The 70,547-nt window shown below is 38.1% G+C and overlaps 5 protein-coding genes across 5 annotated transcripts; all 5 read right to left on the bottom strand.

Moving 5' to 3' along the window:
• Positions 1 to 19,487: 19,487 nt before the first annotated feature.
• LOC103510393 (putative nuclease HARBI1) lies at positions 19,488 to 21,664 on the bottom strand. The gene is made up of 3 exons (XM_008475046.3): positions 21,215 to 21,664; positions 20,845 to 20,986; positions 19,488 to 20,330 (listed from the first exon to the last, which is right to left on the bottom strand). The coding sequence occupies exons 2-3, from the start codon at positions 20,917 to 20,919 to the stop codon at positions 19,560 to 19,562; spliced, it is 846 nt and encodes a 281-aa protein (XP_008473268.2). The 5' UTR covers positions 20,920 to 20,986; positions 21,215 to 21,664; the 3' UTR covers positions 19,488 to 19,559.
• A 14,217-nt stretch (positions 21,665 to 35,881) lies between these two features.
• On the bottom strand, positions 35,882 to 46,997 carry LOC103510392. Its single transcript, XM_026824445.1, has 5 exons — positions 46,820 to 46,997; positions 46,444 to 46,646; positions 40,986 to 41,280; positions 36,952 to 37,118; positions 35,882 to 36,028 (listed from the first exon to the last, which is right to left on the bottom strand). Exons 1-5 carry the CDS (start codon positions 46,995 to 46,997, stop codon positions 35,882 to 35,884), a joined length of 990 nt encoding a protein of 329 aa, XP_026680246.1.
• Positions 46,998 to 53,579: 6,582 nt separating this feature from the next.
• Positions 53,580 to 54,629, bottom strand: LOC113467931. Its single transcript, XM_026824442.1, has 2 exons — positions 54,541 to 54,629; positions 53,580 to 53,922 (listed from the first exon to the last, which is right to left on the bottom strand). The coding sequence occupies exons 1-2, from the start codon at positions 54,601 to 54,603 to the stop codon at positions 53,629 to 53,631; spliced, it is 357 nt and encodes a 118-aa protein (XP_026680243.1). The 5' UTR covers positions 54,604 to 54,629; the 3' UTR covers positions 53,580 to 53,628.
• Positions 54,630 to 58,638: 4,009 nt separating this feature from the next.
• On the bottom strand, positions 58,639 to 59,681 carry LOC113467930. Its single transcript, XM_026824440.1, has 2 exons — positions 59,593 to 59,681; positions 58,639 to 58,981 (listed from the first exon to the last, which is right to left on the bottom strand). Exons 1-2 carry the CDS (start codon positions 59,653 to 59,655, stop codon positions 58,688 to 58,690), a joined length of 357 nt encoding a protein of 118 aa, XP_026680241.1. The 5' UTR covers positions 59,656 to 59,681; the 3' UTR covers positions 58,639 to 58,687.
• A 5,727-nt stretch (positions 59,682 to 65,408) lies between these two features.
• On the bottom strand, positions 65,409 to 70,300 carry LOC113467932. Its single transcript, XM_026824444.1, has 3 exons — positions 69,924 to 70,300; positions 68,899 to 69,111; positions 65,409 to 65,561 (listed from the first exon to the last, which is right to left on the bottom strand). The coding sequence occupies exons 1-3, from the start codon at positions 70,197 to 70,199 to the stop codon at positions 65,409 to 65,411; spliced, it is 642 nt and encodes a 213-aa protein (XP_026680245.1). The 5' UTR covers positions 70,200 to 70,300.
• Between the last annotated feature and the right edge of the window lie 247 nt (positions 70,301 to 70,547).

Here is a 70,547-nt window from a genome sequence, read left to right as displayed (position 1 = left end):
AACTTCAAACACGACGTCATCGAGTAGTCTTTGCTGGCACAGTCGTCGTACAGGTTGGTGACGGCTTTGAATCCGTTCAGGGTCTCCTCAGGGAGCTGCGCTGGGGATGCAAACACATTGGCAAACAGCACCACGAACACCGCACAACTACACCTTGTTAACACCATTGTGAAAAAAAAAAAATAACAAACGCCTAAAAAACACGGAGTTAAAGTTAAGAACTTTGGCGAAGTTAGCAGGGACTGTGTCAGTAATGTCAGAATACAAGAATGTAGATGTAAGAATAGGAATGTTTGAATACTTTATCAGAAGAGTATGTAAACATTTGATATTGACATAGAAATCTCCCGCTTTTGTGGGTCAAGTACAATTAAAAAATCCACTCGAGACTGGAGACTTGGAGAGTCATTAGCTAGAAAAACTGGAATTGGAGATTTCATGTCCAGTTGTCCAGCGTTGCAGCGCCAGAAAACTGGAATCCGAGATTCGAGATTTAATTTCCAGCATTTCAGCGTCCAACTTGCCCCAAACTAAATACGCCTGCAACTCTTGCAAGTGTTTGAATTATGCCATTAGAAAGAAAGTTGTTTCTAAATATAAATAAAATACGCTGTCCGGAGTGTCCGGTTCCAAATGGGACACTCATATTATATGCCAATGCTGGCAAAACATTAGTCAGGTGTAGCCAACTTTACGGACATTCCTGGTGGTATGTAAATCCAATTGGACAGTTTTCTAACCGCACAAGTACTCGAAGTTTCAAATCCGAATCTGGTTCAAAGAACTTGCTTCTAGTGCAAATCTAGTAAATTATCTGGGATCTAGAAGAAAAAATTCTAACCAAGTAGGGTACAAGATTACCTACCTATCAGTTAGGCCCTGCACTGCGCTACCAGTTACTGGATATCAACGAAAAGATTCCTAACTACTACCTACTAGTACCTACTAATCATACTGTTATTGCAAAATGGGACATCTTGTTCCAAGATGACAGTCTAAATAAAACCAAACTTATATCTACTGGAATCTTGATAAGGTTTGGCCGGTTCTGGAAACAAGGTTTCTCAAATGCAAATCTAGTAAATTATCTGGGATCTAGAAGAAAAAATTCTAACCAAGTAGGGTACAAGATTACCTACCTATCAGTTAGGCCCTGCGCTGCGCTACCAGTTACTGGATATCAACAAAAAGATTCCTAACTACTACCTACTAATCATACTGTTATTGCAAAATGGGACATCTTGTTCCAAGATGACAGTCTAAATAAAACCAAACTTATACTGGAATCTTGGTAAGGTTTGGCCGGTTATGGAAACAAGGTTTCTCGAGATCCTGTCAAAAAGGTTTTGATTAATGTTCTTGGAATTGGAACCCAATGGAAATAATTCATCCAGTTTTATCCAGCCATGGAGAGATTGTGAAAGCTACAGTCGTCAGTCAAGACAGAGGATCTTCTCAAGCTACTTTTGAAACTCGCAGAAATAAACAATGATATCGAGAAAACCAGACAAGACAAGTAGGTACTGTGTTGTGGAGAACCTGAACCTCTTTCTTCGTTTGGGACTTCCTTCCTTGTTTGGTTTTTATGATCGTCATTTGTATGATCACTTGTTCCGTTTATTATCTGGTTTTATTATCAACTTGCACAACCATAAAGAAAGAATAGGAGTTGAGGCATATACACCAAACAAGAGAGAAAGAGAGAGAGAGAGTCGTCAGTCAAGACAGAGGATCTTCTCGAGCTACTTTTGAAACTCGCAGAAATAAACAATGATATCGAGAAAACTAGACAAGACAAGGTACCGTGTTGCTCTCGTGCTTAGGAATTACCATGTTGGTGTTATTGATTTTGGATGGTTTATCATTGTTTTGTATGGAAGTTTATCGGTTATTGTGGTTTTGATTTCCTGTGTGTAAACTTTTACTTTTAAAATAATGGAAGTAATACACTTAAGTATTGGCTCTGTTGAACAAATTATATTGAGCGTTCACTTTGGAGTAAGTCGTAAAATGTATTGTTTTACTTGCTACAATTACTGCTTTTGGTACTTATTACATAAGAGCTGACTTTCCAGTTATGGTCAAGACAAGACCATGGTCCATACCCTTTGATAACGAATATAACGATACGATAAATACTCACATTACTAACACAACCACAAACCAAACATCCTTTAAAACTTTCTATCGAGCAAACAACTTACGAGGGAACCTCTATATGGAAACCAGACCGCGTCAACCACTTGACAAGATAAGACCTTTCCAAGTGTTGAAGACAGACTGAGATTGAATGACGACAAAAAAAAAAATCCAATTGTCCAACGTGTCTAGGACACTTTGAAAATAAATGAAGAAAAGTAAAAGACCATCCGGTGGAACAATGGAATAAATTATCAACTTGCACAACCATAAAGAAAGAATAGGAGTTGAGGCATATACACCAAACAAGAGAGAAAGAGAGAGAGAGAGAGGACAAAGATTAACAACGAGAAAAGGTTAACAACGTGGTATTCCTAGTTCTTCAGGAGTTCCTTTTGGTACCATCTGAAATTCTAGTAGAAAGCTTTCTAGAGAACCATCAATCATGTTATTGAGTTTTGTGAATTTGGTGATTGAAGCATCGGTGATTCTGACGTTATTGGCTGTCATGGGTTAATCACTTCACTGGATGTTTGGGCATCAATTTTGTGACGTTCCTTTCAGAGAGCTCCAACTTCATTTTGGAAGTCGTCTGAGATTGATTTGTGATTTCCAGGTATGTTTTTTACTTATGACAATGTCTCGGTTGTTTCTCAGCTCTTTTTGTTGCTTCTGTTTCTAAAGTTTCTAGTATGTAGGGTAAGTGTACCATTTATTCGCCCACCTAAAAAATGTACCATTTATTGGCCCACCTGCCCACATTTATTTTTCTAATTTTTGTTTTTATGACTACAATTTTTGAATAGCACTGGTTTGATAATTTCCAGGTATGTTTTTTACTTATGACAATGTCTCGGTTGTTTCTCAGCTCTTTTTGTTGCTTCTGTTTCTAAAGTTTCTAGTATGTAATGTAGGTAGTGGCGTATGGTACAGGTGGGCCAATAAATGGTACGTTTTTTAGGTGGGCGAATAAATGGTACACTTACCCTATGTAGGAAGGTTCCATTTCCTCATATTGTCTTTAGATCTCTTTTGATTTTCCTTCTAACTTTTTTCAAAGTGTTTAGCTTCATGTATTGCAATGTCCGCATGCATAGAAAAGGCTTGAGTAGGTTTGGCTATGTAATATTCATTTCTTTTCTCTCTAACGTTCCATACAGTCAAAAGCAACCTAGGAACTATGTACAAGAATCTGTAAGATGTTGATAACGATATTTTTTTCAAGCATAAAATTTGTATCTTATAATAAAAATTGTACAAGGTTCCGTCAACTAAATTCTAGAAATTATTCAGCACCCAATTTGATAGTTTCCCTTTCAGTAAACTTTCTAGTTCAGATTCCTACACAATGCAGAATTTTGGTCTGTTTCGATGGAGCCCTAAAAGAAACATCGTTTCCTAAAGACGTGATGTGAAATTTCGTACCATCCAAGATGAAAACGAAAAGACAAACAAGAATGTTACTAGAAATGTAGAAATGATGACCCTGTCAGTCCTCGTGGTCTAAAGATGATCAGGGAGTAGACCAGAGAACCCCTACCAAGCCTGGCTACCTGGCAGATAAAAGAGAGGGTTCTGATGACTTTAAAATTTTAAATGAACGATCCTCCCTCCCCTTAAGTATTGGCTCTGTTGTACAAATTATATTGAGCGTTCACTTTGGAGTAAGTCGTAAAATGTATTGTTTTACTTGCTACAATTACCTACTGCTTTCGGTACTTATTACATAAGAGCGTATACTTATTGTATTGTAAATCAATATTATAAAACTACTGATTTTAACCAGTTTTTTCCTTGATCTCAATCATATTATAAAGCAAAACACCACAATCTGACCCCTAAGAGTGACTATTAGTCTCGGCAATGGCCAAATGTAATACAGGGATTCACCCATGAAAACCTTCTACCTCAAAGGGTCTTGTTTAGATGTACAATAAATAAAGTAATACCTAATTACAGCCTAACTCCATACACAAAAAGCCCACCTCACACTTAGGTGTAGGGGCAAACAGCCCTAAAGGATTTAGGTTCTAAGAATCTAACAATCTGACCCCTAAGAGTGACTATTAGTCTCGGCAATGGCCAAATGTAATACAGGGATTCACCCATGAAAACCTTCTACCTCAAAGAGTCTTGTTTAGATGTACAATAAATAAAGTAATACCTAATTACAGCCTAACTCCATACACAAAAAAACCCATCTGAGACTTAGGTGTAGGGGCAAACAGTCCTAAAATATAGGTTAAGCTTTTACGAATTTACAAATACCTAATTGAAATTTTGAAAACAAATAGGTACCTAAAGTAAATTAAGTACATACTTCAAAGTTTTGATTGAAATATCAAGGCAGAATTCCAAAGACACTTTCAAAACCATCAGTGATCTCACCTTAACTTTCAATAATTTCACTTCAAAACCATAGGAAGATGCAATATGCTAATAAATGAACGAAGAAGAAATCTGCGCGAGAAAAGGTTAACAACGTGGTATTCCTAGTTCTTCAGGAGTTCCTTTTGGTACCATCTGAAATTCTACTAGAAAGCTTTCTAGAGAACCATCAATCATGTTATTGAGTTTTGTGAATTTGGTGATTGAAGCATCGGTGATTCCGACGTTATTAGCTGTCATGGGTTAATCACTTCACTGAATGTTTGGGCATCAATTTTGTTATGTTCCTTTCAGAGAGCTCCAACTTCATTTTGGAAGTCGTCTGAGATTGATTTGTGATTTACAGGTATGTTTTTTACTTATGGCAATGTCTCGGTTGTTTCTCAGCTCTTTTTGTTGCTTCTGTTTCTAAAGTTTCTAGTATGTTATGTAGGTAGTTATGTTGCATTTCTTTATGTTGCTCATATTGTCTTTAAATCTCTTTTGGTTTTCCTTCTAACTTTTTTCAAAGTGTTTAGCTTCATTTATTGCAATGTCCGCATGCATAGAAAAGGCTTGAGTAGGTTTGGCTATGTAATATTCATTTCTTTTCTCTGTAAAGTTCCATACAGTCAAAAGCAACTGTCCGCATGCATAGAAAAGGCTTGAGTAGGTTTGGCTATGTAATATTCATTTCTTTTCTCTGTAAAGTTCCATACAGTCAAAAGCAACCTAGGAACTATGTACAAGAATCTGTGAGATGTTGATAACGATATTTTTTTCAAGCATAAAATTTGTATCTTATAATAAAAATTGTACAAGGTTCCGTCAACTAAATTCTAGAAATTATCCAGCACCCAATTTGATAGTTTCCCTTTCAGTAAACTTTCTAGTTCAGGTTCTATTGTTTCCTACACAATTCAATTTGATAGTTTCCCTTTCAGTAAACTTTCTAGTTCAGGTTCTATTGTTTCCTACACAATTCAGAATTTTGGTCTGTTTCGATGGAGTCCTAAAAGAAACATCGTTTCCTAAAGACGTGATGTGAAATTTCGTACCATCCTAGATGAAAACGAAAAGACAAACAAGAATAAATTTTGGTCTGTTTCGATGGAGCCCTAAAAGAAACATCGTTTCCTAAAGACGTGATGTGAAATTTCGTACCATCCAAGATGAAAACGGAAAGACAAACAAGAATGTTACTAGAAATGTAGAAATGATGACCCTGTCAGTCCTCGTGGTCCAAAGATGATCAGGGAGTAGACCAGAGAACCCCTAACCAGCCTGGCTACCTGGCAGATAAAAAAGAGGGTTCTGATGACTTTAAAATTTTAAATGAACGATCCTCCCTCCTTAATCCGAGTTAGTAAAACTCTTTCAGCAAGCCGTCATTCAGCAAGGTTTCAAGAGGCAAAAAAGGTTATTGTACATACCCATCTAACTACCAACCTATCGTAATATCTTAAGCCATGAAACAAAAACAAACCTAGTTATACTCAAACCATAAAAAAACTATCAAAAGTAGCGAAAAGGATCACCTGTTAGAATACACGATGGAGGGAACTTTCCATTTTGTTCGAAGGACTTTTTGAAGAATTCACAAGTGGAAGAGATCCATCCAGATAGCGATAACAACAACAACAACAACAACAACAACATTAATAATGATAGCAATGATATCACAAGTGAAAGAGAAACTGATGAAGATCGAACAGATATAGAAGAACTCTGAGAGTTCACCAAGCAATTAGGAAAAGCAGCAAAGTGTAAAAAAGTTTTGTGAGCTTGAAAGAGTAAAATAAAAGAATAAAGATTGAAAGTGAGAGAATTAAATGAAGATCACTCTGCGGAATTAATAGACAGAGCACCCAACTGTGACCACACCATAAAAAAACTATCAAAAGTAGCGAAAAGGATCACCTGTTAGAATACACGATGGAGGGAACTTTCCATTTTGTTCGAAGGACTTTTTGAAGAATTCACAAGTGGAAGAGATCCATCCAGATAGCGATACCATAAAAAAACTATCAAAAGTAGCGAAAAGGATCACCTGTTAGAATACACGATGGAGGGAACTTTCCATTTTGTTCGAAGGACTTTGGAAAGAATTCACAAGTGGAAAAGATCCATCCAGATAGCGATAACAACAACAACAACAACAACAACAACAACAACAACAACAACAACAACAACAACAACAACATTAATAATGATAGCAATGATATCACAAGTGAAAGAGAAACTGATGAAGATCGAACAGATAATTATAGAAGAGCTCTGAGAGTTCACCAAGCAATTAGGAAAAGCAGCAAAGTGTAAAAAAGTTTTGTGAGCTTGAAAGAATAAAATAAAAGAATAAAGATTGAAAGTGAGAGAATTAAATGAAGATCACTCTACGGAATTAATAGACAGAGCACCCAACTGTGACCACAAACTAATTAAAAGTAGCTTGGACATTAATTTAGGATACCTACACCTTGTTAATTGGGCACCTATTTGAAAAATCTACCAAAAACCATACCAATTTTTCAGTGATGTTAAATCTCTAAAAAAACAAGATGTATAATATGTATTAACATAGAAATGGCTTCTGGTACAATTTAAAATCAAGTTCAGATGATATGTGGTTATTATAGCTAACTTTGTGAGTTCTTTCTCCAATTATGATCAGGTTTCGTTGAAAGTGTGGGCGTACCTTCTTCATTAGTAGGATCAAATGAGTGTGACAGCCACAAACTAATTAAAAGTAGCTTGGACATTAATTTAGGATACACCTTGTTAATTGGGCACCTATTTGAAGAATCTACTAAAAACCATGGCAATTATACAGTGATGTTAAATTTCTATTAAAAAGATGTATAATATTAGCATAGAGATAGCTTCTGGTACAATTTAAAATCAAGTTCAGATGACTTGTGCTTATTAAACATATTATTTGTAACTTCTTATGATCCGGTTTAATTGAAAGTGTAGGCGTACCTTCTTCATTAGTAGGATCAAATGAGTGTGACAGTAGGCAACTTTACTGACATTGATACTAATAAAGATACAAATGATGAGAGAAAAGACTTTCTAGTATCAACTGTAAAGTAGATATTTACAAGATCGATAAAAGATCGATGCCAAAGAAAGGCGAGAGATCGCTTGCCAAGGACTCGGAACGGCTGGCTTTCTCCTATCCTGTCTTCCTTCTCTCTTCGATTTTGGGACGATAAGACCATAGCAGTTACAGTTCCCTCTGTGAAACCTCTTGAAAAAAAAGGAATCCCTGAGATTCCTTACCTATCTTTCTTAACTAATATGTTTCTTAGAACGATATCTACATATAGTTAGCTTAGGAAGCATCCTCCTGTAGTTATTTTTACTACTTGTTATTATAAAATAAAGAAAATAAAACATTAAACAAATGCTCGGAGACTGTTTGGGAGTAACTAGCGAGCAGTCTGATAATACCAAACATCAATAAACGCTCAGGTACTGGTACTGAGACTGTAAATGTAAAGTTGCTAATTTGTAAATCAACCACAACTAATTAAAAGTAGCTTGGACATTAATTTAGGATACACCTTGTTAATTGGGCACCTATTTGAAGAATCTACTAAAAACCATACCAATTTTTCAGTGATGTTAAATCTCTAATAAACTCTAATAAACAAGATGTATAATATGTATTACCATAGGAATGGCTTCTGGTACAATTTAAAATCAAGTTCAGATGATATGTGGTTATTATAGATAACTTTGTGAGTTCTTTCTCCAATTATGATCAGGTTTCATTGAAAGTGTGGGCGTACCTTCTTCATTAGTAGGATCAAATGAGTGTGACAGTAGGATAGGCAACTTTACTGACATTGATACTAATAAAGAAACAAATGATGAGAGAAAAGACTTTCTGGTATCAACTGTAAAGTAGATACTTACAAGATCGATAAAAGATCGATTCGAAAGAAAGGCGAGAGATCGCTTGCTAAGGAATAATTTAAAAGAATCATATCTTTGAAAAAATCTGGGACTGTTAGGACTGCTTGAGTCACTTCATTGACTTAAATGATTATTTAATTAAGGAGCACGGTAGCGCTCCGCCCCGCCAAGTCAAGAAAGTTTGACCGCGCTTAAATTTACAACCTTCAAGAAGATCCTAAAAGAGGAGGTGGCAGCGGTATGGAACTTCAAAGAGTTAGCAGGAGTAGCAGAGGTGCACAGCTCACAGCAAATGACAGACACCAACCAATGAAGAGAATAATCTGCACAAGTGTTCTCGCAATTTTGGTTTGGAAACCGCAAAATAGTCCTCAACGAGGTCTAGCCCAAAATAGAAGAAATTGCCTGAAAAAAAAGTATTTCTGAAACTTCCCAATTCTCAGACACATTAACCACAAAACAAAACTCAGTATAGACATACTAAAAAAAGTAAATTGTATGGTCCGCTGGAGATCCTTAATAAGCCAACCATTAAAAGAATCATATCTTTGAAAAAATCTGGGACTGTTAGGACTGCTTGAGTCACTTCATTGACTTAAATGATTATTTAATTAAATTTACAACCTTCAAGAAGATCCTAAAAGAGGAGATGGCAGCGGTATGCAACTTCAAAGAGTTAGCAGGAGTAGCAGAGGTACACAGCTCACAGCAAATGACAGACACCACGCAATGAAGAGACTAATCTGCACACGTCCCTGAATAGAAAAAGGAAACTAATTCAATTCCAGTCTTTGAAATTCTAAGAGAAGTCTAAAATTTGACATATTATTTTGCTTTTACCACTTCGGATCGTAAACCGCATAATCCATGCAAATTTCAGTTACATAATCCGCACTCAAAACTAGACCTGAAATTTCCAAACGTACGCTTCAACCGCTGAAGTCTTGTAGGAAACCGATTTACAGGAGAAAGTAAGTGTGGTAAGTAATACAGAATGGTAATTCCTATAGGTAAGTAGTGTATTCATATTAGGCACTACTTCTTGTAGCATGTAGGATGTAGGAATCATAACACATAACCAAGTACCTACATACGCTCATATACCTAGTAACCTACAATGTCTACCTGTATGAAGTTGGTACAATAGCAATTGGTATTAGATGTTTGCCAAGAAACTCCTATGGGTACCTATTCACAGTATTTTATAATTGAAAAATTCAATTACAGTCATTTAAATTCGCTGTATCGTTTTCTACTGCCATCATTATTTGGCTATCTATAATGCTTCCATTCAAATGGTTGGATCTCGCTGGATATGTTTTATAATGTATTTTTGAATGTCTAATATGCTATTAGCTAGGTTTTTTTATGGTTTGTTCAGGATTTAGCTCTCATTATTTGGAGAATACTAGATCCAGTACATGTGTGAATATTTGTACTGAATAGACTATCCATGGGTACATTACACAGTGTATTAGTGGTTTCAATGAGGAGTTCCCAAGTGGATCCCATGAATAATTACAGGTTACCCTCGCTGACCTAGAGAGTTAACCCAGAACCGAAAAAGTATCTTGGAAGCACGAGTTTGAGAACATGGAAGAAATTAGTAGAGTAATAGGAAGAACGGAAATTACGGAACAAATAATACTAGTAGGTAGAATAGAATATGGAATTATGGAACAAATGAGCTGCCATGGCAAAAAAATTCCCACCTGATTTTCACCTGGTAAACTAGATGAGACTTTCAACAAGTATGATCAAAACCTGTGGGACCTATATTGTAATTTAGTAACATGTAGACTAGGTAGTCTGGCATACACTTTTCTCTAAAGGCGCCATATTATAGCATCGATTCCACGAATCTTGGAGCATTAGATAACAAAAATTGTTCTTCCAATCGGATTTGGCTATCAGTAAGATCGCTATCAAAACAATTTACAGCACATTCTTTTAACGAAACCATAATAATTATCATTATCACTCTGAATCCTTCAGCGTCTAAAGAATCATCCAAGAACAAACTTCTGAACTGGCTCCTAAATACATTGAAGCTTCTGAAAATATTGATAACTGTCTAGGTAGTCTAGAGCAATTAAAACAAATTGGAGCAAGGTTAATTCTAAGTATGTGAGCCATGGGTATGTCTAATATTCCCAAACGCATACATGGCTTTAACATGGATCTTTGAAAAACTTTGCATCGAAAGCCAATAATGCACCTTAAGTTTGAATTTCACTACAAATAAAGAAAAACATAACGAACATCTCGAAAAGAACAGTAAATAGAAATTCATATATAAGTACTTAAAATGATGGAGTACGATAGGGAGGTAGATGAAGTTGAGGTAGGAGGTAGGTAGAATAGAACATAATCCCAGAACAACTGAAAGAAAGCTAAAGGACGTAGAAAGTCAAGAGATCCAAAGACTCATAAGTGAAATGGCAACATTCATTAGCCTTTATTTCACACATTGTCCCAACCTCACGTCCCAAAGTCACCCAAGTCAAGGTCATAGGTCACCAAATTGTCACACGTATGCTACAACTCCCCAGAATGAAAGAATGAAACCAAGACACATACGAAGTACCACACATACTACAAATACAATGAAACAACCAACAACAGTAGGTACTACACATGTGTACATTGTACAATTAAATAGTCAAAAGTTTGAATTTCACTACAAATAAAGAAAAACATAACGAACATCTCGAAAAGAACAGTAAATAGAAATTCATATATAAGTACTTAAAAATAATGATGGAGTACGACAGAGAGGTAGATGAAGTTGAGGTAGGAGGTAGGTAGAATAGAACATAATCCCAGAACAACTCAAAGAAAGCTAAAGGACGTAGAAAGTCAAGAGATCCAAAGACTCATAAGTGAAATGGCAACATTCATTAGCCTTTGTTTCACACATTGTCCCAACCTCACGTCCCAAAGTCACCCAAGTCAAGGTCATAGGTCACCAAATTGTCACACGTATACTACAACTCCCCAGAATGAAAGAATGAAACCAACACACATACTACAAATACAATGAAACAACCAACAAGAGTAGGTACTACACATATGTACATTGTACAATTAAATAGCCAAGAACACGGCTATGCATTGAAACAATCAGCAGCAAGAGCATCAGGAGAAACAACAACAACAACAACAACAACAACAACAACAACAACAACAACAACAACAAAAGAAACAACATTGAAGAATACTGCTCCGTACGACTCCAAAGAAGACACAGAAGAAAAAGAAGAAAAAAAAGAGGATGACGATGAAAAAGAAGAAAAATATGAAGAACAAGAAGACGAATAAGAAGACGAGGAAGAAAAAGAAGACGATGATGAAGAAGTAAAAGAAGAAGCAGAAAAAGAAGACGAAGAAGGTGAAAAGGAGGAGCAGTAGAAGAAGAAGTAAAAGCAGAAGTAGAAGAAAAAGAAGAAGTAGAAAAAGAAAACACAAAATAAGAAGACGTAGAAGAAGAAGAACCACAACAACAACAACAACAACAACAACAACAACAACAACAACAACAACAACAAAAAGAATAAAAAAGAAACAGTTAAAGAAAAGATTCGAATGGAAACTATAATAAGATACCCCAAGCAGATATAATTACAGTCGTATATTGGTTACACAATCAGTGAATTGCTCGACTATGTCAAAATTGTGTCCAGTGAATACATCAGTCACATCAGGCTGGAGGCGAAAGTGAAATCAGAGAGGGAAATTGGTCTCTTTTGTTGTCACTGTGTCAAAGATGATGGTTCTAGGATTTTGGTTTTCAATAATAAGAGGCCAAAGGCATTTTTACCTTCCAATATGGGCCGGATAATGTCATTCATAAGCATAACTCCAAATGAAATGTGTATTCATAGCTTCAATCAAAATAGGTACATTGAGCCCAAAAAGAGCCCAACAATTTTACCTAGCTGAAGTTTTAATATGCCCAACAAATTTAATATACCTAGCTTGAGAATATTTTACAGCAATTTCATTATTGTCATTGGTATATTAGTAATGTCAGTTTTCCATCATTCCTGGATAAAGGTGATACCCCACCATCAATGTTGTTAGGGTATTTGTCTAATTGTTGTGTTTTTTCCTCGTTCCTCAATGGTTAGCTTTATAATTCATCTGACACTCGCGCCTATCTCCGTGACGTCATCTTGAAAGTTATATTCTTCCTGAGTATCTACATTAATTTGTAAAATTAGACACGCATTATTTATGACTATCTATTTGAATTTCTTGCTTAGACGCCACAGAGATTTTTTTTTAAGTTAGAAATTCACCAAAAAATAGGACCAAGCAATAATGACTCAATCCCATGCGAAGATCCATCTTACATATCTCCTAAGATTTTATCTCTCTTGAAATTTGATTCTGACCAACACACGCAACCTTCTGACCCCGAGGAAGAAAGTTAAGAAATGAATGGTTAAGAATGGTTTAACTCGGAATACATAGGCACTATGAATGGATTAACTTGGAAGACAATATGTAGGAGCTATGAAGCCTGTTGCTCGTTACGCGGAAATTCTAGAATTGTCCTTCCTGGGACTCCATTTTGACGAAATTTTGAAGACATGATGATTCTACACTATGGATAATAACCACTTGTAAAGAAAGCAACAGGATGGAATCTTCTTCAAAGATCTAAATGAGCCAGCTTGGAGAGCAGCGCGTCTGCCTTGTAAGCGCTAGGTCGCGGGTTAGATTCCAGCCTGGGGCGGATTTTATGCTGAACGGATAAGGTTCGTTCTCGGAACGACTGGCTTTCACCTACCCTGTCTTCATTCTCACTTCGATTTCGGAACAATAAGACCTTTACAGTTCCCTCTACCAAACCTCCTAAAAAAGATCTAAATGAATGTGCCGTCAAATCTCTCGGCAACCATGGGGAATATCAAGGGATATACTCATAGTGATATGATTCAAAGTGTTACCTGGTAGTCACTAGGCTACCGGAATTTTACTTTCTTTCAACAAAGGACTTACAACCATAGCTAGATACATTGCATCAAGCTCGGTATACCAAATTGACATTAAATTTGCTTGCTACGCGTAAGGATGACTAAGTGACTTTCAAAATTTACTAGAGGCTTTACTTCCTTTAGTTACTTGCTCAGTGACTTTCAACATTTCTTCGCCACTCACTCCATAAATCATCTGTAGTCTCACTTTTGCTATCGTTTCTATGCTGATAATATCATCTTTTTTTATCTTTTGGATGGTCTTTGTTTCTACAATAATCTTGGGCGGCTGAGCAGCTGGCGGTGTGAATTAAACATACCAAAACCTACAATAACAACAGGCGTGCATAGGGATCGAACAGAATAGAATAGCATATGCGAGTACCTTGTTTATACTGCCCCTTTACTCTCGCAGTCTAAACTACAGGTTTCAAGAGTCCTTTCACCAGCTTTAACCCAGCAGTTGGCTTCTACTATTGTGGTCAAATTTTCCAGCAATGTTGAAGATGAAATTCTTCAGCCCACGATTGAACCAACTCTCTCTTGATTACCAAACACTTGACCAGTACTCCACCGAGCCAGGCAGGTTTCACAGTCACATTTCTCACCAGCCGCTTTTCATGTGCTTGCTCAGTGACTTTCAACATTTCTTCGCCACTCACTCCATAAATCATCTGTAGTCTCACTTTTGCTATCGTTTCTATGCTGATAATATCATCTTTTTTTATCTTTTGGATGGTCTTTGTTTCTACAATAATCTTGGGCGGCTGAGCAGCTGGCGGTGTGAATTAAACATACCAAAACCTACAATAACAACAGGCGTGCATAGGGATCGAACAGAATAGAATAGCATATGCGAGTACCTTGTTTATACTGCCCCTTTACTCTCGCAGTCTAAACTACAGGTTTCAAGAGTCCTTTCACCAGCTTTAACCCAGCAGTTGGCTTCTACTATTGTGGTCAAATTTTCCAGCAATGTTGAAGATGAAATTCTTCAGCCCACGATTGAACCACTTGCTCAGTGACTTTCAACATTTCTTCGCCACTCACTCCATAAATCATCTGTAGTCTCACTTTTGCTATCGTTTCTATGCTGATAATCTCATCTTTTTTTTTTATATACAATATCTTTTGGATGGTCTTTGTTTCTACAATATTCTTGGGCGGCTGAGCAGCTGGTGGTGTGAATTAAAAATACCAAAACCTACAATAACAACAGTCGTGCATATTTAAAGGGATCGAACAGAATAGAAAAGCATATACGAGTACCTTGTTTATACTGCCCCTTTACTCTCGCAGTCTAAACAAGGACTCAGTCTAAACTACAGGATTCAAGAGTCCTTTTACCAGCTTTAACCCAGCAGTTGGCTACTACTATTGTGGTCAAATTTTCCAGCAATGTTGAAGATAAAATTCTTCAGCCCACGACTGAACCCACTCTCTCCTGATTACCAAACACTTGACCAGTACTCCACCGAGCCAGGCAGGTTTCACAGTGACATTTCTCACCAGCCGCTTTTCATGTATCATCCATTTTGACAAGTCGGCTAATTACCACGATCTTAGGATCGCTCTCTAAGATAGCTTCTTTCTAAGACAGAATAGTCCCACGTCATATACACACACCTGGGCCAACCTGTTCTTTACAAGTTTATAGCTTTATGGCCTGCGAAAAAGTGATGCTCCTGCTTCTGTTCTACGTTGGAGGATCTTCCAGAAACTTTGAACGAAAGTTGACCTCTCCGAGCATTGTGTTTAAGGAATCAGCTTCTTTCTAAGACAGAATAGTCCCACGTCATATACACACACCTGGGCCAACCTGTTCTTTACAAGTTTATAGCTTTATGGCCTGCAAAAAAGTGATGCTCCTGCTTCTATCCTACGTTGGAGGATCTTCCAGAAACTTTGAACGAAAGTTGACCTCTCCGAGAATTGTGTTTAAGGAATCTCTGAGCCAGCCTAGTTAGCTTAGTTGGTAGTGCGTCTGCCTTGTAAGCGCTAGGCCGCGGGTTCGATTCCCGCCCGGGGCGGATTTTATCCTGGTGGGATAATGTTCGTTCTCGGAACGGCTGGCTTTCTCGGCGGATTTTATCCTGATGGGATAATGTTCGTTCTCGGAACGGCTGGCTTTCTCCTATCCTGTCTTCCTTCTCTCATCTCTCTTCGATTTCGGGACGATAAGACCATAGCAGTTACAGTTCCCTCTGTCAAACCTCTTGAAAAAAAAGGGGGGGGAATCCCTGAGATTCCTTACCTATCTTTCTCAACTAAATATGTTTCTTAGAACGATATCTATAGTTAGCTTGGGAAGGATCCTCCTGTAGTTATTTTTACTACTTGTTATTATAAAATAAAGAAAATAAAACATTATACAAATGCTCGGAGACTGTTTGGGAGTAACTACCGAGCAGTCTGATATTACCAAACACCAATAAACGCTCAGGTACTGGTTCTGAGACTGTAAAGTTGCTAATTTGTAAATCGGCCAAAAAATTCAAGTTCTCGCAATTTTGGTTTGGAAACCGCAAAATAGTCCTCAACGAGGTCTAGCCCAAAATAGAAGAAATTGCCTGAAAAAAAAGTATTGCTGAAACTTCCCAATTCTCAGACACATTAACCACAAAACAAAACTCAGTATAGACATACTAAAAAGAAGTAAATTGTATAGGCGCTGGTCCGCTGGAGATCCTTAATAAGCCAATGATGGCAGGACCATCAAATTTGGCAAATGAGCAAGGTAAAAACAAATCTCACAAACTTAAGCTCATGATAACTGCCATAACTGGTACCAAGGAAGAGGTATAACAATATTCAACAAAATATGTAGATACTTAGATAGGTACTCTACTATTTTATCAAATGAAAACCATTCGAAACCAAAAACAAGATACGGGTATCATGGTCAAGATGGATTTGTATTTGTACTTTGTAGCCATCGCGGGAGAAAGTTGGCTATTTTGTGGTCCAGGTCCAGGAGATGATGAATATGAGATTTGTTTGGAGTAGTAGAGAGGTAATTGCTTAAAAAGAACCCCAATATGCATGCTTTAATGAAATTTAAGTAGATAGTCTGAGTATGGATCTTGGTGGTATGGGTCTATTGACTCTATTGGGTACTGGACGCTATAACTGTTTGAATGGGCGATCTACCGGATGGTTGGGAAGACATGGAGTTTTGAACTTGAGACTTGGGTGTACCAAATAAATTTTCTTATAGCTCTGACGAACAAATAAGTAATAAGTTGGCGAACTTTGTCATGTAGGTACCTTACGTAAAGGGACTCCTATTTGGCAGTATATAAATAAGCACTGTAGATTCGTAGAAGCTTAACCCATCCTTTAGGGCTGTTTGCCCCTACACCTAAGCCTCGGAGTGGGCTTTTTGTTCTTGTAAATAAGCACTAATGTTGGTTATTATTGTTCTATCTCTCATGTTGATATTATTGATCTAATCAGTGCTCCGGTGACATAGGTCTCAAATAGTCGATGGCTCTACTTAACCCCTTACCAACGGTACTCCATGAAAGAGAATACGTGGGTTATTCAATAATGCCAAATCCACCTGCAGTACAGCTATTTGTGTCAGATATCTCTATGAACTTCAATCGCCAATTCGAATTTCCATAACCAGAACTCTGAGTCATTAGGTTCCTACTCATACTCTGTTGGTGACTTGAAATTCCTCTGGTGCATTTTGATGTGGCATAGATGTTGACTATGTGACAATGTGACATAAATGTTGACTATGTGTGTTTATAATGTTGAAGTTACGTACATATCAACATTTATACTGATACTGTGTCAAAGTATGCACTTTTTACTTGTGGTTTTTGGGAACCCGGGGGTTCGCCCTTGATTTGGCAACAAGATACCCGCCTCGTCAATTCCTGAGTGAGGCCGGGAAAAGTCAGAAGCACGCCTTACTTGCACAGATGGTTCCTCATCCGGATAGCAACCACGGAACATTTCCCTCAACCAAAAGAATGTATGAGACGAAGATATTGATGAAGTTTTTAATCAAGTTGTTCAAGTCTACGAAACTTTCGTAAAATCCTGTATATGACCATCATACATTATCATATATCTCGGAGCAGGTTGCCAGGTCAAGCATCCGCAATCTTCCACATAACATCTCTCCCGATGTCCCACAAACTTCTGGCAGTTTACCACTTCAATTTCTAAAATTACCTTCGTCTTCAGAAAGATTGTTTTCGAGACTTTCATCGATTTGATTGAATGAATAGTTAGGAAGATACCTCTACATCGAAAAGGAAGATACTGTTAATACCTATGCTTAATGAGCTGACAAAATTGGATACCCATTCCCCAAGTATATTACTCTTTGAGTCTTTCAAAGAATGTGAATAAAATCAGGATGCTATCTTCAACTGGTGCTAGACGAGCCATTAAATCTTGAATAAATTCACGAGGAATCACGAGATTGGAATTGTTTCTTTGATAGTGAGATTGATAATAATGATATGTTATGCTTTGAGTGCTGAGTCTTTCAAAGAATGTGAATGAAATCAGGATGCTATCTTCAACTGGTGCTAGACGAGCCATTAAATCTTGAATAAACTCACGAGGAATCACGAGATTGGAATTGTTTCTTTGATAGTGAGATTGATAATAATGATATGTCAATGCCTTCCTATCTTTCAAAGTTTCTCTCCGATTGGTAACTTTCGTTTCCTATTCCATGTACCTATTTGAGGTTTCCCCAAAGTCTTTCAAAATTAATCAATTAACCCGAAATTGACAATAGACACTCATGGAACACTAGACCCTCATGTTAACAAAACTTATCAATTTGATGAAGAGTTTCTTATGTCCTCATATATGTACCTTCTGGAAATGTTTCTGTTTCAGAATATAGGATTTGAACTCCCATTACCAAATACCAAAAGTTATACTCAAAACACTCGTATAGGATTTGGAGTGCCATTATGAAAAGCTATACCCAATCTTGAGACTCAAGAGTACTTTCTAGTACCTATATCCTACACCTAGGTAAGAAATTCCATGTCAAGAAAGCTAAGATTGTTAGAGAAAACACAGGGATTTGAAAAACGAACAATATTTATTTAATAAATAGAAAATTATATTGTAATTTACAAATAACGTTAAACTTCATTGAAGTATTGTGGTTAAATAAAAATATAACAAGACAATACATGGTATTCAGAGAAGAATAAATAATTATTTTAGAACAATTCATGATGGCAATTTCATGAACGAAGTATGTACCCTACAAGTTATTATTTATGAAATAATGTTACATCAATTGGAAATATTTATAAAATATGAAGAAATCAAGGAACTACATACATATTTACAAATAAATAAAAAATAAGTAGGTAGATGCCATTATGGGACACAAAAAAGTATAAAAACTGATACATGATACAACTTTGAACACTTTTTTTTGTAATAAAAAAAGTGTGTGGTAGTATTAGAACTTCTGAATCGGGTATCGATTTTTTTTTTTTTCAAAATAAATAAAAATGAAAAATAAATAGGTAAATAAAAAAAACAGATAAGATATTCCAAATGAATGAAATGCCTCAATACCTACCTACATCTGTATATAAAAAAGGCAAATTCTCACGGTTTTTTCTTACCTTTTTTTTACCAAAACTTCTTTGAAGTATTTAATTAACATCTTTCCAAACTTTTTTCATGTTTTTTTTTTTAAGTACTTGAATGGAGCAAGTTTTTGTTTTGATAGTACCTATCTAATGAAGTATTTTATATCAATTGATTAGGTACTTAACAGGTGTAGCTAACCTGAACCATTAACATTACCTCCCAACTCACCGAATCTTTCGGTGTCCATATCTTCTAAATCCTTTGAAGTCTTTTTTATAAAGTCTTGACCAAACTGTAGTCTTTTTTTTTTTTCTTCGCCAAATTGGGGATTTAATAATAATGTACGCACGAGCAGAACTTCCGAGTATTTCATAATTTCCAATGATTTCACTGATTTTACTGTTAAATAGATTATTATTCCCAACATCCTCAATTCTTTTTACAATCTCAACCAAGGCAAATTACCTTACAAAGTGCCTTTATCAGTTGTTAATTGTGGTTGGGCACAAAAGAAAGGTCTAAATTGTTTGCACTACAACTATAAAGCCTTCTAAGGACAATTTAAGCAAAGTGCTCATTGATGAAGGCCCTCCTAATCACTGCCCCAGCTCCATTTCTTCCAACTCCATCATTTACTACTACATCTTCTTCCACCTCTTCTTCTACTTCATCCTCTGCAGGTAGTTCCTGCCTGGTCTGCACAGCAATATTGTGCAAAACAGCACAGGCTGTCACAATATGTGTGCATGTAACAGGGCTGTTGGCGAGTTTTCTTCTCAGACAAGCAAATCTTCGCTTCCAAATTCCAAATAACCTTTCTACACTATTTCTTGTTTTTATATGTGCCTTGTTATACCTCTGCTCTTGAGGAGTAGTGGGATTCAGCAAAGGGGTATACAGGAATGTGTTTTGTGCATATCCACTATCACCTAACAGGATGCCCCTCACTTCCCCACGTTCAAATCTGTGACACACTCTAGAGTTGGTAAATATTCTGGAATCATGCACCGACCCTGGCCACCCTGAGACTACATCCCATATTTCCAGGTTGGGGCCACCAATGACTTGAACATTAAGTGAAAACGTTCCTTTCCTATTCCGGAAATTTTCTCCGTTTTCCACTGAAGGTAGTTGGATGGGTACATGTGTACAATCCACACAACCTACAACACCTGGGAAGTTTCCGATACCTTGGAAGGCTACCTTTGTTGGAGCAAGTTGTTCAGGGAATTTCACATAGTTCACATGGGCTTGTGCTAGTGCCTTGCTAACTTCCTTCACCAAACGGCACATTGTTGGCTGAGAGACCCCATGTGAATCTCCTGTAAAAATCTGAAACAGAGATAATTTTATAAAAAAGTTAATAGGGTACCTGGCGGAAATTTCTATGAAAATAAGAATAGTGCTTATTTATACAGCTTGCATAGGATTAAAAAGTCCTTTACTTCGGCAGTAAGCAACTGCTATCATTGAGGTGAAGTCAGATTCTCAAATTATCTTGAGGATAAAATTCCATACCTTGGTTGGGATTGAACCCACACCCTCCTGTTTATCAAGTGAGCATCTTGACCATTACACCACCGAGGCAAGTTCTTGACCACTACACCACCGAGGCAGGTTTATATAAAAAATAATAAACTTTTACTATTTGGCCAAGCCTTTAACAAACAAGAGCTTCTGTTAATACCTATTTCAGAATAAAAATGAACTGACTGTATTACACGGTAAGTTCCTTTAATGCAATGTGTTTATTGAAACTAAAAGAATTTAAACTTCTTTGAAGATCATTTAATTTGCCTAGTTTTACAGATTTTTTCAACCTATTTTATTATTTCTTTACACTTACCTGGAAGTTCCCAGTTGCATAAAACTGAATCACAGCAAGAAGTCTTGTCATTGGTGGCTGTTTAACACCTTGCATGGTGTTGGTTTCCAGAACATTCCTTGCCAAAGGAAAAATTATGTTCAAAACAACATCCTTTGAGAATCTGAAACAAAATTTAAAATTGTATTGATCAATGAAAATTGAAAAAGTGTTGGAGTGTTTTCAGTTTGCTACCCTCGGGGTTTATTACCTCAGAGCTTCTTGTTCTGTCCAGAGTGGCATGTTGTTATATTTATAACTATTTTTCTATATATGGAAACTATACCTAGAAACCTAGATCTATAGTGCCTGATACATAAGTTATATAGTGGCATTTTTTCATTTAACATACCTGTAGCGCCTGAAAAACTGATCATCATCAAATGCTTCCAACAAGTTTCCTGGATCTCGCAAGTATCTCTTGGGAGCTCGTGCCAAGTTGTACTCATTTTCACGATAGTGACCCAAAAATTAATCAAATTCATCCATATTTAAGAAAACCCAAACTTTATAAAGAAATAAAACAAAAACCACCTAGTTAACTCAAAATCAAACATATAATAAATGATCAAAAATTCAAAATTTCAAATGAAAACACTTGTTTTGAAAAATCCCGGGTAAAATTACGGTGTTGCCAACGCGTACCACACGCTTAGCATCACCTTAGGTAAAACCGGTCTTACCCCTTACCGGACTTGTTCATAAATACCATTCTATTTTGAACCGGCTCAGAACGTGATTACCTCTGAGTGCGTTTTTTCTCAAGTAAATTCTCAGAACGATCTGAAGAACTTGTTCATAAATACGGGTGTTAGGCGACAACATTACTTAACATTGTGTAAGAATATCTGTGTTTTCTTTCGGCCTCATGAGGTCACCTTGTTGTAAATCTTTGAGCCGATGTACCTTGAGTCCTTTCAAGCCTTCATGTTCGAATTTTCTTCAGTTTTTATTAACCCTTATGAGTAGACTTACCCTTATAGATTCCTGATGGTATCAGAATTTTCCATTTAATTTGGAAACTCTCATAGAGAGATCTGGATTTTTGAGAACAGAAGTGTAATCGTCAAAGTTGCCTCTTGTGTCTTTCAGGATATTTTGCAACTTGAAATACATCTGAACAAGCAAACTTATGTACGTACTTTGGAATTCTCCCCGAGCTTACGATATGCTTGAACTATTTTCAGGGGTGAATTTTGTGAAATTTGTCAGGGCTGATCTCCCGAACTTTGAAAAAAGAGCCTCTCTCCCTCGTCTCTTTGAGAACAGAAGTGTAATCGTCAAAGTTGCCTCTTGTGTCTTTCAGGATATTTTGCAACTTGAAATACATCTGAACAAGCAAACTTACGTACTTTGGAATTCTCCCCGAGCTTACGATATGCTTGAACTATTTTCAGGGGTGAATCTTGTGAAATTTGTCAGGGCTGATCTCCCGAACTTTGAAAAAAAGAGCTATAACAGCAAACTTACGTACTTTGGAATTCTCCCCGAGCTTACGATATGCTTGAACTATTTTCAGGGGTGAATCTTGTGAAATTTGTCAGGGCCCAGGGCTGATCTCCCGAACTTTGAAAAAAAGAGCTACAACCTCTCTCCCTCGTCCCATTTTCATTCTGCCTCGGATCCCAGTTTTAACTGTGAGCTACAACCTCTCTCCCTCGTCCCATTTTCATTCTGCCTCGGATCCCAGTTTTAACTGCCCCCGAAAAAGACCCTGATTTTAATTCGAAATATGAGAAGTATTTTGTCGAGAGGCTTAGGAAGGAATGGAAAAGAGATAAAACTTCAGGGACGTCTCGGTAGAATGATTTTCCAGCTGGCTTTTGCTATATGCGAGAAAAACTTTGTTATATCCGAAGATTCGAGAGGCTTAGGAAGGAATGGAAAAGAGATAAAACTTCAGGGACGTCTCGGTAGAATGATTTTCCAGCTGGCTTTTGCTATATGCGAGAAAAACTTTGTTATATCCGAAGACGTAAAAGGACTTTTCGGTTTTCCGATGTATGTATCCATTGTATTGAAATAGCAAAGGTTGAGTTCGAAGGTCATCCAATCATAAAAATATGAATGAATGTTCAATCAATCTTCTTTATGTTCATAAATAAATAAAAATGGTTTATGTAAAAATAAATAAATAAAAATATTATAGCCAAAACCATATTTCAGCCCAAAGCAATCACCTAGGGCTGATGGAGAGTCTGACGAAAAACGCGGTAGAATGATTTTCCAGCTGGCTTTTGCTATATGCGAGAAAAACTTTGTTATATCCGAAGACGTAAAAGGACTTTTCGGTTTTCCGTTGTATGTATCCATTGTAGGAAATACCAAAGGTTGAGTTCGAAGGTCATCCAATCATAAAAATATTATAGCCAAAACCATATTTCAGCCCAAAGCAATCACCTAGGGCTGATGGAGAGTCTGACGAAAAACAGGAAAAGGCGAGGAAGAAGATGCTAAACTTGTGTGTGTATCACAGTATTTGATAAAGCACGTACGTGAGGTGATGCTTTATTTCGCCAAACGCCGCGCCGCGTGCGATTTTTTTTTCTACGCTCATAGTCTCATTTTTTGTGTGTGTATCACAGTATTTGATAAAGCACGTACGTGAGGTGATGCTTTATTTCGCCAAACGCCGCGCCGCGTGCGATTTTTTTTTTTTACGCTCATCATAGTCTCCTTTCATCCCTCATGGAAAGCGCATCCCGTGTTCGTGCTTTATCAAACCCAACGATTCCCAGTCGGCTGGGATTTTCTCGGGAAAACGGGATTACGTGCAGCCCTCTCCTTGTTTTCTCCCCCTCCAAGTCAAGTTTGTTTAGTTTTGTCATTAGTTAGTCCTTCAAACCGGAGGGAGGAAGGATAATGTGGGAGGAATGGGTAAGCAGGTGGAATGGATTTCTCTCCCCCGTCTTTTTTTTCCCTAGGAAAATCCATTGCAAGTGTAATACCGTCTTATGGAACGGTAGTTTTTTCTCGGGAAAACGGGATTACGTGCAGCCCTCTCCTTGTTTTCTCCCCCTCCAAGTCAAGTTTGTTTAGTTTTGTCATTAGTTAGTCGTTCAAACCAGGGGGAGGAGGGATAATGTGGGAGAAATGGGTAAGCAGGTGGAATGGATTTCTCTCCCCCGTCTTTTTTTCCCTAGGAAAATCCATTGCAAGTGTAATACCGTCTTATAAAACGGTAGGTTTGGGGAATTCACTGCAAAATGTCTTTCCTATGCTCACGAGGTGATTGTGTTGTGTATTTCTTCCGTAAATATTTCACCACAGTAGTCTCTGACCTTTTTTTAAGAGGTTGTAGGTAAATATGTAGGTATGTATTTGGATTAGAGAAGGGGGAGTCCTGGGAGCTTTGCTCGGAGGAAGCAAGGTGGGCGAAACACAAGAGTAGTAAGGGGACACATATCCTGGGGGGGAATGGAAGAAAAATACTTTAATAATAGAAAGTAAAATATCAAAATGAGTTTTCATAGCGAATAGCTTCCTGATGAAGAGAAGGGGGAGTCCTGGGAGCTTTGCTCGGAGGAAGCAAGGTGGGCGAAACACAAGAGTAGTAAGGGGACACATATCCTGGGGGGGGAATGGAAGAAAAATACTTTAATAATAGAAAGTAAAATATCAAAATGAGTTTTCATAGCGAATAGCTTCCTAATGAAGCAAGGAAAAGAGTTTTGTAAAAATAATTGGAAAAAGATGAATTAAAAATAATAAACCCCACCCGTGCTCAGCCACATTGGGTTTATAATACTTATCTACTCTGTTGAAAAACGAACAAATAGCCAAGGATCTCCTAACTTCCTAAGAAACAAGTTAACTCGATTTTTATGAACCCCCGTTATTCACAGGTGTGTATGCAATGTGCGTAGCACATCAAAAATTCTTTATTGAATTCAGGAGAGTCCACCTACACTGCATGTTTGGTAGTTTTGGCCAGATGATTTGTAACAATAAATGTTCAGTCTGAAATCTTGAAATCCGTGTCTTCCACACTAAACACTGCACAAATTAATTTACTTGTTCTTGTGAGGAACGGTTAGCTCAGTGGTAATGGACTTGCTTGTCATGTAGAAGGTCCCGGGTTCGAATCACAAAGTATACAAAAAATTGTACTTGTATTTCGATTGCGAATATTTCAACGGGTTTTTTGGTGTTATCATGTTGACCTAACACCTAAATGGGAAGCATTGTATCTAGGTTCTATTTGATGAGGGACACACTAAGGGATGGGCATGCTACGACACAGACCACACGAGTCTAAAATTTATTGACTCACCATCAGCAACCGTTCCCTCCTCTTCTTCCTCCTCTCCTAGACCAATGAGTTGTTTCGTTTTCTCTAGCATCTTGGGCATGTTCAACTGAATGGATTTCGACTTGACAATGGCCCGTAATCTATGCCAGATCAGCGAATCGATCTCCGTTCCCTCCTCTTCTTCCTCCTCTCCTAGACCAATGAGCTGTTTCGTTTTCTCTAGCATCTTGGGCATGTTCAACTGAATGGATTTCGACTTGATAATGGCCCGTAATCTATGCCAGATCAGGGAATCGATCTCGGACTCTCGTGCATCCTCGTCCAGGCTTGGATCGAACAGGGGCTTCTCTTCTTGGTTGAACGAGAGGGACCTCGCCATGCCTGGTTTAGCTATGAGGTCCACCCCTGAAAAACAATTTCAATATCATTAATTTCGAGTTCGATTCCCCCCGGGGGCGGATTTTAAGAATACAGTACGTTCTCCATGATCATTCAAATGCTCGGAGATGCTCAGAGTTGTCACATAGGCAGTGTCTCCCGTTTTGAATTCGCAAGAGAATTCTTCTCCAATGTTGGGGCCGTTCAAGAACATCCTCGTAGGTAATCTGTCAACAGGTCCAAATTCGTCTCTGAATTTCATGAACTTTTAGGTAGCTTTGGAAAGATGAGCGGCTCAGCCTCCCTGCAGTCACATTCCATCATCAGGTCACATTCAGGCTTTCTATCCAGAGTGTGGTCTTTCAAACTTCCAAGTACTTTTTCCTGTAGCTTTTTGGGAAATCCTTGATACGGTCCCCCTATGGAACCTTAGAAAAATGCCGTAGCAAAAATTCAATTTATTAATCTGTACATTTTATGTTTGTCATTTTGCTTGTTCAATTGTTATTCATCATGTTTTGTAATTATTGTTGAATAAAAGTAATATTACCTATTACCATTTACCATGACCCAAAAAACACAACTCCGACCCAAAGTTGTGACTTTCGTTAGAAATGTACCTATAGCTCACCCCTAAAGGAGATTTAGCTAAAAATCTGGTGTTAGCATTACACATCTTTCCATACCTATTAAATTTTTTACGATACCTATCTCTCAATAATTAAGTCATAAAAAAAAAGATTATTTTGTCCGCATTTTCCATTACATCCCTGTAGAAGAGCTTTTCTTGGGTCATATTTTAGGATGTATTTACTTGTAGTACTAAGATGGAATGACTGACTTTGCCTTGATCATTAGCTGGCTCAAACATTCTTCAATATAACCAATCCAAACTTCCAAACCCATCGTAACACATGCAACATCCCATCCCTTCAATATAAAACGCAATCCTTGTATCTTTGTGGAAGCACACCTCTTGTTGATCTTATTGGTCTCGGTGATCTTGCTGGAACTGCCGATGTATGGGTGTGACTGACTTAGATAGATGCAGGGGCTGGCTCAAACATTCTTCAATATAACCAATCCAAACCCATCGTAACAGTAACACATACAACATCCCCTCCCTTCAATATAAAACGAAATCCTTGTATCTTTGTGAAAGCACACCTCTTGTAGATCTTATTGGTCTCGGGGATCTTACTGGAACTGCCGATGTATGGGGAGGTGATACATTTACAGGTACATCCACTTCATCATTCACATCTGCAGGCACATAAATTTCATTATCACTTACATTCACATCTGCAGGCACATTCAGTTCATTATCACTCACATCTTGCATTTCACACTCCGGATTGGTAATTTAAACAAAATTCTGCACAAGTATGAACCTAGGATGGCGGAAGCACAATCGAGTGGCAGGGTTCCGGAACTTAATAAAGCTGTATTTGTCAGGGTTCTGGAAATAACCCAATAATGAAGTTTTAGTCAAAAAATTGCCCAAATTTCTTAATAAAGCTTAGGTACCATTGTTAAAACTCTTTGTTTTATCATTCTAACAGATCAGTGACGTCAACTTTTTATTAAAATGAATAGAAAGAAGTAAAAGTTGCTTTGGTGCTCACTCACACAGAAAGTGGACAGAAGTTTTCGCTTTAACCAGAACTCTTGCTCATAACACGGACTCGGTTCAATTCTTGGAGGGCCAGTCTCTTTAGTTTGGATGGTATAGCGGACTATAGCGTCTACTTTGTAAGCGCTAGGTCGCGGATTGGATTCCCGTCCGAGGCGGATTTGATCCTAAACCAGATGGTTCGTTTTCGGAAGGCTGGCTTTCTCCTATTCCTTCCTTCGTTTTCGGGACGATGAGACCTCAGCGGTTAGAGTTCCCTCTATCAAACGTCTTAAAAAAATTAGATAATTTTTGGAGGAAACATTGAGGTGTGTCTTCGCCATTTTCTTCGGGTGTTCCCCCGATCAGAACAAACGAGAGTGAAATGAAGAGGACGTGATGCGTGTAGGACAACATTACCCATGTAGCGTGTAATAAGAGGACTGTATCAGAATATGAGAGTATATCTAGCCAATTATATGTATGTCCAGTAGGTATATTGTCTTACCATATGGCAAGATTTCAAAACAGATATTATGGCCTGCGTGTAATAAGAGGACTGTATCAGAATATGAGAGTATATCTAGCCAATTATATGTATGTCCAGTAGGTATATTGTCTTACCATATGGCGAGATTTCAAAACAGATATTATGGCCTGTGAGGTCTTTCTTGATGTACAATTATCGTGTAAGACCTAGTGAGTCTGGATCTGAAGACTTTCGATCCGATTCCTCCAAAAATTCCCCGATTTTCCAAGACGTTTGATAGAGGGGCCTGTAACTGCTGAGGTCTTATCGTCCCGAAATTAAAGAGAGAAGAAAATCTAGAAGATCTCCCCAAGAATATCAAACACAAGAATGTAAAAATAACACTATTGAACACTTTGGCACTTTACTGAACTAAATAAACGAAGGACACTATTAACTAAAGGAGAACACAATCAAAAATAGAAAATAGAACACTTGAGAAATATAAAACTGACAAATCCTCTACCGAAAACTGTGGAAGAAAAAACTCACACAAACTACTAAAAAAGTAAGTAGCAAAAGTAAAACACTACAAGATCTAGAAGATCTCCCCAAGAATATCAAACACAAGAATGTAAAAATAACACTATTGAACACTTTGGCACTTTACTGAACTAAATAAACAAAGAACACTATTAACTAAACGAGAACAAAATCAAAAATAGAAAATAGAACACTTGAGAAAGATAAAACTGACAAATCCTCTACCGAAAAACTGTGGAAGAAAAAACTCGCACAAACTACTAAAAAAGTAAGTAGCAAAACAAAACACTACAAGCTAATGACTTTGCAACGGCAAATGGTAAACTCAAAGTTCCTTTGGTAAAAATTGAAGATGTTGACCATCTTACTGACAGGCACACCTGATCAGGTCCGCCTGTCAGGTCTACCTGATAGTGAGTGACTGGCAAAAGTAATGCCTGAGAAACACACACTAAATAAGAACCTACCTCAACATATTATCCATCTAGAAGATCTCCCCAAGAATATCAAACACAAGAATGTAAAAATAACACTATTGAACACTTTGGCACTTCACTGAACTAAATAAACACTATTAACTAAAGGAGAACACAATCAAAAATAGAACACTTGAGAAAGATAAAACTGACAAATCCTCTACCGAAAAACTGTGGAAGAAAAAACTCACACAAACTACTAAAAAAGCAAGTAGCAAAAGTAAAACACTACAAGCTAATGACTATTGCAACGGCAAATGGTAAACTCAAAATTCCTTTGGTAAAAATTGAAGATGTTGACCATTCCGAGGTGAGCACTCAAATGAACATGGATCTTGCTGACTAGATGAAAAACTAGAAAATGAAATTATTCTAAATTTCTGACTGGTAATGAGCCATATTGCTTGTGCTCATTGATAGTTATAGTAGGTTTCAAGTCTTCTCTAGTGTAAATAGAGAAAAAAGGAGCTTTCTTGTTATGGAACCATGCGTAAGCATTATGAATAATCATAAGAGCTATGCTAGACAAGTCCCATCAGGATAAAATCCGCCCCGGGCGGGAATCGAACCCGCGGCCTAGCGCTTACACCTACTCTGTTTAAATCTTAGGTGTATTACCTACTCTGTTTAAATCTTTAAATCTCAAAACAGATCTACAAATCTAAATTTCTATCTCCAACTTGTTGAAGTTCATGGTGGCTATTAGGTTTGTAAGTTGTTCGCGGCTAGACAAGCTAGACCTCTTTGGTACCCGAACCAAACACAGTCAGACAGATTGCACAAAGTTGATGGATTGAAGTACAGACGAACCTGGATGTAAGAGAAATTTGTCTAGAGGTCTAGATAATTATTTAAAATAAGCCATCACAATAACACTTTGAATGCACCAGTTTTCAATGGATCACTAAAGTTGATCAACGTTGCGCGTGGTCGGAATTCCGTAGAGGTGACCATTTTGGCAATCGCGTGCTGCTAGCTTTTGCCGGTCCTATTCAGGGCGGGTGAGGTTAATATGAGGTGGGTGATTTGTCGCCAAATGGTTGGTAAAACCGCCGTCTCTAACGACCTTGGCAGTTGTATATTGACGTTAAACAACAACAACAACACCACCACCACCACCACCAACAAATGAATTTCTATTACCTATAAAACAATATCATGGACTAATCTAACTTACCAATCACATTGATTGTTAACATTTAAACATACAAGTGACATTATTGGTGATGACATTCCTAGGACATTGATGTCTGAGAAACTATGCCATAGGGAAGTTAAGTCAATAGTTGAAAGGAAATTAGTACCTACCAGGCTGGTACTACCTATAACAGAACCAATAGCTCAGGAACTTTCTTCTGTTGTAGAAAACATAGGTGATGTATTGTTGACAGAGTATGGATCTTATTTTCAAATGAAACAAGCTGGGCCCGTCCCTCCGGGAATTTTTTAGCCCGTAGTTTATTCGATCATGATTAAAGCAAATCAGTACCAGTGTAAAAAGATCATTGAAATATGGAGATTGATTGCAAATTAGGGCCTTGGTAATGCTGTGATATCCACAAGATTTGTGAAAAAGCTTTGCTTTATCACAAAGAATTTGAGAGAAAGAATACTCGTAATAAATACTATTCCTATCTCACGGACACGGAAAGTAAATGGGGAGATTTTGTAATCAAAATTAGCGTCCCCTTAACTGAACTCTTTAACATTATTTGACGAAAATTCCCTTCTGCGCCTGTATATCCACAAGATTTGTGAAAAAGCTCTGCTTTATCACAAAGAATTTGAGAGAAAGAATACTCGTAATAGGTACTATTCCTATCTCACGGATACGGAAAGTAAACAGGGAGATTTTGTAATCAAAATTAGCGTCCCCATAACTGAACTCTTTAACATCTGACGAAAATTCCCTTCTGCGCCTGTGCAGAATCGAGTTTTGGTCAACTTACGTCTTACGTTTCAATTATCGCCACTTAAGTTAGCAGTGCAAAAACTCTCTATCTCTATTCTTCGCCTTCGGGTTAAATAGATATATACCGAAACAATACGGTCAACTTACGTCTTACGTTTCAATTATCGTCACTTAAGTTAGCAGTGCAAAAACTCTCTATCTCTATTCTTCGCCTTCGGGTTAAATAGATATACCTCCCTTATCAGACCCCCAAAAAAAAAAAAAAAAAAAAAAAAAAAAAAACATCAATGATGTTCCCTATGTGTCATAATATTTTCAATGCGAGTATGTCACCAATATGTTATTGATAGGCAGATATTGGTATTGGTATTGAACCAGGACTATACCATACTGTTGTAGGTACCAGAAATATAGGTACATAACTACATCATACTACATACCATGGTACCAATGAGTTTCACTCTATTAGATATTGGCAACAACCTAATTAGAACATTCCACACTTCACCGCCTAATAGCTATGTCTGATGTCTTCTCTAGTTATGCCATGGTCTGTGGTCAATACGGTACCGTGGTCCACAGTCAATTGAGGAGCTGGGTGCAAAAAGAGAAATATGGATTTTTTGCCCTTTTTGGGTAAAACGGTTTTTTTAAGAGAACGTGGTGCGCTCTATCTTCCAGCGTTTGAACTGCAGTGATAATTTTTTTTTTCGATGAGTTACAGCGTTTTTTGTAAACATACTTTTCAAGGATTTTGATGAAAAATTGAAAACTTTAAAGGTAAATATCTCAGTTTGATGATTTTCATATATTGCCCTTTTTGCACCCAGCTCCTCAATTGCCCATATTGTGCGGTAAGGTACAATATCTACTACTGCCCCGGTGGTATAGTGGTCAAGACGCAATCAGGAGGTTCAATCCCAGCTGAGGTATGGAAATTTGTCATTGTTTGAGAATTTGACCGCAATAATAGGAGAAGCACGAGAAGTTCACTGCTGGGATAAACGGACTCTTTTAGCCCTATATGAGTATAAATGAGTTCTATTATTACTATTGTTCCCTGGTCCACAGTCAATTGTCCAGATTGTGCAGTAAGGTGATTAGTAGCTACACTACTATCACGACACGTGAGGGCGGTGTGGCTATTTTTAACGAAATTATCTACAATATTATGGATTATGGGAGAACTTTGAACCACATCTATCTGACCTCTCATGAGCTCACGTGACGTGATAGTGGAGTGTTTCTACCTTTAACCACTACATCACCACCGAGGCAGTTTGACTCGTCGATTCTATATATACTTTACACCGCGCCTGAGACTAGATAACTTAATAGATTGGATAGATAAATACATATGTAATAGATAGATATACCTACATGGTCTAAATTGTAAATATTAGTAATGTTATGGCAAGGTGCAAGCTGTGTACTGTGAAACAGAGGGAAACTCTCCATTATCAATAATTGAGATGGACAAATCGAAACAAGTTAAGCACCATAGTCAGAATTGACCAATCAAATGCCTTGAGACTATGCTTAGCACGAACTTAAGAGCCAGCATTTTGTTCATAAATATGGGTGTTAGTTCCCGACCCCTGCCTTATAGCATACCCCTGGGGAACCTCCTTGAATATTTATTCAACAACAGGTAGGTATCGCACCTGAAAAACCGCTAGAAAATTTTAAGCAATTCAAATTCCAATATATTTGCTACAAAGAACAATATGTATGTTACCAACTACCAACATTGTCCTACTGTTGGTTCGACACCGATCTAACTTACCAATCACATTGATTGTTAACATTTAAACATACAAGTGACATTATTGGTGATGACATTCCTAGGACATTGATGTCTGAAAAACTATGCCATATGGAAGGTAAGTCAATAGAAAGGAAATTAGTACCTACTAGGCTGGTACTACCTATAACAGAACCAATACCACAGGTACTTTCTTCTGTTGTAGAAAACAGAGGTGATATATTGTTGACAGAGTATGGCACACTAGGCAAAAGTGTGAAAGGATAAATTGGACAGCAAATAGATCTGGCTCAGATTCGAAATGAGCACCTCCAGACTGGAAGTCAACTCTCTTGACCACTCGGCCACAAAGACGAGATCAACCTTCGAGTTTGTCATTGTTTGAGAATTTGACCGCAATAATAGGAGAAGCACTAGAAGTCCACTGCTGGGATAAAGGGACTCTTTTAGCCCTATATGAGTATAAATGAGTTCTATTATTACTATTGTTCCCTGGTCCACAGTCAATTGTCCATATTGTGCAGTAAGGTAATTAGTGGCCACACTACTATCACGTCACGTGAGGGCGGTGTGGCTATTTTTAACGAAATTATCTACAATATTATGGGAGAACTTTGAACCACATCTATCTGACCTCTCATGAGCTCACGTGGCGTGATAGTGGAGTGTTTCTACCTTTAACCTCTACACGTACACCACCGAGGCAGTTTGGCAACAAGTCATCTCTGGTGCACAGCAATGTGCACCAGAGATGACTCGTCGATTCTATATATACTTTGCACCGCGCCTGAGACTAGATAACTTAATAGATTGGATAGATAAATATATATGTAGATAGATATACCTACATGGTATAAATTGTAAATATTAATAATGTTATGGCAAGGTGCAAGCTGTGTACTGTGAAACAGAGGGAAACTCTCCATTATCAATAATTGAGACGGACAAATCGGAACAAGTTAAGCACCACAGAGCGTGGAATGTTCCTGGATGGTTGACTGACGGGGCACGCAGCAACGTTACCCGTGGTTGGTATCCGGATGGCTTTTTCCGGTCCCACTCTGGGTGACAGTAATATGAAGAGGCGGGTAGCTTGTCACCGAATGAAGGGAATCCCCCGTCACTAAAATCCTTAGCACTTGTACAGTGAAATAAGGCACGACTCTAAAGAAAGACTAGCCTAGCTGGACCATCAAAATATATCTGAATCCTCAATAACTAATTGAGTGTCCTAGATCAGGAAATAGTCCGGAACTATCTTCTCATTTCGGAAACAATGTACCTTACCGCACAATATGGGCAATTGAGGAGCTGGATGCAAAAAGGGCAATATATGAAAATCATCAAACTGAGATATTTAACTTTAAAGATTTTAATTTTTCATCAAAATCCTTGAAAAGTATGTTTACAAAAAACGCTGTAACTCATCTAAAAAAAAGTTATCACTGCAGTTCAAACGCTGGAAGATAGAGCGCACCACGTTCTCTTCAAAAAACCGTTTTACGCAAAAAGGGCAAAAAATCCATATTTCCCTTTTTGCACCCAGCTCCTCAATTGACTGTGGACCACGGTACCGTATTGACCACAGACCATCGCATAACTAGAGAAGACATCAGACATAGCTATTAGGCGGTGAAGTGTGGAATGTTCTAATTAGGTTGTTGCCAATATCTAATAGAGTGTGCATAGTTCCGATTTTCCCCCTCGTATATATGATTCTTCACACTTTTTCTCTTCTGTCCACCTTGTTTAGCGGTAGACCGGCAAGATGACCAAACGTGGAATATTGTTTCGGTATATCTGTTTAACCCGAAGGCGAAGAATAGAGATAGAGAGTTTTTGCACTGCTAACTTAAGTGACGATAATTGAAACGTAAGACGTAAGTTGACCAAAACTCGATTCTGTACAGGCGCAGAAGGGAATTTTCGTCAAATAATGTTAAAGAGTTCAGTTAAGGGGACGCTAATTTTGATTACAAAATCTCCCTGTTTACTTTCCGTGCTCGTGAGATAGGAATAGTACCTATTACGAGTATTCTTTCTCTCAAATTCTTTGTGATAAAGCAGAGCTTTTTCACAAATCTTGTGGATATCACAGCATTACCAAGGCCCTAATTTGCAATCAAACTCCATATTTCAATGATCTTTTTACACTGGTAACACCGTCACTGGTCGCTACTCGATTAAAGTAGCTACTCAATTGTCCTCAGGAGGCTGAGTGCACCCCTATTCCAAGCACAGAGCCGAAAATTCTAATTTAATTTGGGTTGTTTTGGGCCCCATTAGACCTTCGAGTGCCCTTGTAGGGGTTTTTTACTCAATGAGTTCTACGGCTCGGCTCACTAAACCAAAACTTCTTATTTAATGAATACCTACATTTTACAAATTTGACGAATAAAAAAGTTGTAATTAGAAATTAGAAATTCGAAATAAAATTAAAATTACTAGTAAATGAAGATCAAGATAAATAATCAGTGTTTAATGGTGGTAATTAGTCAGTCCTAATTATTCTACCTACAGGGTGGTACAGATAATTGGTACACGAATAAAAATTCCACATTGCTTACTCTTATATTTCGACTTAAAATTAATGAAGAAAGCTATTGAGAGTAAACGACACATTGTCATCACGCCACGCGAGGTCACTACCTCCCCTCACATGGAAGTGTGTTTATGACGTGAGGGGCGTTAACATTTTTTTAGGTTTACGTTTCCCCTCATGCCATACTAAACCAAGCTCTGGACTTCTGTTTACGATAGAGTCGCCATTTATTTCTCGGTTAATGCGAAGAGCTGTTTTTTTTTTTAATCAGCTGATTATCCCCACTACGAGATTTTTACCCCCACTCTCTAAATTTCGGTTTACGGTTAAGTGTTAAATAAAATGCACCAAATCAGTACTTCCAAGACATCATTGATGAAGTCCTATTTTCGACGACCACCCTTAAAACATACCTAATTTATAAAGTTATACAAAATGAAGAGTAAGAGTTGATAATTAAATAGATAAGATTCTGATGAGATTAAAAAAAAATCTAGTGTTAACATCACCCGACTTTCCTTATCCTATTGGGGTTTGTTCCCATGTTAATAAAAGATATATTTTCATGGCGGTTTTAGCTATGGTTGAGGGGGGGTCTATTCCCAAAACTTTTTCGTATTTCAATATCTTTAACCGTTCAGTCCAAGATCCGAAAGATGCCAAATAGTGGTCAAAATATCGCCAACCCCTGCACCTATCTTAACCAAAAGTTTCGTGTTGCATCCTTGTCACATTTGAGAGCTGCATACCAAATTACCAGTCTCTAGCTCCAGCATACCTGGTCAAAATATCGCCAACCCCTGCACCTATCTTAACCAAAAGTTTCGTGTTGCATCCTTGTCACATTTGAGAGCTGCATACCAAATTTCCAGTCTCTAGCTCCAGCATACCATTTTCAAGATACCTATTTAGTTCACACACAGACCAATCAATGGCTGAAACTTTGTATATTTAGGCTGTATTGACCTCAAAAGATATTTTGGCACTGAAAACTGACCATCGAAAATGTCAGTCGATTAAATTACTTTCCTGATTAGGAATTTAGGATACCAAAAGTACATTACATTGCTCTACTTTTTCGTGGTCAGTGTCGGAGCGAACGCTCTGTAGGCCAAATCAGAGGGGTTTTCCTCTAGATAGATTCTTCGGGAGCTCCAATCAGACGAGGCTGCAGAGGTGCTGTGGGCTGATCCTCCACCACTGTTCTGGGTCAGCTTCTGTGACAGTCAAAATGGGAAAGATTGGTTCAGTTGGTCTCAGGGTACATAATTACTCTAGCCGTGCTATGTTTAGATGAAAGACAAAGACCAAGTTTAAGTAAAAGACTTATCCTGAACGGAGAGGCTGCAGAGGTGCTGTGGGCTGATCCTCCACCACTGTTCTGGGTCAGCTTCTGTGACAGTCAAAATGGGAAAGATTGGTTCAGTTTGTCTCAGAGTACATAATTGTGTTGAATTTATTGGCCAAAATAGAACGTAAAAAAATCTATACAGGTAAGTGAAAAAAAAATCTTTTTTTCTTTTTTAGGAGATTTGATTTAAAGAACTGTAACTGCTAAGGTCTTATTGTCCCAAAAGAAGGAAGACAGGATAGTAGAAAGCTAGCCTTTTCGAGAACGAACCTCACGTGTTAAGGATAAAATCCGCCCCGGGCAGTAATAAACCTAGGTAGCGCTTACAAGGCAGAAGCGCTATCTTTGAAGTTAACTTGGGCTGACTGGAAAAGCTTACTCTAGCCGTGCTAAGTTTAGATGAAAGACAAAGACCAAGTTTAAGTAAAAGATTTATCCTGAACGGATAATGTTCTTTCTCGGAACGGCTGACTTTCTCCTATCCTGTCTTCCTTCTCTCTTCGATTTCGGGACGATGAGACCTTGGACGTTACAGTTCCCTCTATCAAACCTCTTGGGGGAAAGTTAACTTGGGCTGACTGGAAAAGCTTACTCTAGCCGTGCTAAGTTTAGATGAAAGACAAAGACCAAGTTTAAGTAAAAGACTTATCCTGAACGGAAATGTTCTTTCTCGGAACGGCTGACTTTCTCCCATCCTGTCTTCCTTCTCTCTTCGATTTCGGGACGATAAGACCTTAACCGTTACAGTTCCCTCTATCAAACCTCTTGGGGGGGGGGATCTATTTTTACCTTGAGTGCCATAATTCCGGACAGGATCAGCGCGATTTTTCCAATGACGAGGGCTTTCATCGCGATCATGGCCACTTTGCCCATCATCATTTGCATCATCATGCCCCCCATACCCATCGCCATCATTAGCATCATACCGCCCTTATCCTTGTCCTTCTTCTTACGTCCTGGAATCAGAAGATGAAATGGATGAAGATCACATCAAACAAAGAAATAAAAGGAGAAATTAGGTAGCGCACCGCCCCGCCAAGTCAAGAAAGTTTGACCGCGTTACTAGAGATATTATACGCGACAGAGAAAGTGGCCGTTTTCAGGTAGTTGTAGAGGGATATTACATATTCTTCAGAGTTCATTGCAACGTTCAATACATTAATCTGGGCTTTCAATATAGCCATAGCAACGAGTGTCCACACTAAACTTACTCAAACTTCCTACGAAGACTTCATGAACCAACAAACAATACCTACAAATCAAATTAAAAATTCAAGAAACGTTTCCCCAAAAGTAGTCAAATAGTCAAACTTTCTCGCTGAAATTCGGATTTAATCTCACTAGGCGACATTCTAGGAAGCATACATGCAGTGGCTACACAGCTTTCAGATAATTGCCTAGAATACACATTATATCCTTCTGCATAATTAAGCTATTGCTTGTATGCTTGTGACAAACAGTGCTTATCAATTAGACTAGGTTCTTTTACATCTACATTCCCATTAGCATAATCTACATCTCTGCATTCTCCATGCTAGGGGCCCGTGACTTTGATTCTATCTGGCTCTGGCATAGAAAACCATTTCTATCTGGCTTTGACATAGAAAATCATTCTCCTATGATGTCCTAGTCTTGGTAAAATGGCACCTGTGAGTAGTTTTAATGATATGTATAGTTGGAAGAGTGTTCTTGATAGCCCTTATGTGTAATGTGTGTGATTTTGTGAATGTTTGTACACTGTCTATGAGTATGCATGTATGTCTTCGTCCTCTCAATACCTTTCTTCATTAATTTTAAGTCGAAATATAAGAGTAAGCAATGTGGAATTTTTATTCGTGTACCAATTATCTGTACCACCCTGTAGGTAGAATAATTAGGACTGACTAATTACCACCATTAAACACTGATTATTTATCTTGATCTTCATTTACTAGTAATTTTAATTTTATTTCGAATTTCTAATTTCTAATTACAACTTTTTTATTCGTCAAATTTGTAAAATGTAGGTATTCATTAAATAAGAAGTTTTGGTTTAGTGAGCCGAGCCGTAGAACTCATTGAGTAAAAAACCCCTACAAGGGCACTCGAAGGTCTAATGGGGCCCAAAACAACCCAAATTAAATTAGAATTTTCGGCTCTGTGCTTGGAATAGGGGTGCACTCAGCCTCCTGAGGACAATTGAGTAGCTACTTTAATCGAGTAGCGACCAGTGACGGTGTTACCAGTGTAAAAATTGAGTATGTTTTATACAGTAGTTTTCGTATTTGGCTCGTACCTAGTCATTATGTACAACTACAAATTAATTTGATAGTTAGGTGATAGTTCTCCCGGGTGGTTTTGAGTATTCACTTTCGTTTTTGATCCATGACGTGCATCAGTGCGCTTTTGAGTATGTTTTATACAGTAGTTTTCGTATTTGGCTCGTACCTAGTCATTATGTACAACTACAAATTAATTTGATAGTTAGGTGATAATTCTCCTGGGTGATTTTGAGTATTCACTTTCGTTTTTGATCAATGACGTGCATCAGTGCGCTCTTGAGACAACTTTCTTCGTTTTTCAACTGGGTCAGTATGTAAGAGGTACAATTTCTTTTTGGAAAATTCTCTCTCGTTACTCGTTTGTCTCGTTTTTGATCCATGACGTGCATCAGTGCGCTCTTGTGACAACTTTCTTCGTTTTTCAACTGGGTCAGTATGTAAGAGGGACAATTTATTTTTGGAAAATTCTCTCTCGTTACTCGTTTGTCAGGAGGTGAGAGTTTCCAAATGGTAATTTTTGGGTAATATCTAATGGGTGGGAGGAACCTCCTCTTGGGAAGATAACTACCAATAACTTTTAGAAAGATAGCTATGCATTATTTTAGCTGTTCTTAGCCCAAGTCTAGACAATGCCAAAGCCAACGTAACCAAATTTTAAAATCTACTGTCTTCGGTTTGATACTTTAACGTCCGGCCCACAGTCAGTTGTCCATATTGTGCAGTAAGGTAATTAGTAGCTACACTACTATCACGTCACGTGAGGGCGGTGTGGCTATTTTTAACGAAATTATCTACAACATGATGGGACAACTTTGAACCATATCTATCTGACCTCTCATGAGCTCACGTGGCGTGATAGTGGAGTGTTTCTACCTTTAACCACTTGTGACAACTTTCTTCGTTTTTCAACTGGGTCAGTATGTAAGAGGGACAATTTCTTTTTGGAAAATTCTCTCTCGTTACTCGTTTGTCAGGAGGTGAGAGTTTCCAAATGGTAATTTTTTGGTAATATCTAATGGGTGGGAGGAACCTCCTCTTGGGAAGATAACTACCAATAACTTTTAGAAAGATAGCTAGGCATTATTTTAGCTGTTCTTAGCCCAAGTCTAGACAATGCCAAAGCCAACGTAACCAAATTTTAAAATCTTCGATTTGATACTTTAACGTCAGGCGGAAGACTAGAAAATTGTAGGTACCAGAACTATAGGTACATACTACATACCATGGTATTGTACCAATGAGTTGTCCATCAATTGAAGAATTTCAGGTGATATATTATACTGGCCTATAAACAGTGCAGGAGCCATTAGATTCTTTATGCCCGATCTTACCACAGATAGTTTTCAGTTACCAGATTTAAAGAAATACTGGCCTTTGTAAATCAAATGGGTGACACCAAAGAAAACCCTTGACACTGTGGTCAAAATTTTGAACATTTTACGTAGGTACACTGTATTGGAACATGGAACACTTAAAAATGTCCGAAATTATGTACGCGGACTACGCGGGTATTTAAGCTTACAAACCGTTCAGCAGCTTTGGGCTTCTAGGCCTAGAGAATAACTTAACCAAAATTTTGGACATGGGCCTACAAAACCCAAAAAGTACCTACTTGGCCCTTAAAAGGGTAAAAACTAACAACCTAATAACTGATTCAGCACTGATCAAACTTACCAATCACATTGATTGTTAATATTTAAACAAGTGTCATACTGGTGATGACATTCCTAGGACATTGATGTCTAAGAAACTATGCCATAGGGAAGGAAAGTCAATATAGAAAGGAAATTAGTACCTACCAGGCTGGTACTACCTATAACAGAACCAATAGCACAGGTACTTTCTTCTGTTGTAGAAAAAATAGGTGATGTATTGTTGGCTACACCACCGAGGCAGTTTGGCAACAAGTCATCTCTGGTGCACAGCAATGTGCACCAGAGATGACTCGTCGATTCTATATATACTTTACACCGCGCCTGAGACTAGATAACTTAATAGATTGGATAGATAAATGCATATGTAGATAGATATACCTACATGGTATAAATTGTAAATATTAATAATGTTATGGCAAGGTGCGAGCTGTGTACTGTGGAACAGAGGGAAACTCTCCATTATCAATAATTGAGATGTACAAATCGAAACAAGTTAAGAACCAAAGAGCGTGGAATGTTCCTGGATGGTTGACCGACGGGGCACGCAGCAACGTTACGCGTGGTTGGTATCCGGATGGCTTTTTCCGGTCCCACTCTGGGTGACGGTAATGTGAGGAAGCAGGTAGCTTGTCGTTAAATGAAGGGAATCCCCCGTCTTAAAACCCTTAGCACTTGTACAGTGAAATAAGGCACGGCTCTAAAAAAAGACTAGCCTAGCTGGACCATCAAAATATATCTGAATCCTCAATAACTAATCGAGTGTCCTAGATCAGGAAATAGTTCTCATTTCGGAAACAACGTTCCATCTTCTCATTTCCCTATTCTTACAACTACCTATAATGAAGATATTTCCTATCTTCTAAGTCTAATGTCTAGTGAAGCAAGCCACTTATCCACTAGATCTTACCTTCATCATCGACTCCAGCGTTATCATTGTCCAAATTCAGTCTCACACTCCTCGTCTGGAAGAACTGCCACACTTTCTTCCAAATCAACCCGCTGAGCTGCTCACTTTCATCGCCCATACTTCTCTCATCCGGAATCGCGTTGGACGTCTCATCGATGCGGTTGTCAACGTCGCTCACCGGTTTGCTCTTCACCAAGGTGACGTAGCTGTTGAGCTCAATCGTTTTGTTGGATCGGATGAGTTCGTTTAGGTTGAGAAGCAGTTTGGTTTTGAGACAGACGGAGATCTGTTTCAGATTAAGCCACTTGTACATATTGAGGTAGGTTGGTTCTGTTGATATTAAGTAGATGGTCCACAAATTATGAACGCTTGTTTGATTAGACATGGCTCAATCGATTACTTCCCATTCATGGAGGTAATTAAATTCGGATATATTGGATCTCTTTTAATTTGTTCTATGTCTTCTTTTTTTCGAATACATTTGGTTTCATTTCAAATTATATAGATGGTCCTCTTTTAATTGTTCTATTACAGTAGTTTTATTTTGTTTGATAGAGGTTTAACTATTTAAGTCTTATTTTAGTTTTCTAACGTCTTTAGTGACGGGAGTTTTGTACTCCATTATTTGGCGACAAGCTACCCGCCTCCTCACATTAACCTCAACCAGCTTGAGTGGAACCGGGAAAATCAGTAGCACAAAATTACCCAGATGGTCACCCATCCGGGTACCAACCACACTCATAAGAGTATGAAGTATGAACGCACAATCATAATACAATATTCTATTTATCTCCTAACATGCGTATAATCACAGTTTATTAAATATCTACATACATAACAGCATTGCGCAGATAAGGTCCATCTACAAGGGGCCTTACCTTATGGATGGTTCTTTTCTGCTTAATGTTGTCCAATAATATGTATCTAGTCAAATCTAAAATCTAGTCTGATCTATCTGAGGACCTTCACCTCGACACTTCTCGTTATCACTGAATCTTACCTTCATAAAAGAGAAGGAAGACAGGATAGTAGAAAGCTAGCCTTTTCGAGAACGAACCTCACGTGTTAAGGATAAAATCCGCCCCGGGCAGTAATCAAACCTAAGTAGCGCTTACAAGGCAGACGCGCTATCCTTGAAGTTAAATTGGGCTGACTGGAAAAGCTTACTCTAGCCGTGCTAAGTTTAGATGAAAGACAAAGACCAAGTTTAAGTAAAAGACTTATTCTGAACGGAAATGTTCTTTCTCGGAACGGCTGGCTTTCTCCTATCCTGTCTTCCTTCTCTCTTTGATTTCGGGACGATAAGACCTTAGCCGTTACAGTTCCCTCTATCAAACCTCTTGGGGGGGGGGACTATTTTTACCTTGAGTGCCATAATTCCGGACAGGATCAGCGCGATTTTTCCAATGACGAGGGCTTTCATCGCGATCATGGCCACTTTGCCCATCATCATTTGCATCATCATGCCCCCCATACCCATTGCCATCATTAGCATCATACCGCCCTTATCCTTGTCCTTCTTCTTACGTCCTGGAATCAGAAGATGAAATCTAAAACTATGTAGAAGAAAACTTTTATACACTCATGCAGAAAGTGAAAAGAAGAGACATCACACTAAACTTACTCAGACTTCCTACGAAGACTTCATAAACCAACAAACAATACACATCAGATTAAAAATTCAAAAAACGTTTCCCCAAAAGTAGTCAAATACCTAGTCAAACTTTCTCGCTGAAATTCGGATTTAATCTCACTAGGCGACATTCTAGGAAGCATACATGAAATGCTACACAGCTTTCAGATAATTGCCTAGAATTAGAATACACATTTACACTCATGCAGAAAGTGAAAAGAAGAGACATCACACTAAACTTACTCAGACTTCCTACGAAGACTTCATGAACCAACAAACAATACCTACAAATCAAATTAAAAATTCAAGAAACGTTTCCCCAAAAGTAGTCAAATAGTCAAACTTTCTCGCTGAAATTCGGATTTAATCTCACTAGGCGACATTCTAGGAAGCATACATGCAGTGGCTACACAGCTTTCAGATAATTGCCTGTTTGTTTTTTTTTGTTTTTTTTTTTTTTTTTTTTTTTTCACGAACTGTTCTCATAAATGGAAGTGGGTTGAAAGTGCCTCATCAGTTTTTGGGGCCCGTAAGCGCCCCATTTCCATGCAAGTTCCACAATGTAACGAAAACATCCACATGGACAAACAGGCGGTTGTTAACATTAGAATTCATTTTCTGAGCTTTGCTTGTAAATCGCCACAATTCTTCGTCACAAAAGAAATGGAAAATAAATTTGTAGGCCACATATTAGAATTGATTTTCTACTACCTATCTACTCACACTATCTACGATTATAGAATATAGGTATTATGGCAGACACGGTGGGCTTATCACAGATTATATTATTGTACACTATTTTATTATTATAGATTTAGTTTTAGTTTTAACATTGTACCACATACAATTGTATATTTGTACAAAATAAAATTGAATTGAATTGAATTGAAATTGAAAAGTTATACCATTTTCCAGTAGTACAGGAAAAACCACTTTCGGGATCATAAAACTCAACTGATTGGCAATAAGGAGTACGATTTCTGTACTACTGGAAAATGGTACGACTTTTTTGAAATTTTCTTTCACCAAACGATGTAAACCGCTGTTTTGCATATTGCCTGGAGGTCAGTCAGCTAATTTTCGTATTCCTTATTGCCAATCAGTTGAGTTTTATGATCCCGAAAGTGGTTTTTCCTGTACTACTGGAAAATGGTTCGACTTTTACGAAATTTTCTTTCGCCAAACGATGTAAACCGCCGTTTTGCATATTGCCAGGTCAGTCAGCTAATTTTCGCACTCCTTATGGCCAATCAGTTGAATTTTGTGTAATCAGTTTTTTAGGTATACCCGATTTTCCTTGCGGACTTCTAGAGGTCAATTCGGAGGTTTTCGCCACTCCTGGTTTAGGCTTCGACTCCCCCCTAACACGATAATAAATTTCCTCTACCAGTTTTCATGGTCAGAGAAACCTGTATCGACTCACTAAAACCAAAGTGAGTACACTAAAGTACGTACGAGCTTTACTTTAGGGAAGTATTGAAACAAATAAAGTATCTAAGTAATTACTCACGCAGTACTTATCGTGAGATGAGAAGTACAACTTCCGTCGGGCACCTGAGATATGTCGCAAACTCATCACACGGTATCCTACTGGCCTGGGAGACAGGAGGTCTGGGTTCGATTCCGGCACTAAGATTGATTTCACTTTATATTTTGGGCTTGTCAAAGGTGTTGTTCCTCAATTAGTTAGTAGTTACACCTCGATAAATTTCATTACATGACCTGAACTCGAACCACCAACATCCTGCCAAAATATCTTTTGAGGTCAATACAGCCTAAATACAAAGTTTCAGCCATTGATTGGTCTGTGTGTGAACTAAATATCTTGAGAATCGTATGCTGGAGCTCGAGACTGGAAATTTGGTATGCAGCTCTCAAATTTGACAAGGATGCAACAAGAAACTTTTGGTTAAGATAGGTGCAGGGGTTGGCGATATTTTGACCACTATTTGGCATATTTCGGATATTGGACTGAACGGTTAAAGATAGATGCCCTCACTATCCACAGGTATTTAATAGAATCCCTTTTTACTTTCGTTACCCTGATGAAATTTTCGATGGTCAGTTTTCAGTTATATATGGGTGCAATAGTCCTACATACTGGACTCCGCACATTATAGGAATTTCATCAGAAAAGATCCCCATTTCACTGTAATGTACTTTTGGTATCCTAATCAGGAAAGTAATGTAATCGACTGACATTTTCGATGGTCAGTTTTCAGTGCCAAAATATCTTTTGAGGTCAATACAGCCTAAATACAAAGTTTCAGCCATTGATTGGTCTGTGTGTGAACTAAATATCTTGAGAAAAGTATGCTGGAGCTAGAGACTGGAAATTTGGTACGCAGCTCTCAAATGTGACAAGGATGCAACACGAAACTTTTGGTTAAGATAGGTGCAGGGGTTGGCGATATTTTGACCATCATTTAATAGAATCCCTTTTTACTTTCGTTACCCTGATGAAATTTTCGATGGTCAGTTTTCAGTTATATGGGTGCAATAGTCCTACATATGTAGGTACTGGACTCCGATCCGGATGGCTTTTTCCGGTCCCACTCTGGGTGACGGTAATGTGAGGAAGCAGGTAGCTTGTCGTTAAATGAAGGGAATCCCCCGTCACTAAAATCCTTAGCACTTGTACAGTAAAATAAGGCACGACTCTAAAAAAAGACTAGCCTAGCTGGACCATCAAAATATATCCGAATCCTCATTAACTAGTCGAGTGTCCTAGATCAGGAAATAGTCCGAAACTATCTTCTCATTTCCCTATTCTTACAACTACCTATAATGAAGATATGTATTTCCTATCTGCTAAGTCTAATGTCTAGTGAAGCAAGCCACTTGTACATATTGAGGTAGGTTGGTTCTGTTGATATTAAGTAGATTGGTCCACAAATTATAAACGCTTGTTTGATTAGACATGACTCAATCGATTACTTCCCATTCATGGAGGTAATTAAATTCGGATATATTGGATCTCTTTTAATTTGTTCTACGTCTTCTTGTTTTCGAGTACATTTGGTTTCATTTCAAATTAGATGGTCCTTTTATAATTGTTCTATTAAAGTCTTATTTTGATTTCTTTGGTTTAATTGTAGAACTCTTGTGACAACTTTCTTCGTTTTTCAACTGGGTCAGTATGTAAGAGGGACAATTTCTTTTTGGAAAATTCTCTCTCGTTACTCGTTTGTTAGGAGGTGAGGGTTTCCAAATGGTAATTTTTGGGTAATATCTAATGGGTGGGAGGAACCTCCTCTTGGGAAGATAACTACCAATAACTTTTAGAAAGATAGCTAGGCATTATTTTAGCTCTTCTTAGCCCAAGTCTAGACGATGCCAAAGCCAACGTAACCAAATTTTAAAATCTACTGTCTTAGGTTTGATACTTTAACGTCCGGAGGAAGACTAGAAAATAATCTAAAATCTAGTCAAATCTAAAATCTAGTCTGATCTATCTGAGGACCTTCACCTCGACACTTCTCGTTATTACTGAATCTTACCTTCATAATAATTATCGTCCACTAGATCTTACCTTCATCGTCGACTCCAGCGTTATCATTGTCCAAATTCAGTCTCACACTCCTCGTCTGGAAGAACTGCCACACCTTCTTCCAAATCAACCCGCTGAGCTGCTCACTCTCATCGCCTAAAGGTAGGTTTAGACGAAGCGAGTCTACTCGCGCACCAAAACTCGTTTCCTCCTCGCACATCAAAACTCATCCTCGCGTCACTGTTTACACGAAACGCGTTTCCTCGCTTAAAAGGGTGAGCCAGGCAGTTCGTAGGCAAGGGAACTCGCCCGGCAATATATCACACGAGTTTCAGATTGTTGAAGCTGGTAAAGCACTCGTTTTTCAGAAGAAGGTCGGAGAGGAGGCTGGTTTGGGTTTTGGGAGGCGGTAGAGGAGAGGGGATGTCGAAGGAGGGGTCGACGGTGGAGGTGGAGGAGAAGTGGAGACAGGAGAGAACGGCTAGCGCTAGAGAGAGGGTGTACATTTTGGATGAGGTTGGAAACGGGCGAGGGGAATCTGAAACCGAAAAATAGGTGGAGTATAACAAAGTTTTGTTAAATATTTGGGTGCAATAGTCCTACATACTGGACACGGGAATTTTGTCAGAAAAGACCGCCATTTCAATGTAATGTTTGACATTATGGCAAAGTAACCGAACAAAATATAATCAAAGAAGAGTAAGCTTTAACGTTTCAGATTGTTGAAGCTGGTAAAGCACTCGTTTTTCAGAAGAAGGTCGGAGAGGAGGCTGGTTTGGGTTTTGGGAGGCGGTAGAGGGGAGGGGATGTCGAAGGAGGGGTCGACGGTGGAGGTGGAGGAGAAGTGGAGACAGGAGAGAATGGCTAGCGCTAGAGAAAGGGTGTACATTTTGGATGAGGTTGGAAACGGGCGAGGGGAATCTGAAACCAAAAATTAGAAAGATATTGGATAATACAAAGTTTTGTTGGACATTTTGGCGAATCGACAAAACGAAACATAAAGCTTAAACTTTAACATGACTATTTTATTTAATGTTTAAGTATAGAATTTGTCTGTCTGTTTCATTCTCTAACGGTTTGTCTAATATTGATGACGATGCGCGATGGTTAGAACTACTATGCTTAGCCTTTGGAATATCAAACAACATGATATAAGAGTATGAACGCACAATCATAATGCATAATGCAATATTCTATTATTTATCTCCTAACATGCGTATAATCACAGTTTATTAAATATCTACATACATAACAGCATCATCTACAAGGGGCCTTGTCTTATGGATGGTTCTTTTCTGCTTAATGCTGTTCAATAATAGGGTAAGTGTACCATTTATTCGCCCACCTAAAAAACGTACCATTTATTGGCCCACCTGCTCACATTTATTTTTTTTTTTATAACTACACTTTTGAAATCACTGGTTTATAGCAGTCTTTAAGCCCTTTCTTTTGATGAAATTGGATCTTGAAAAAGTTCGTTCAGCTCAGACTTATGTGGCGTATGGTACAGGTGGGCCAATAAATGGTACGTTTTTTAGGTGGGCGAATAAATGGTACACTTACCCTATGTGCATGTTTACCTACCTAGGTTTCTTATTTATCAGAATCTTTTATAAAGTGATTTTCCCTTTACCCGAAACAAGGCCTTGCTTTGGAAGTCTAAAATTCTACTCTACATCAGTCGACTCAAGTCCACTGAAGTCGATTGACATTGACTTTAACCCGTATAAAGTAAGGATCAAAGGATCTTGGTTTTAAAACAAAAACTTATAGTGTGAACCTTTTTCAGCAATGACTTTCAACGATAGTTTGGGCGCTACTTTAGATCTCACTTCTTTCCGGCATTGGTTTTAGAATCTTTAGTTTAAAGTCAAGCCCAACAAGGTAATAAAGCCTACTTTGAGGTAACTCAGTGATAGTAAACTGAAAAATACCAATAGTTCAGAAGTGGCTTCTGAAAGTTTCTACCTGAGTACTTGATCTGCTTGAGTGGGCAATTAAAATTTAGCACTATTAACAGGTACCTATAACTTATAGGTAATCAGATACAAGATCTCTAAAAATCTAGATCCACACTTTGTTGAAAAAGTTGATGCTATTCTAGCCATACAGATAACTGAAGAACTCGCTCAGAAAAAAGACCCCCATGAGGCCCTTGAAGATCCGATCTGGCCCAAGTTCTAATTTCCAAAAACATGGAAATACCTAGGTAGGTAGGTGACTTCGCTCTTTTGCTCTAAATTAAAAAATAATAATAAAACGAGCATCTTTTACACTTCGAAAATCGTGCAAACTTTGAGCTCAAAAATTGCACAATTATTCCAAAACTGCACTTGTAGCTAACATTTTCAATCTAGCAAATATCAAAAATCAACTTACTCTGAAACTCAAGCAACTTCCAAAAGAAAAAACACTCGCGAAAAAAAAGGCACTCAAAGTCACCGCATATTCACAATGGCTTTAGAATCCTTGATTTAAAGTCCAGCCCAACAAGATAATAAAGCCCGTCTTGAGATAATAAAGTCCGCCTAAATGTGACTCACTGATAGTAAACTGAAAGATACCAATAGTTCAGAAGTGGCTTCTGAAAGTTTCTACCTGAGTACTTGATCTGCTTAAGTGGGTAATTAAAATGTAGCACTATTAACAAGAATCTACGAGGCTAACCAGATGTAATATCTCTAAAGATCTAGGTAGATCCTCTTTTTAGATATGAAAAGCGGATGCTATTCAGAGGAAGAAATCACTCAGAAAAAGGACCCCATGAGGCCCTTGAAAATCCGATTTGGAACAAGTTCTAATTTCCAAAAACCTAAAAATACACCTAGGTAATTTCGCTTTAACACTATGAAAATGACGAAAAAGTCTAGAAAACTTTGAAAGAATTATCTACTCAAAAGTTGTACAACTATTCCAAAACTGCACTCTTGTAGGTAACTTATTAAATCTAGCAAATATCAAAAATTAACTTACTCTGAAACTCAAGCAACTTCCAAAAGAAAAGAACACTCGCGAAAAAAAAAGGCACTCAAAGTCACCGCATATTTCGACAAAAAAAGAGCGAACTTAAAATTCCACCATAAAAATCAAGTAAAAACTTGGATAAAAATCAAGTACCGAAAAAAATTTGCCGGTTCCGGAGTTCCGTGTTGGTTCAAGATCAAGTTGGGAATGAGCAAGAATCGCTTACTCAAGATGTCTTCAGGAAGAATGTGAGATACCTACCAAAGATAGCAAATATGACTGTGTAAACTTGAATGAAATAAATGATGATGAGAATGGTATAGGTAATATAGGAGACGTAATAATATAGGAGACGAGATAGAAGGGAAATGAAGATGGCGAAGAGATTGTATGTAGAAATGTAGATAATAGAGCGAACTTAAAATTCCACCATAAAAATCAAGTAAAAACTTGGATAAAAATCAAGTACCGAAAAAAATTTGCCGGTTCCGGAGTTCCGTGTTGGTTCAAGATCAAGTTGGGAATGAGCAAGAATCGCTTACTCAAGATGTCTTCAGGAAGAATGTGAGATACCAAAGATAGCAAATATGACTGTGTAAACTTGAATGAAATAAATGATGATGAGAATGGTATAGGTAATATAGGAGACGTAATAATATAGGAGACGAGATAGAAGGGAAATGATGGTTCCGGAGTTCCGTGTTGGTTCAAGATCAAGTTGGGAATGAGCAAGAATCGCTTACTCAAGATGTCTTCAGGAAGAATGTGAGATATCAAAGATAGCAAATATGACTGTGTAAACTTGAATGAAATAAATGATGATGAGAATGGTATAGGTAATATAGGAGACGTAATAATATAGGAGACGAGATAGAAGGGAAATGATGATGGCGAAGAGATTGTATGTAGAAATGTAGATAACTTTTTAGTCCGTCCTTCCTTTATTATTACAATAGTAATAAAAAGGTATAAGGGACGGACTATTCGCTGCGGTGTCGTCTGTGTGTCTGCTCCCATAGAAGGACTTATCCAAACCTGGTCGACCTGGTATCAAATTAAAGGTCTTTTTACGAGGGATAGTGACACATCCACCAATAGTAGTGGAGATGACGGAACACCAATGCTCAAAATTAAAAAAAAAAAGACTGCCAGCCTAATTAGCTTGGAGGATAGCGCGTCTGCCTTGAGAGCGTTCTCCTCCACAGATAAGGTTCGTTCTTGGAACGGCTGGCTTTCTCTTATCCTGTCCTTCTCCTATTTCGGTGGCGATAAGATCTTAGCTGTTACAGTTCCCTCTATCCGACCTCTTCTTTTTCTCCCCCTTTTTGTAACAAAAAACCTAGGTAATTGAAGCCAAGCGTCAAATTAATTTTAAAATTGCAAAACAAGACGGACTGCGAAAAATATTAAACATTGAATTCATTAGAAAATCACACCTGACCATGTCCTTCTCCTATTTCGGTGGCGATAAGATCTTAGCTGTTACAGTTCCCTCTATCCAACCTCTTCTTTTTCTCCCCCTTTTTGTAACAAAAAACCTAGGTAATTGAAGCCAAGCGTCAAATTAATTTTAAAATTGCAAAACAAGACGGACTGCGAAAAATATTAAACATTGAATTCATTAGAAAATCACACCTGACCATCTGTTCAGAATTTTAGACGGTGCGTTGCCCACACTAAGGTTTTAAATCATAATGGAGATTTTTAAGGATGGAAACATTGAGTTCAGAACAACCCATTCGAAACCAGAAGATTAACCCTTTAAGATGTGTTGTATATTGTGCAACCAAATTGAAAAGATTTGGGCCAATGCAATGTATCCGGATGGGTAACCAATTAACCATCTGGCTTCTCCCGGCCCCACTCAAGCTGGATGAGGTTAATGTAGGCGGCTAGACGGATAGAGGACCTCTACCAAAATCTCTTTGAATGAGGATACCAGCCTGAAATTTATTCCCTTTGCTAACGAAATAACAAAGGTTGTGTGCGAAAGGGCATCCACTCTTAAAAATTTTGTAGCCAAAACGAAATATCAGCCCAAAGCAATCACCTGATTACATTGAGTTCAGAACAACCCATTCGAAACCAGAAGATTAACCCTTTAAGATGTGTTGTATATTGTGCAACCAAATTGAAAAGATTTGAGCCAATGCAATGTGCCCGCATGGGTAACCATCTGGACAACAACTACTGGCTTTTCCCGGCCCCACTCAAGCTGGATGAGGTTAATGTACTCGTAAGTAGGCGGCTAGACGGATAGAGGACCTCTACCAAAATCCCTTTGAACAATGAGGATACCAGCCTGAAATTTATTCCCTTTGCTAACGAAATAGCAAAGGATGTGTGCGAAAGGGCATCCACTTTTGAAAATTTTGTAGCCAAAACCAAATATCAGCCCAAAGCAATCACCTGATAGAGAGGCTGACGAAAAACGCCGACCCCGTCTGAACACAGGAAAAGGTGAAGAAGAAGTTAAACCTCTACCAAAGTTGAAAGTAAAATGGATAGCTCGCAAGAATGAACACTCGGGCAACCGAAGGGTTAAATCTTGCCAAATAAACGAAAAGAGATTTTTCCTATATCTTTCAAGTACAAATTAGATGGTATCTTCTCTAATCCCCAATTTTTTCATACACTGTTCCTACTTTATCGTAATTAGGTTTTAATTTAAAAAAAAAAAAAAAAAAAAAAAAAAAACGGTGCTCCGTTCAGTTAACATACAGAGAGGCAGTCTGATCTCCTTGTTCCTGACCCGTATCCAGGATTTTATTGAGGGGGAGCCCAAGAGTCCAAAGGAGGAGGTGGGTGGATGATTCAAATTTTCGGAATCCGGCCGCAGAATGAAAGCCTGAGTCAAAGAAATTGAGGAGCTGGGTGCAAAAAGGGCAATAAATGAAAAGCATCAAACCGAGATATTTGTGTGTAATGTGTGTGATTTTGTGAATGTTTGTACACTGTCTATGAGTATGCATGTATGTCTTCGTCTTTGATTCGTTTGAGTATGTTTTATACAGTAGTTTTCGTATTTGGCTCGTACCTAGTCATTATGTACAACTACAAATTTATTTGATAGTTAGGTGATAGAACGCACCACGTTCTATTCAAAAAACCGTTTTACGCAAAAAGGGCAAAAAATCCATATTTCCCTTTTTGCACCCAGCTCCTCAATTTACAATCAGACATTGAAGAAGTTCCATTGTTCAATCGGAAGTTAATCCAATCCAACCAAGCTTAATAGCCATCGATGTACGAATAAGTAGGTAGGTACTTACTTTAATATCAAAACAAAACTCGAGGTTCCTTCAGTTCCTTACTTAGATTTACAATCAGACATTGAAGAAGTTCCATTGTTCAATCGGAAGTTAATCCAATCCAACCAAGCTTAATAGCCATCGATGTACGAATAGGTAAGTACTTACTTTAATATCAAAACAAAACTCGAGGTTCCTTCAGTTCCTTACTTAAAGAACACTTTCCCTGGTCAAATACTTACTTGAAATCACTTTCGTACTTTCGCTTTTATCACGATCTTATTTAAGTATTAAAGAATTAAGGTAGGTATTTATTTAATATTACCGATTTTATGACCAATAAAAATCTCTGGCGTTAGGTACATTATTTCGTTGACGAATTGACGATTACAATCTCGGAAGCGAAGTTTTTATTGTCAAACAAAATTATTTGATGAATTTTGTTCTGGAAGTACTCGTGACTGCAGCAGCAGGCTCGTAACTTGCAACTTGCAGTCTTCAAGCGATTCACCACAGGATCTGATTAAGGTAAATACCTAGTTAGTAGGTACCAAGTGTTGTGTCTACTGTTTTACAATGGTGCAACCATGGGGGGGGGAAGCAAAGGCCAGAAGGAAAATAAACGGAGAATAGGCATTTGTTGTACCTAATAAGTAGGTATATTGAATGTAATGAGATAATAGTTTGTTTGTTTGTTTTTTTTTTTTTTTTTTTTTTTTAAAAAAAGGTTTGACAGAGGGAACTGTAACTGCTATGGTCTTATCGTCCCGAAATCGAAGAGAGAAGGGAAGACAGGAATAGGAGAAAGCCCAGCCGTTCCGAGAACGAACATTATCCCATCGGGATAAAAATATATAAAATCCGCCCCGGGCGGGAATCGAACCCGCGGCCTATATTGACACAGCCAATCGAGCAATTATCATTGTTCATGATTTCCTAACTACCTACCTAAAGTATTTTAAAAGCAAAAGGAAAATCTTTTAGTGTGAACATCACACAACTTTACACATCTGAAAAACTTTGGTCACATAAAATGGCCATCCATGTTAGTATCCAAACTCAGCAGGACGAGAATCTGCGCCCTTAACCACTCAGGTACCGCGGTGGACTGCATACGTCGAAACCCGAATATAACGAGGTTCTCTGCCACCAACTCTTTTGCCGCTGCTCAGGTCCTCTTCCGCCCAACTCTTTTGCCGCTGCTCAAATACTCTGCCACCAAATTTCTTGCCGCTGATCAAATACTCTGCCACCAACTCTTTTGCCGCTGCTCAAGTCCTCTGCCGTCAACTCTCTTGCCGCAGTTCAGGTCCTCTTCCACGCAACCCGTTTGCCGCTCCGAGCCGTATCTGCGTCCTTCTTGAACCCCGGCGTGTGGATAATCAGCTCCGGTTCCGGATTGTAGGTCCCGTCCGACCCTGGTTTCCGATAACCATAGTCATTACTGGCCACTACAGGCGTGGCTATACCAAATAGGGAGCCTCCACCTAGGATGGAGTCTTCGTAGGCGTGGCCTTGGTAACCGGCCCCGCCCGAGTTGTGGAACCCGCCCACGTGGGATTGGTGATGATGAGAGGCTTTGATACCGTGGGACAGAACCTGGGGAAATTAAAATGGGAATTTAGCTAAAATACATAGTAGCGGTTATTAATGTCAGCAATGGCGAAACATGTCTGATGTAGGTGTAAAACTCCCCCTAACTGTGAAGAGTGAAAATTACTTGTGTTCTTCTTTTAAAGATGAATCTTCACAAAGTCACGTCAGAAATGGTCAGAATCTACCAGTTATCATTGTTATCAAAGTCTTTCAAGAGCGAGGTTCCATGCCAGTAACGAACCATTTTTGGGATCGAAACTCCGAAGAAAAGTCTGGTTTTCAACGCCAAAAATTTTCGACCCAGTTTTGATCTTTGTTCTCGGAACGGCTGGCTTTCTCCTATCCTGTCTTCCTTCTCTTTTCCATTTCGGGACGATGAGACGCAGTTACAGTTGCAATGTCAGTAAAAATGACCAATTTATTGAGTCTCTCAAAACATTGAAAACGATACATATAACATATCAATTTTATCGATAGTCAAACTAATAATAAAATTGATTTAGTCCATCCCAACTCCTGATAGTCCTGATCCACTGTGCCTGTAGTGCAATAGTCCTAAACAAAAATGGACTCTGCACACACAAGGCATCAAGAAGAGACTACCTTAACATAATAATGTACCTTTGCAATGGAGCTAAATCCGACAAAGCTGGTCACCAGAAGGGCCAGCTTACTCAGAATCATGGCTTTCTTCGTGATGATGAAGATGATGGCAAATATAATAGGAATAATGCTGATGAGAGAAATCTTCAGCCCCAGAAGATGAGGCAGGACATTGCGTTTGATTAGAAGGCGACCTGAGGAAAAGTAAACATGTAGAGGTAATGGAAAGTAATAAGTGAACCCTCTTAGGTCTATAGAGGTAATGAAAAGTAATGAATTGGACATGACTGTATTCGTCAAATACGCCTGGTATTTTGATTTGATTAGTCAATGTGCTGGACATTTTTCATTATTGGTTCTTGCACAATGCACATTTCACACTAACGCACATTGCATAGGTCAGTTGAGTTTACAGGCGGTGGTTTGTGATACCAGTAAAGGAGAAAAGAGAACTTGATTACCAGAAACGCCTAGTATTTCTTTAAGTTATGCAATGGGTCTGTATTTTCAAATATCGGAAATTTAGGCTCGAAGTGCCCTCCAAAGTGGCCTCTTTGGGCTTAAATTTGGTCTTGGCTACAAAAATTTCATGAGTGGATACCCTTTGCACTCAGCCGTAGCTATTTCTTTAGCAAGGGATTCCTCATTATAAGTTAAAGGAAAGTAAAAAGCGTGTTCGCCTTTGAACTCCTTTTCTCAAAAACAACCAGATCGATGTGCTCAGTTGTTACCATACTCACCAGTGCTCAGCTGTCGTTCATCCAACATATTCCTGTTATCCAGCTGAAACTCAATCACACCTTTGCCCTGGTAAGACGGGTTGACCACGATAAACAGGCCTGGATAGATCGCCTGTAAGTGATAGCGAATGGTTCGCCTTTGCAGAAACGTGGACATGGCTTCCAGCCCTGTCCTGAAATTTTTCTTTCTGGTAAGATATGTAAGTACCATCAGTGTTATAGTGTTTGGTGCTGGTATAATACATAGTTATATGATTGTAGATACTTAGGTACGTTGTTATCTAGTAGTACTTATAGGTATAGTTTTTGGTATCTTCTTTCTCGTCTTTTTTAGCTCTATGGTTGTTGCTCATCTTCTTCAAGTCAGTGACCATAGCGTTAAGTATGGTTATGTTACCGGTCTCGTAAGAGGTTATTGATCTTGATGAAGGTTACAGTCTTGTGTAGGTCAGTCAGTCAGTAATCGCTTAAGTCTTCTTCTTTCTCGTCTTCCTCAGGTCTCTATGTTATTATGTTACTTTTCCTGATCCCTTATGTGCCGCGTCCATTTTAGTTTAGGACTATGGCACTACAAGGTCCTTTACTTTCCTTTTTTTTTTTTTTTTTTTTTTTTTTTTTTTTTAGATGTTTGATAGAGGGAAGTGTGACTGCTGACGACTTATCCCGAAGGCAAAGACAGAAGGAGGGCAGGTTAAGAGAAAGTCAGCCGTTCTGAGAGCGAACCCTTATCTATTAAGGACGAAGTTCGCCCCGGGCGGGAATCCAACCCTCGACCTAGCGCTTACAAGGAAGGCGCCCTACACCCTCCAAGCTAACTTATAAGCTGGCTAGTTCCATGTCTCATATTCGTATGAGTATACATTTATGTTGTTGCTATGTTATCAAAGTAGTCACGCCAGCCTAGTTAGCTTTGTTGGTAGCGCGTCTGCCTTGTAAGCACTAGGCCGCCGGCATAAATTAAGTTAAGGTTCAGCCAGCCTAGCTAGCTTAGTTGGTAGTGCGTCTGCCTTGTAAGCGCTAGGCCACTGGGCTCGATTCCCGCCCGGGGCGGATTTTATTCTGATGGGATAATGTTCGTTCTCGGAACGTCTGGCTTTCTCCTATCCTGTCTTCCTTGTCTCTTCGATTTCGGGACGATAAGACCATAGCAGTTACAGTTCCCTCTGTCAAACCTCTTTAAAAAAAAGTAGTCACACTACAGCTCAGTATTTACCTACCATCCATCTCAACGCAAGGTCACATCTGAATTCAAACGTATACTCTTATAATCAACAGTATTAACACCCTTCTTAATAACTTTATTAAGCTTGAACCATCTTCACGAATGAGTTTATGACCCATAACCTTAACAGTTACTTTATTCAGCTTAAACATAGTTTTCAACTAATGCTTCATCTAGGTCTATATTGACGGGATTGGTGTCATCTTTCACCATTAGACTTACTTTCTCATGGACACTCGTTGCTGTGTTGAAAGCCCAGAAGAGGTTAGGTAGTAGAACAGAACTTTCAAGAATATGTGAGACCTTTCATCCGGTATTATAATGACAGTTGTGGTGTACTTTATACTGACACTGATACAAAATCATATGGAAGTTCAGCAAACCAATATCTTGGTTTCTTTGCCCTGGTGGCCCTTAATGGCATCAAAACTTTTTTTTTTTAATTTAATTTTTTACCACTTACTTTTAAATGTTTTATTATTTTTAAGTAAGAACCATCTACAAGGGGCCTTATACCTTGTGGTTCTTTTCTGCTAAATGATGTCCAATAATATTTGCATGTATAGATACATAGGTACCTACCCAAGTTTCTTATTTATTAGAACCTTTTATAAAGTGATTTTTCCTGTGCCCCAAACAAGGGCTGGCTTGCTTTTGCAGTCTAAAATTTTATACACTACAATCGACCCAAGTCGATTAACATTGACTTTAACCAGAATTAAATAAGTTATATCAAAGGATTTTGGTCTTAAAACATGCTTAAACTCATAGTGTGGACCTTTTTCAGTAATGACGATAAACCATTGTTTCGGCCCTGCTATAAATCTCACTTCTTTCGGGCATTGGCTTTCGAATCCTTGATTTAAAGTCCACCCCAACAAGATAATAAAGCCCGCCTTGAGGTAATAAAGTCCGCCTAAATGTGACTCAGTGTCAGTGATAGTAAACTGAAAGATAGCAATAGTTCAGAAGTGGCTTCTGAAAGTTTCTACCTGATTCCTTGATCTGCTTAAGTGGGTCATTAAAATGTAGCACTATTAACAAGAATCTACGAGGCTAACCAGATGTAATATCTCTAAAGATCTAGGTAGATCCTCTTTTTAGTTATGAAAAGCGGATGCTATTCAGAGGAAGAAATCACTCAGAAAAAGGACCCCATGAGGCCCTTGAAAATCCGATCTGGAACAAGTTCTAATTTCCAAAAACCTAGAAATACACCTAGGTAATTTCGCTTTAACACTATGAAAATGACGAAAAAGTCTAGAAAACTTTGAAAGAATTATCTACTCAAAAGTTGCACAACTATTCCAAAACTGCACTCTTGTAGGTAACTTATCAAATCTAGCAAATATCAAAAATTAACTTACTCTGAAACTCAAGCAACTTCCAAAAGAAAAAACACTCGCGAAAAAAAAAGGCACTCAAAGTCACCGCATATTTCGAAAAAAAAAGAGCGAACTTAAAATTCCACCATAAAAATCAAGTAAAAACTTGGATAAAAATCAAGTACCGAAAAAAATTTGCCGGTTCCGGAGTTCTGTGTTGGTTCAAGATCAAGTTGGGAATGAGCAAGAATCGCTTACTCAAGATGTCTTCAGGAAGAATGTGAGATACCTACCAAAGATAGCAAATATGACTGTGTAAACTTGAATGAAATAAATGATGATGAGAATGGCAGGTAATATAGGAGACGTAATGTATCGTCCCGAAATCGAAGAGAGAAGGAAGACAGGATAGGAGAAAGCCAGCCGTTCCGAGAACGAACATTATCCCATCGGGATAAAAATATAAAATCCGCCCCGGGCGGGAATCGAACCCGCGGCCTATATTGACACAGCCAATCGAGCAATTATCATTGTTCATGATTTCCTAACTACCTACCTAAAGTATTTTAAAAGCAAAAGGAAAATCTTTTAGTGTGAACATCACACAACTTTACACATCTGAAAAACTTTGGTCACATAAAATGGCCATCCATGTTAGTATCCAAACTCAGCAGGACGAGAATCTGCGCCCTTAACCACTCAGGTACCGCGGTGGACTGCATACGTCGAAACCCGAATATAACGAGGTTCTCTGCCACCAACTCTTTTGCCGCTGCTCAAATACTCTGCCACCAAATTTCTTGCCGCTGATCAAATACTCTGCCACCAACTCTTTTGCCGCTGCTCAAGTCCTCTGCCGTCAACTCTCTTGCCGCAGTTCAGGTCCTCTTCCACGCAACCCGTTTGCCGCTCCGAGCCGTATCTGCGTCCTTCTTGAACCCCGGCGTGTGGATAATCAGCTCCGGTTCCGGATTGTAGGTCCCGTCCGACCCTGGTTTCCGATAACCATAGTCATTACTGGCCACTACAGGCGTGGCTATACCAAATAGGGAGCCTCCACCTAGGATGGAGTCTTCGTAGGCGTGGCCTTGGTAACCGGCCCCGCCCGAGTTGTGGAACCCGCCCACGTGGGATTGGTGATGATGAGAGGCTTTGATACCGTGGGACAGAACCTGGGGAAATTAAAATGGGAATTTAGCTAAAATACATAGTAGCGGTTATTAATGTCAGCAATGGCGAAACATGTCTGATGTAGGTGTAAAACTCCCCCTAACTGTGAAGAGTGAAAATTACTTGTGTTCTTCTTTTAAACATGAATCTTCACAAAGTCACGTCAGAAATGGTCAGAATCTATCAGTTATCAATGTCTTTCAAGAGCGAGGTTCCATGCCAGTAACGAACCATTTTTTTGGGATCGAAACTCCGAAGAAAAGTCTGGTTTTCAACGCCAAAAATTTTCGACCCAGTTTTGATCTTTGTTCTCGGAACGGCTGGCTTTCTCCTATCCTGTCTTCCTTCTCTTTTCCATTTCGGGACGATGAGACGCAGTTACAGTTGCAATGTCAGTAAAAATGACCAATTTATTGAGTCTCTCAAAACATTGAAAACGATACATATAACATATCAATTTTATCGATAGTCAAACTAATAATAAAATTGATTTAGTCCATCCCAACTCCTGATAGTCCTGATCCACTGTGCCTGTAGTGCAATAGTCCTAAACAAAAATGGACTCTGCACACACAAGGCATCAAGAAGAGACCACCTTAACATAATACTGTACCTTTGCAATGGAGCTAAATCCGACAAAGCTGGTCACCAGAAGGGCCAGCTTACTCAGAATCATGGCTTTCTTCGTGATGATGAAGATGATGGCAAATATAATAGGAATAATGCTGATGAGAGAAATCTTCAGCCCCAGAAGATGAGGCAGGACATTGCGTTTGATTAGAAGGCGACCTGAGGAAAAGTGAACATGTAGAGGTAATGGAAAGTAATAAGTGAACCCTCTTGGACCTATAGAGGTAATGAAAAGTAATGAATTGGACATGACTGTATTCGTCAAATACGCCTGGTATTTTGATTTGACTAGACAATGTGCTGGACATTTTTCATTATTGGTTCTTGCACACTAACGCAACTAGAACTGCACATTGCATAGGTCAGTTGAGTTTACAGGCGATGGTTTGTGATACCACTAAAGGAGAAAAAAGGAGAAAAGAGAACTTGATTAACAGAAACGCCTAGTAATCTTTAAGTTATGCAATGGGTCTGTATTTTCAAATATCGGAAATTTAGGCTTGGCTACAAAAATTTCATGAGTGGATACCCTTTGTACTCAGCCGTAGCTATTTCTTTAGCAAGGTATTCCTCATTATAAGGTAAAGGAAAGTAAAAAGCATGTTCGCCTTTGAACTCCTTTTCTCAAAAACAACCAGATCGATGTGCTCAGTTGTTACCATACCTACTCACCAGTGCTCAGCTGTCGTTCATCCAACATATTCCTGTTATCCAGCTGAAACTCAATCACCCCTTTGCCCTGGTAAGACGGATTGACCACGATAAACAGGCCTGGATAGATCGCCTGCAAGTGGTAGCGAATGGTTCGCCTTTGCAGAAACGTGGACATGGCTTCCAGCCCTGTCCTGAAATCCATTGGATCTTCCCCTGAAAAAAGAAGAGAAGATCTGTCAGAGAAATGGATGGACCTCTAATCCTATGAGTAGGTATTACTGTATACTATACATCTTTTAATTTATCTTTTTGGCATCAAATTTCTACCTATGACCACCTTTACATATTTGGAGAAGGATTTGGCCCAAAATTTCCAGATACCTTTGCAATCTACCTAGTACCTAAATACAAAGTTCTGTATTCTACACACAAAATGTTACATTGCTCTACTATGTTTACCAGTAGCTAGCTAGCTAGTACCAGCTATTCGATCAAACTTCCCCTAGGTACTTTACTTACCCGCTGGTATAAGTCGAGAACTCTTGAAATTGTCATCGGGATTCGAACTCAGGATCAAATTGTCTTCAATATTAATATCTTTGGCATTATGGCTATATCTTTCTAGAAAGCTAACCGTCTTCTGACTAATACACGGTAGAATCCCAATGCTGTCATCTCGTATACATTGTTCTATGACGTTGCTGGCATCAACATCTGCTACCGTTTCTTCATCGCTTGGTGATCCATAGCTATCACTGCTTCCTTATCTATTAAGGACGAAGTTCGCCCCGGGCGGGAATCCAACCCTCGACCTAGCGCTTACAAGGAAGGCGCCCTACCCTCCAAGCTAACTTATAGGTTGGCTAGTTCCATGTCTCATATTCGTGTGAGTATTCATTTATGTTGTTGCTAAGTTATCAAAGTAGTCACGCCAGCCTAGTTAGCTTTCTGAAACCATTTCTGTAGCAAGGGAAATTTCAGGCTGTTTAAGGTCCCCCAGTCAGCCTAGTTAGCTTAGTTGGTAGTGCGTCTGCCTTGTAAGCGCTAGGCCGCGGGTTCGATTCCCGCCCGGGGCGGATTTTATCCTGATGGGATAATGTTCGCTCTCGGAACGGCTGGCTTTCTCCTATCCTGTCTTCCTTCTCTCTTCGATTTCGGGACGATAAGACTATACCAGTTACAGTTCCCTCTGTCAAACCTCTTTAAAAAAAAAGTCACACTACAGCTCAGTATTTACCATCCATCTCAACGCAAGGTCACGTCTGAATTCAAACGTATACTCTTATAATCAACAGTATTAACACCCTTCTTAACACTAATACACGGTAGAATCCCAATGCTGTCATCTCGTATACATTGTTCTATGACGTTGCTGGCATCAACATCTGCTACCGTTTCTTCACCGCTTGGTGATCCATAGTTATCGTTGTTTCCTTGATATCCATTGGTTCCTGCTCTGTTTCCATTAAATCCATTTCTAGTAGCCCCATTTGGATGTGAATTTCCTCCCGTGTATCCATTGATTACTCCCTCGTGTTCTTTGAATCCATTGGCAGCAACATTTCCAAATGGATTGGCAGCTTCTCCAATATTGGGATATCCGTTGGAGACACCAACATTGTCTAAACCATTTTCGTGTACACTATGCTTTTCGTTAACCCCTCCAAAATATTCTTTGACATTGTTTTTCACTGCATTATCATTGCTAGAGGAAACGGGGTAGTTTTTCTTCTTCCTGTTGTTTCGGATACCTGTGAGTATTCTTTCATCCACATCGTCAAAGTCGCCCTCCAAAATATTCTTTGACATTGTTTTTCACTGCATTATCATTGCTAGAGGAAACGGGGTAGTTTTTCTTCTTCCTGTTGTTTCGGGTACCTGTGAGTATTCTTTCATCCACATCGTCAAAATCATCTATGTATTCCACGTTGGGATTGTCATCTTTGTCTGGGAGTGGAAGGTTTTTGATGTCGTCTTCGAATTTGACTGCTCCGCTTGTGGTGTTTATTATGACTAGGATGAGAGTTGTGAATATGAACTTGATCATGGTAATATTTGTGGTCATTTTGGAGGAGTGGAAGGTTTTTGATGTCGTCTTCGAATTTGACTGCTCCGCTTGTGGTGTTTAGTATGACTAGGATGAGAGTTGTGAATATGAACTTGATCATGGTGATATTTGTGGTCATTTTGGGTGTTTTTATTTAGACCTTCTGTGACAGGTTACTAAATAATGGACGAGGGAGGTTTCAATAGGTATAAGAACTAAGAAACCAAATCTCAAATGGTTCTACAAATCCAGTCGAAAAGTTCACTTACTAAAATTTTCTATTTGAAAATTTTTATTTTCTTGGTTCACAAAAAAAACTACAAGAACTACATTCTCAAATTAATTCTTAAACAATAATGTCCTAAAAAGTGGAAAAGTGACAGATTTTACCAAAAATAAAAAGAAGATTCCCACAAAATGGATGTCCAATTTGAAGAGGAGGTCAAAATGAATGAAGATTTTGATCCATCCCTAATGACTAGGATGAGAGTTGTGAATATGAATCTGATCATGGTGATATTTGTGGTCATTTTGGGTGTTTTTATGTAGACCTAATGTGACAACTTCTAAATACTTGACGAAGTGTCAGTAAGAATCCAAATCTCAAATGGTTCGACAAATCCAGTCGAAAAGTTCACTCACCGAAATTCTCTTTTTTTCGAAAACCTTTAATCTCCTTGGTTCACAAAAAATAAACTTACATGAACTACATTATCAAATTCATTCTCAAACAATAACGTCCTAAAAAGTGGAAAAGTGACAGATTTTACCAAAAATAAAAAGGAGATTTCCACGAGATGGGACGTCCAATTTCAAGAGGAGGTCAAAATGAGGATTCCATCCCTATCAAATTTCACTCAGAATCTAACTAACACATAAATATTCTTATAAAATAGGTTCACTTAGTTGAATAAAAGAATGGAAAGGGGCGTCTGCCAGAGCTAAACCGCCCAAGAAAATTGAATTTTTCGACCGCCGTTTTTGCGTACACTCCGAACTACCAGGCATAACTGGTCTGAACACCGACAAAATTTGACTGGAAGGAATAGATCTATCTTCGGAGGGAAGTGCTTTCTATCCCAGCATTGTCTGGGCAAAGTTGAGTCCGGAATTCTACTTGGTTTGTTCACATCTATATGATGGCATGGGAAATACTCTGGTAGATTATGTGCATCCGGAGGAGAACTAAAGTTAAATTGGAATTTTAGTCCTTGGTTAGTCCTGGAAATACTCCATGGATTCCAAGTAATTGAAGGTACTTGATGGTATGATTAAATATATACTTATAAAAAGAGAGAGAGAGAGAGAGAGAGAGAGAGAGAGAGAGAGAGGTTTTATAGAGGGATCTATAACTGCTATAAAAGGTCTTATCGTCCCGAAAGCGAAAAATAAGGATAAGAGAAAGCCAGCCACTCCGAGAACAACCCTTGACGTTAAACCTCTATCAAACAAATGATCCGAAAAAGAAATTCAAGCTAAATTAATTTGTTTCCGGGAAGTAACTTTATAAGTTTCCCTACAATCTCACCACTTACCTTACAAGTTCATTTCAAACCACTCCAACTGGTACCAGACCAAAGACTGCAAATCTTACTTTCGTAGCCTTACTCAGTATCTTCAATTATGTAACTTCCAATTTTATTTTCACATAGAAGTTACTTTGCAACCGGATCATTACAACAAAAGTAAAAGTTCGTCTAATAAGTGTGTTCAAAGTACTAGAGCTCTGATTAGACTCTCTATCCAAAGTACTAGGAAGTACCATGGTGTTTTTGAATCACAATTTACCTTAGCTTGAACGGTATAGTGCTTCTGCCTTACAATTCGAATTTTATTTTCACATAGAAGTTACTTTGCAACCGGATCATTACAACAAAAGTAAAAGTTCGTCTAATAATTGTGTTTAAAGCACTATAGCTCTGATTAAACTGTCTATCCAAAGTACTAGGATGTGGCATGGTGTTCTTGAATCACAATTTACCTTAGCTTGAACGGTATAGTGCTTCTGCCTTACAATCGCTAGGTCGTGGGTTCAATTCCCGTCCGGGACGAACTTCATCCCAAAGAGATAAGGTTCGTTCTTGGAACGGTTTTCTTTTTCCTATTCTGTCCTCCTTCTCTGTTCAATTTCGAGGTGATTAGTCCTCCGCTCCATTGCTACAGTTCGATCTATCATAACTCTTTCTTTTACCCGTCTCGAAATTCTTTGTTCCATTAGTAACTATATGGAGACAATTTTTTAGACCCCCAAAATTTGTCCACAATTACCTATTGAGAATGAGTCGAGTTTACCATAAAATAATAAACTGAAGATCACCCATAACCCATAAGTAAGTTAATGTATGCTAAATTTCGATTCCCGTCCGGGACGAACTTCATCCTAAAGAGATGAGATTCGTTCTTGGAACGGTTTTCTTTTTCCTATTCTGTCCTCCTTCTGTAAGACAAGTTTACATATAAGCAACCAAATTAAGTGTCTGGCGAACTTTTAGTAATCCTCCGATGTGGATCTTCACAATTTGTCTTCGGAATTGGTAAAGGTCATCAAAACAGTGATAAGAACGATATAAGACCCATATTTTGGCACCCAAATTGAGTGCCAAAATTATTCTGCATAAAGGTGAGCCTGAACCATGCTATAAATAAACCAAGAACCGTTATGGCTGAGAAATGAAATGAATGGACCTGTTAAAAAGAAGCTCCTTCAAAATGGTCAATTTGCACTTTGACTTTTAGGCGTGCCAAAATTAGAAAATAAGTCGGTAAGGAATGACATGACAAAGAAAAGAATTTTGTAGAGATTTTTGAACGTTGATATGTTGTATTTGAAAATAAATAAAAACTTAAACGTTAGAAAATAAATAATGAAGAAATAAATAAAATTGCACGAAAACTTACACATCTAAAAATTGAAAAACTTTTAGGCGTGCCAAAATTAGAAAATAAGTCGGTAAGGAATGACATGACAAAGAAAAGAATTTCGTAGAACTTTTTGAACGTTGATATGTTGTATTTGAAAATAAATAAAAACTTAAACGTTAGAAAATAAATAAATAAATTATGAAGAAATAAATAAAATTGCACGAAAACTTACACATCTAAAAATTGAAAAAGACTATACCAAATAGGGAGCCTCCACCTAGGATGGAGTCTTCGTAGGCGTGGCCTTGGTAACCGGCCCCGCCCGAGTTGTGGAACCCGCCAACGTGGGATTGGTGATGATGAGAGGCTTTGATACCGTGGGACAGAACCTGGGGAAATTAAAATGGGGATTTAGCTAAAATACATAGTAGCGGTTATTAACTCTCTCAGAAACACACCCATAATGAAGAACTAGATTGTAAACCGGACAACTTTCTTAACAAATGAAACCTGATCCAATAAAAAAAAATACGTTCAGTAAGAATAGAAATTCCGGTTTCTTTTTGGCAAACGACTTTTTACATTTGTCCAACTGATATTCAGCAACAAAAGTAGGTGGGTAGAAATATGGAAAGTGTCCAATAGATATAGAAAAAAGGGCAACTCTCTCAGAAACACACCCATAATGAAGAACTAGATTGTAAACCGGACAACTTTCTTAACAAATGAAACCAGATCCAATAAAAAAAATACGTTCAGTAAGAATAGAAATTCCGGTTTCTTTTTGGCAAACGACTTCTTACATTTGTCCAACTGATATTCAGCAACAAAAGTAGGTGGGTAGAAATATGGAAAGTGTCCAATATTTTATTGAACACTTTCGTTTGGATCAGTAATTTTTGGAAAGAACAATAAATAACTGTCGATTGAAGAGAATATTTAATCAATATCTATGACGAGGAATTGAAAAAGGCAGAGTATTTTGCAAGCGCTTCAACAGGTTCAACACACCAATCCTGGGATTTGATGAAAAAGAACTCTTTAGAATGCCTACTCGTAAACTACGAGATATTTGAACTAAGTAAAAAGTCGATCAGATGGAACTTTTCTTACCTATAATTATGCTGTAGAATAGGACATAAACGAAAATGAAAAGACTAATGTATTCATATTCACTTAGCACAATGCCAAGTTAACACTTTCTGTCTCGGATGTCTATTGTTAGTGACGGTGACATTGTTCCTGTGAAGTGTACATCACTATTATAACATTGACCACAGTAACTTCATTACTATTACCGGTAGTCAAGCAACCAAACCGTTGAGGAAATACTAGAGAAGACTGAAGTATATCTCCACTTTGGATATCACTAACAGAAAACATCAAAATTCTTGAAGAATTAATCAAAGTGCCGCGCCTCTACAATAACCATTAGTCATTACCATACGGTTGGTGAGTGCAGAATTACAAATCCTATCACACATACGCAGCCAAGTACTAGTGAATATCAATGCAAACTGCTTCAAGTCGGAAGGTAGGAAGTATCATTGTTAAATGATATCTTCCTCGCACAGTATGAGTGCAGTGAGTCAAATGGTATCATAAACCTAATTAAGACACTGAAAAGACTGTATTCAAACCGTTTTGTGACATCATTTCTATTCACAAACAAAGAGCTGAACGAGTCTGAAGTCGTGAATATTAAATAGGAAGGTACTGAATTCCAATAAACATAAACGAAAATGAAAAGACTAATGTATTCATATTCACTTAGCACAATGCCAAGTTAACACTTTCTGTCTCGGATGTCTATTGTTAGAGACGGTGACATTGTTCCTGTGAAGTGTACATCACTATTATAACATTAACCACAGTAACTTCATTACTATTACCGGTAGTCAAGCAACCAAACCGTTGAGGAAATACTAGAGAAGACTGAAGTATATCTCCACTTTGGATATCACTAACAGAAAACATCAAAATTCTTGAAGAATTAATCAAAGTCAAAACCCGAAAACTACTGACCGAATCTCTGATCAACATAAATTTGAATATAGAAAGTAAACCAAAGCTACTATAGGGGAAAAAAAACTGACAAATTCGATTAATCAAGTGAAAGTCCTAGCACTTTTGACATGCTACTTAGAACCATTAGTAAAAATGTAAAACACATGATGTTCATGAGAGGCGTACAGGTTGTCCGAAGGTTAACCAAATGGAAAGGTCAAAGTGAAATTATACCTGGTCCAATTGGGAGCATAATTGAGAATACGATCAAGGAGTTAATTAGTTTTGACAACTTTTACCACACCGTCCAACATGATATACGAGTTTCGGACTCTCCCAAAAGAAAGTTAACTTTTGGCTGAACCGCAAGACAATAGATACTGCCATCGATAGGTGTGTGAAATATTGTGACATATTCATTAATGATGTTGGCGCTGGGTCAAAAAGTAAAAGCATTGTCATAATTGACAATAACCGATTTTACCACACCGTCCAACATGATATACGAGTTTCGGACTCTCCCAAAAGAAAGTTAACTTTTGGCTGAACCGCAAGACAATAGATATCTACTGCCATCGATAGGTGTGTGAAATATTGTGACATATTCATTGATGATGTTGGCGCTGGGTCAAAAAGTAAAAGCATTGTCATTATTGACAATAACCGTTATACCGTAAAACGATACAGCTGACAAGACAGGTTAAATGGTAAAATGGTACTTGGAAGGCTTTGATCATTTGGATCCTATGGTGTGATGTTTTGCCAGCCATTCAATTTTTCCCGAATCACTGATATTGTAAAAGTTAATATAGAACATAAAAACAAGCATCATTCAATAGGATAAGGAAAGTCGTGTGATGTTCACACCAGATTTTTTGTAGACTACAATGGAGTTGAAGATCATCTAAAACAAAGAGGTAAGGATGGCTCGGAATACGTGATATACACATGTTGTATTGTGCCTGTTAACATGTAATAACCTGTTGTATTGTAATATGAGACCGTGGATAATCTTTGTATCCATAGGAGATACACGGATAATTCATCATGAGTAAATCTTTACACATTGACTTTAGACATTGAGAAACTGAAATCTGTTAACATGTATAACCTGTTGTATTGTAATATGAGACCGTGGATAATCTTTGTATCCATATGAGATACACGGATAATTCATCATGAGTAAAGCTTTACACATTGAGAAACTGAAATGAAGTTCAAGTTCCTGTTGAGTTCAAGTTTGAAATGAAGTTTGGGATATTTGGATGACTGAGAAAACATGTAGCATTTAAGTTAATCAAGCTAAAAAATACAGAAGAACCATTGAACCTGAACCAATAAATCCTGGGAAATTCTGTAGTGATGGTAAAAATTTTGAAATGAAGTACAAATCAAACATGTAAAATGAGAATTAGGCCTAGGTATGGTATGAAGGTAAAAAAATACTTGATGCTCTTGAATAGCTGATCAAACGATCATAGAAAAGCACATGAGTTGAAATAGGAATCAATGTTGTAGAAAAGCTAAAGTCAGGAAATCTAGATGATTTTCATTGAACTCGTTGAGTTTCAAGGTGTTATGAGTTAGAAAAGCTAATGAAAGGTAGCTATGTATTTCAAAGACGATGAAGCTATTTCAAAGGTGATGAAATTGAAAAACACTGGACCCACTAGATTTTAAATGAATGTATATCCCTATATCCTCATATCCTCATCCTACCTCTGATGTTAGTAGAGGACAATGCTTACCTTCATCCAAGGATCTCTTCATTTCGTTGACGGCGGTGGTTGGCATTTTGAATTGGACAACGTGGGTAGACAGGAATCTGGCGATTCTGTCCATGAACAAGTTTTCGATCTCATCGTCAGACTTGGTCTGGAAGTCTTCGTCAGACAAAGCTCTGCCGTTCAAGTCTCTCAGGGAGTTCTTGTCCTCGCTGCTGACAATGGTTAATCCGTCGACAATGGGAATCTCGTTGTTCTTCCTCAAAGTTAGTTCGTTATTTCGGTTGAGTTCTGTCAGTCTTTTTGGGTTAAAATTCATTGTAATTTAGTCTAGTCAGGTAATTTTGTTTAGTGACTTAGATATCTAGCTAAGTCAGTCAGTATGTTTAATTGAGTCAGTATTGTTTAATTAGTAATGTTATCCATTGTCAGTTTGCGTTTTGTCAAGTCTGTTGGTATGTATGTTATATTGGTCAGATCAGTATTATTAATTTAAATTATTGGTCTTGCTAGGTTAATATTAATCATATCATTCAGTCTAGTCAGTCCAAGTTTTGTCAGGTCCGTCAGTATGTGTTCTAGTCAAATCAATACTATTTTAGTTGAGTCAGTCTTGCTTGGTTAGTAGTACCCGATTGTCATTTAGTCTGGTTAGTCCATTTTATGTTAGGCTCGCTTGGTTAGTACGTAATAGTCATTAAGTCTAATTGGTCAAAGATTTTTCAAGTCAGTCAGTATGTCAATATTGTTTTAATCAAGTCAGATTCGAGTAGTTAATAATAAAGTCTTGCTTGGTTAGTAGTACCCGATTGTCATTTAGTCTGGTTAGTCCATTTTATGTTAGGCTCGCTTGGTTAGTAAGTAATAGTCATTAAGTCTATTTGTTTAAAGATTTTTCAAGTCAGTCAGTATGTCAATATTGTTTTAATTAAGCCAGATTCGAGTGGTTAATAATTGTCATTTATTCTAGTCAGTGCAAAATTTGTAATGTCTGTTAGTACTTTTAGTCAAGTCGTTGTCCTCGCTGCTGACGATGGTTAATCCGTCGACAATGGGAATCTCGTTGTTCTTCCTCAACATCTTGTCCACGTAGGTCAGGGATCTCATTTTCAGGCATGATGTCAGTTCCTTGTCTCCACAGCTTTTCACAAACGTGGTCACTTTTTCAATATAATTAGCAATAGTGGAATCACTGTTACTAGTTACACTTTGATCCGCGTCATTCGGCTGAGACGGATAAGCACTGATCGCGTTAATCGATATCACAAGGACGGCTAACTTCAAAAAGCGATTCATTTTGAAAAAATATTTAAAATTATTTAAACTAAAAAAATACACCCGGTTTACAAACGCGAGTTCAAAAACACTCGCGTTTAAAAAAAATATACGCGACGACTTTTCAATGTGGTCACTTTTAAGTCCGTTCGTAAACTGAAAGATTTTAATAATTTGTAATCGTATTTATAACTTCAACTTTTTCCCCAATAATTTTTAATTAGAAGGGGTGTTGTTGGATTTTTTATTGGTCCAATGTGTTTGTAGTTAAGACTCAACTAAGTATTATTTTATATCTACCACTCAATATAATAGTAGAGTTCTCCGGTCTTCTTCTTTCTTCTTCTCCTTCTTCTTCTCCGTTTATCT

The sequence above is a fragment of the Diaphorina citri genome, unplaced genomic scaffold, assembly GCF_000475195.1.
Source record: "Diaphorina citri unplaced genomic scaffold, Diaci psyllid genome assembly version 1.1 scaffold593, whole genome shotgun sequence".
NCBI lineage: Eukaryota > Metazoa > Arthropoda > Insecta > Hemiptera > Psyllidae > Diaphorina > Diaphorina citri.
The sequence above is the reverse complement of the archived record's forward strand: the minus strand, read 5'-3'. Positions and strand labels throughout refer to the sequence as shown.

What these genes read in the sequence shown, in the direction of transcription:
- LOC113467932 (XM_026824444.1), bottom strand. Translation starts at nt 70,199, where the DNA reads ATGAATCGCTTTTTGAAGTTAGCCGTCCTTGTGATATCGATTAACGCG. An exon ending in TAACCATCGTCAGCAGCGAG is followed by an intron (nt 69,112 to 69,923) that starts GACAACGACTTG and finishes GTCAGCAGCGAG; the next exon opens with GACAAGAACTCCCTGAGAGA. An exon ending in GTCCTCTACTAACATCAGAG is followed by an intron (nt 65,562 to 68,898) that starts GTAGGATGAGGA and finishes TAATTTCCCCAG; the next exon opens with GTTCTGTCCCACGGTATCAA.
- LOC113467931 (XM_026824442.1), bottom strand. Translation starts at nt 54,603, where the DNA reads ATGATTCTGAGTAAGCTGGCCCTTCTGGTGACCAGCTTTGTCGGATTT. An exon ending in GATTTAGCTCCATTGCAAAG is followed by an intron (nt 53,923 to 54,540) that starts GTACATTATTAT and finishes TAATTTCCCCAG; the next exon opens with GTTCTGTCCCACGGTATCAA.
- LOC103510393 (XM_008475046.3), bottom strand. Translation starts at nt 20,919, where the DNA reads ATGCAAGGTGTTAAACAGCCACCAATGACAAGACTTCTTGCTGTGATT. An exon ending in ATGCAACTGGGAACTTCCAG is followed by an intron (nt 20,331 to 20,844) that starts GTAAGTGTAAAG and finishes TCTCTGTTTCAG; the next exon opens with ATTTTTACAGGAGATTCACA.
- LOC113467930 (XM_026824440.1), bottom strand. Translation starts at nt 59,655, where the DNA reads ATGATTCTGAGTAAGCTGGCCCTTCTGGTGACCAGCTTTGTCGGATTT. An exon ending in GATTTAGCTCCATTGCAAAG is followed by an intron (nt 58,982 to 59,592) that starts GTACAGTATTAT and finishes TAATTTCCCCAG; the next exon opens with GTTCTGTCCCACGGTATCAA.
- LOC103510392 (XM_026824445.1), bottom strand. Translation starts at nt 46,997, where the DNA reads ATGTACACCCTTTCTCTAGCGCTAGCCATTCTCTCCTGTCTCCACTTC. An exon ending in CAGCTTCAACAATCTGAAAC is followed by an intron (nt 46,647 to 46,819) that starts GTTAAAGCTTAC and finishes TTTCGGTTTCAG; the next exon opens with ATTCCCCTCGCCCGTTTCCA. An exon ending in GCTTTACCAGCTTCAACAAT is followed by an intron (nt 41,281 to 46,443) that starts CTGAAACTCGTG and finishes AAGTGGCTTAAT; the next exon opens with CTGAAACAGATCTCCGTCTG.